The sequence below is a fragment of the Rhyacophila brunnea genome, unplaced genomic scaffold (genome assembly GCF_057557595.1).
Source record: "Rhyacophila brunnea isolate RB1 unplaced genomic scaffold, BYU_Rbru_1.0 scaffold_18, whole genome shotgun sequence".
NCBI classification, from domain to species: Eukaryota; Metazoa; Arthropoda; class Insecta; order Trichoptera; family Rhyacophilidae; genus Rhyacophila; species Rhyacophila brunnea.
This window is the reverse complement of record NW_028232837.1, coordinates 31,057,144-31,129,232: the sequence shown is the minus strand read 5'-3', so window position 1 is coordinate 31,129,232 and position 72,089 is coordinate 31,057,144. Positions and strand designations below refer to the sequence as shown.

Genomic DNA, 72,089 nt, shown 5'->3' with positions numbered 1-72,089 from the left:
TTGAATATGGTTTTATAACAAATAAATTATTTAAATTTCATGATTATTATTCATTTATAATTATTAAATTTATATGGCACCGTTTGCACATTTTTACACCTATTCACAATTTCAAAACTTTAAATTAATTATCGGGTAATTTAAATTTAAAAGTTGGTAACATTAGCCACGGCATGACGCGTATTACGTCAGCGACGTGACGTCAGTATTCGACAGATTCAACTAAGGTTTATGCATGCAAATTTGCAGTAAATAGCTTGAATGCAGTTTTCTGTTATATGCATACGCCAATAAGATTGCAAGGCCTGTAAAAAGACACTCCATCACCATTATTAGCTAATTTTACTACACTTCGACTCTATTATTTAGTAGAAAAGTCGGTACTCTTCGGTTATCAGGAATGCAGCGGAAAACAGATTTTGAAAATACCCGATAAACTGGAGTATTTGTTTGGTTAACCTAACCAAACCTAACCTAACCTAGCCTAAACTAAACCAAACTAACAAAAAATCCATTATATCGGGTATTTTCAAAATGTGTTATCCGCTGTATTCCTGTTAACCGAACAGTACCGAAAAGTCTTAAAACACAATAAACGTAAAAACAGCAGTCATCACGTGTGTCATCAAGTTAAACTGAGCTATGATAATATTATATTTGTGAAGTCTACCAACTTAATCATGCTTCATGCGTTTTATAAATAATTTCAAACGTTATAACAGAAATAACGTTAAGGTTCATTCTATTTATAGTCCATTTTTTTGGTGTGTGTAGGTACTAGTAAAGAATAACGTATTCTAAAATAAAACATCATTAGCTACCTACTCACTCTTTATGCGCCGGCTACACGGCAGCAACTTGCCTGCGCGGTCTTGCCTGTGCAAAAAGATGGAACACTCTCGCGTGGCCTCACGGCACAAGTAAAACTGCGCAAACCTCATTACGTTACAACAGAAGTCATCGTCGTGAAAACACTGTTTTTCGGAATCGCAGCAATGTCGTGTCAAGTGACGATTTGGTTTTGTCACAAGGGCTTTTCTATTGTTTATTGGTTAATAAAAGAGAAATAATCCTCCAGATCCAAGTGGACCAAACAATGGCTATTTAGAAGAAACATACACTCGCATATAAATCAGCATTTTTTGCTTAAATATAATATATACTAGTGGCAGTGACGTCCCGTAGGGGGTAGGTCATGGCCCCCACATCCTGAAGAGGGGCCCCCAGGCCAAGGTCTTTGGCGGGTCCTCCTACCCACAGAGTTTCCCAAATGTTATTCCGAGAGGTAAAAATTAGTATTCAGCGTATTGTTGAGTACCTAACTACATCTACTAGAAGTATTTAATATCGACAAACTATAATCAAAAATTTTGTAGGTATTCCACAACCAAATAAGTACTTTACACTTTTAATAATCTTGAAGTAAACTTGCGCAGGCAACTTTTTTTACTATTAGAGCAAATTTTTGATGCGTGTATATGTTATAGGTACGTGGTCCCAAAAATTATAGTATTTTGTCCAAAAATAAAATAGTAGTTAGCTACCTACTCATTATTTTCGGTTGAAAATGTATAGGTTTTTAATCATATTATCATATCATATCATTTCAGGTTAAAGTACCACAACGATGGTGTATAAATATATGTCGTCAGTGCCAGCGCCTGATCTTTCAGATTCTTTCACCTTTTTCATTTCTTTGCGGTATGAGCTTCGTAAAGAGTTAATTCTTTTTATCACCATGTCTCTATGAGCATCTGGTTAAACCTGTGATGAAATGATAATATTAGTAATATGTAATTGCAGTTACCTACATACACTACGTCATGGCCCCCACAAGTGGGAGGGCTGATAGGACTTTAGCCTGGAGGCCCGGGCTTAGGGGGGCCCGGTGTGGCGACTAGCTAAATGAGATGGACAGAAAACAAAGAGACTTTATAAAATAGTCCGGGTTCAGCAAACCGGCGAGCGAGGGGATCCTGCTCATCTTGGCTTGCTTTGACGAACTGGTGCACAAATACCGGTAACAATAACTGAATGTAATTATTGGCGCTGTAATATGGGTTTGTTTCCCGCTATGAACGCTTCAGAACAGTTATAAATCATTCGGCCGTCGATAACTATCTTAAAAAAGACTATTAGTAGCGGCAGAAGTTCGTCTGGAATCCTCCGGATGGGCGATAATAACGGTGATGCAGTGTCTATAGGTGGCAAGTTGAAAAGGCGAAAATGGCGAAATCGTTTCAACAAAGGTCGCAGAATTGTATTAAAATCGAATCGGCGAGGGTGGCGGAGCAAGGTTGCGGAATACAGTGACGGAAAAAAGTGGCGGAATTGTATCGGAATTATTTACTAGTATCAGAGCGCGAGTATGACTGTTCGCTGAATCGATATATTAATTTTCGAATATACATCGGTGGATAATATTATTGCTTTATTAATAAATCAAAATAATTAATAAAAAACTGAAAATCGTAAGATTTACATAAAAAATCTAAATAAAAAGAAATAGGTATGTATTTCATTGATTTTTCTCGGCAAATTTTTAAAAGTATCTTCCTTAAGCCAATAAACCCCACCATGAATAACTTAATACCACCGCATTAGAAATATTCAACAATTATTGGAATAAGAACGGTGACGTCCCATGGAGGTGGGCAGATAGAGCGTTGCTTGGGGGCAACAGTTTCTCTAAGGGCGGCAAATCGAGGAGAATCATTTCGTATATATAGAAATAGCTACTTAAACTTTGTAATAACGAAAATATCTTTCCATTTATAAATTCAGCTCACTGCTGAAAACAAAATGTATTAATTAATGACTGTATTTTTTGTCGAGTTCGCGATGTCTAGTTTACTTCCGTTGCCCTTCGACGTCCATGGTGACAAGAAACGACACGTGCACGGATGGTACAAAATACGGTAGAAAAAATGGGGCGAGATTTTGGCGCTGCCCAGGGTCGGCATTTTGTCTAGGGACTTGTCACTGACTAGTAGCGAAGGATGGAGGTACGCTGTTAAGATCCGTCATAAATGGTGCACACTAAGCTTGGTCAGTCATACGTATTTGTTTTCATTGACAAAGACTACAATTTACAGATGGAGTTGGTAAGTTTTTAAAATTCAATTAAACCCTGCGAAACCAAGCCATAATAGATAATAGTCAAAAAATACTAGTCTATCTATAAAATATCTAAAATTTTGCAATTAAATCATACATAAATATGAATATTTTATAGATATATTTTTTTTATCTATTGTGATTTTGTTTACGCAGAGTTTAATGAATTTAAAAAACGTACCAACAATAATAATATGTGTAATATTAGGTATTCTTAATCCAACAAAAACAAATAAGTATGAATGAAATAAGACTGTAACCGTCGACGAACTGAGCGCAGCTTGTTAAACTCGGTTTGCGCAGTTAAAACTTCAAGCAAGTTTTTGGTTTGCGCGGTGTACAGTTTTGCCGTCTACACGCACGGGTTTGCCTGCGCAAACCGGTTTGCGCAGGCAATACTGTAGTGAAGCATGAGCGTGTGGCCGGCCTTTGATGATTTTATTATGGTCTACCTACTTCTAATTTAGCTTTGACGGACCCCTCAGATCTTAAGCACATATCCTCGGAGTATCCCAAATCCACCAAACAGGCCCTCTGCAGGAAGAGATTGTTGAAAGCGATCAAACTCATGGTGAAGGAAATCATCACTCCAATCCACATGGGCTCCAGGGTGATTTGGGACCATAATGAACTTTTTTCCACTTTCTGCGTTGTTTCATCGCTGAAAAATTAAAATTTATTTATAGCGTCAGAAAGATAGATTTTTTATGCCGACTAGATTAAGGGATGGAAAATCGCGAGTCTTTTCTAAAACTATTTCCAAAACTCTTTAAAATACTGCCGAGAAACGATGGCATCATTAACGTATATTGTTTTAGGATAACTACGAGTATAACAGAATATCTGAAGGAAACTTTTATTTGAAGGAAAGAGTCTTCCTAGCAGCTTTTCTTATAATTTTCCTCAATGCCAATGTCGACCAATATGTTTTTCTTCACTTGATATTGATGTGGGAATTATTGAAATGCAATTGTAATGGAAATCTAGTTACACAACACACATAGGTTTTTTTTTTTTAGAATTAATAATAACCATGTCCTTGATTTTTCGTACAAGGTGGTTGTTAGTAATTTTGAACAATCACAAACACCCAGGCTTTGAGAAAAACACATAAATGTTTTTGTCATGATCGGGAATCGAACCCAGAACTCTCGGGTGGAAGGCCAGCGCCTTACCCACTGCACCACGAGAGCCGCACACACGTAGGTTGTCATGGTAATCTCGAGAAAATAATTATTTTCAATGGATAATCAAGTATTCTTCTCTCCTTCTTTTATCGTGTATGCTGCTAATAACGAGTTTTTATCATTCCGATCTGTCTCCTTCCCTCTAAAACAGTGATTTCCGGCTAGGGCTCTACAAAACCATGTGATTCTGTCACCTACACCAACAGTTTCGCGATAAATCGTAAAAGTTTATGGAGAACGTAAACTAGAAACCGCTTTACGGACCTTAAGAATGTGTCAAATAGATAGGGGTTTTACTAGATTTTTCCAAATGTTTCAAGGGTTCCGCCAACCAATAAAGTTAGGAAACATGTTAAGTTAGAAAGATGTAGACATACCTATGTACACATAATTTTGTCAATTTATGGCTACGGCCGTATGTTGTAGCTTAACCACTGGGGAATGCCAAAAGAAATGGCGTATTTCAAAAAAACACTACCTTATTCTTAGGTCAATAATTATTATAAAGCAATCATTATTCGTAGGATGTTTATCACACTTGAATGGTCAAAGACATAGCCTTTAATAAATATCTTTAGAATTATCTTCAAATGTGTTAATCTTGCCGATTTTTTGAATAATAAAATGCCTAATTCTTGTCAAATTTGGGATCACAGAGATTATCAATATAATTTTTTATCGTGAATATTTTACAAAAATTATCTCCTAATAAATTATACTTATAGTTTTATAAACGCGTTTAAAAATTAATAAATGTAAAAAATCTTAACACCACTGCACAGTTATGTACCGAAATATGACTATATTCTAAAACATTAGAGCGAGAGGTTTAAAAGAATACTATTTTATGTAACAAAAATACTTTATGCAGTCATCAAATGTTTAAAATAAATATGAGGGATAATAAGGCTTCAAAATTAAATAAATAGATTATCTACAACGTTTAAGGAGTGTCCAGGATCATGGTTTGAAAATACAATAAAAACTCAATTTTGACCTACGACGAGCACGTGGGCCGTTAAGAACCTAAGTATATGTAAACTTTGGAAAAATAAAACATTTGTTTCTTTGGTCTCTTAACAAGGCTAAATCTAAGAACTAAATATAACTAGATATAATCAAGATATTCAATAATAATTAAAAATATATTTTTCTCTCAGCCCAGAGCTATTCATCATGCCACATTATTTACTTAATAAATAATATTATATACAGAAAACCTAAGGTGGGTAATATTCTGCGAGTATATTCATTTATACATTAAAATACAAAAATATTATTATGTTTGCACTGGTGCAAAAAAATATATAAAATTACATGGATATATTATTATGTAATTTTTATAATGTAAAGTCACTAACCTCTTAAACACGTGTAATATTTTTACCTCCTCCTCGGTACACTTTTCTCCCAATTTGTCAAGAACAATGTTTCCATTCGCACTCATTGTTTTGCGACTGATTTGTCGAAGAATTCACGATTATTTCAAAAGGTGCTATTAATTCATCTTACCAAAAATGCAACATCTTGACAAAAAATTAGAATTAGACAAACTTGTTATGCAAATGTAAACCAATAATAGTAAAACAATCACTACATACTCGTTTATTTATCATTTATATTGAAAATAACAATAAACGTATTCGTATCATTTCACACAGTCGACAGGGCTTCCAAACCGAGGTTTACCTCGACTCTTTCAAAAGAGGCTTCAGAAAAATGATATCTATGTTTCAATCACCAGAAAAATACTTCCGGCCGACAGCAACCTGCTCACACGGCCGAACGCTAAATCTATAAGTACGTAATACTATATTTTTCATACTATTCCTTTCCCTTATTAAAAAAGTATCTACTTACATACTATGTAACAAATAAACATTAATAAAAAAAATATATTAATTTATTTTATTTTAATTGTTTTTTTTTTATATTTGAAATATTTGAAAATGCGAGATATAACAAAATCTTTCGTTTCACCCGGATAACCGGTTAGTTAAAAGAAACCGCTATCTTGTTTGTATTATTTCTCCGGTATATTGGAAGCCCTAGTACAGGGTTGGCGAACCTTTTTACATACGCTTGCCAACATTTCCCAAATATTATTTTTCAACTGTCTAACGCAATGATACTCAATCTTTTATTTCTTCGGGCCAAATACATATATTTGTAAAGTAACGCGGGCCGCATCACTAATGGTGTGACGAAAAAAATCATGAAACCCCCCTTTTTTACAAACATTTTTGAGATTTTAAAAATTATAAACAGAAGTAATGTGTATCCAAGCGTTTATTTCAAAATTAAAAATCATGTTCCTGATAATAAATGTGTTTCGGGCCGCACATAAAAGCTTAAAGGGCCGCAGGTTGAGTATCGCTGGTCAAACGTGCAGAGCACGTTATGGTAAAAAATAGGAATAATAGTTATATTTTCAAAAAAAAAATGATGATGTTCTAGATACCACTCACAGACCATAGCACACATAATTATGGCTTTATCACTTTTTTCAATTACGCCAAACATTTCGGTCCACCGATTTTGAAACTGTCTGTTTTTGTTCCTTATTTGGTCAATGCTCGAAATGAACCGGAACGCACCGGAGCGCCGTTCCCGTTCGTGGAATCGGTAAAATTATCGCACCGTCTCGTGGAATAAATAATTTGACCGTCTGAACTGGATAAGCCATATAATAGAAAATCTAACTCATTTTTTTTCTTTATTTGGAAGCAATTGAGCTCTTCTCTGAATAGAAGGCTATTCTGCTTTACAATTGTTTACAAAAGTATACATACACGTTTTTTTACTACAAACATAAATAGTTACATTATTAATAATACAGAATTACATTTTTGTTACACTATACACTAGACATTTACGTTACATTTTTGGAGAAAATCATGTGCAATTTTTGAATGTGCTTTGAGTGCTGAAATATTTGGTTTTGCCAGGAACGAATTAATCGTGAAAGGAGAGTATTACCTGCATTTTCCCAATTTATTTATTAACACCTCTCTCTCCTGGTCATAGGCATCTAATTGCCAGACAATGTGGTTAAGATCTTGAGTGGGATGCCCACACTAACACTGAGGACTATCTACCACTTTAATTTTGTACAATGATTCGTTGGGACTGTAATGCCCTGTCCTGCTTCTAGCTATTGTCATTATTACATCTCGCTTTATTTTATAATGTTTACTAAACATTGTAATGATAAAAAAACCACATAAACTTTGATAACTTGTGTAAATGTAAATATCTTCAGAAAACTGCCGAACGCTCCGGTTTGTAAATTTTTCCATTTCGAGCGCTGTATTTGGTGCAGTAATTCTATCGAGAAATGACATTGTTTGTTAATGTATTAATTAGTTTGGTTATTTACGCACAAATCAACACCAGAATTGCTCCAATCAGCCTCAAGCAATATTATAAATCAATCAAAATTAGAGGTTCGCCGCGCGGCTTTCCCCTCCTCCAGATGAGGTTAATGCGGTAATATTATATGTGACGCATAATGTCTAAGGACCGACCTATGCAATTATATATTTAAATTAAACATAAAGCTTAATATTGAAAAGTATTTGCCTGCTATATTGTATACGATGCGATCTGTCGTTTATTATTATATGTATTTTTTTCTCTTCAAACGCGTGCCATGCAAAATCATCTCGCGTGCTACTGGTGGCTCGCATGCTATAGGTTCGCCACCACTGCCCTAGTATAATGTCATAATGATTCATTAAATCACTACTTAGTGGCGGAAACAAATTATATCAATGGAATACGATATTTATTATTCATTTGTTTCTGCTAGAGACCTGCCGGAAAAGAGACACGTCAATCACTAGAGAATGTTTTTGAGCCTAATTAACACTAATTTAAAGTTTAAGTATCCACAGCTGTAGCATAGTCCATTTCAAAACCAGTTATGGTGTAGGTTATAGTTATTTTGAATAGAGATATATGTGCTAAATTATAGTTTTGAGAACGAAACATTTAAGGTTTTTGATGCTGTCTATTAATATAACATAATACTTATGATTTTGTGTGATATTAATCGAACGCCATTTTATGAGTCGGCAAATAACTTTGAATTTAACTGTAATGGTGAAAAGTAGTAATGGTAGAAATTAAGCCATTCGCTATGAACCAATGATTTGACGCCAGCTCATAACACCCAAAAAATATAAAGATGTCTCAACGTTCTCAAATATTATCTATATTGAATGTGCGTTTCGTTTAAATTTTAATACATATTATGATACAGACGTACCTTTATGTAATGACATATTATTTAACCCTCAAGAATCAAGTTTAGTAGAGCATCAAAGCAACTCACTTCGTATTGCGAATCTGCCACTAACATTGGATTTAGTTGTCAAATCGAAAAGTTTTAAAAGGAAAAATATTGTTAATATACAACACCACAGCACAGATTAATACATAAGAAATTAAAAAATAAGATAATATTGTATAATATTATTATCATGTTAATCAAAGCCGAAGAAAAATGCGCCACAGGCGAATTCTTTGGCGTAGAGAATTATTGTGTATGTTTGTAAAAAGACTATATTGTAAATTATTCGGTGTTTTACTAAAATTGTTTGAAGATCATTTTACAAATATGGCTAACTGAGACAAATCGTACGCGAGCTACTGTAGTTGATGAGTCTCGGTTTACAACAACTGATTTAGTGATAATTATCGCAGTTGAAATGACAAACACTGTCAAACTGAAATATTCTGCGATAACATTTGAACAGCCTGTTATTATGTAGGACAGGGTATTTTGTAAGCACCTAGCTTCAAATTCCTCTGAAACGGTTGTAGAAATTTTGAGCTAGATAATATGTATTTCGATAGATATTTTTGTTACCTATATGATGGCCAAAGATTGAGCTTTAAAAAACGCCAAAAAACGCCAAAAACCGTCAAAATGTATGATCAAAAATTAGGGTAAATTTCAAAACCTAATAAAATGGTCAAATGTGCTTTTTAAATACCCCTGAAATGGATAAATACGTTAATCGCGCTGGCGCGAATCCAGTGGTTACAGATTCCGAGATATCTGAGGTATTTTTAAATGATGTAAGTATATGTTGTAAACATAATAATAACAACCACATTTGTTTTTTCTTCAATAAAAACAGCAAAGAGACGCCTTCGGCAATTTCTTCATGCATTGCTATAATATGTGCCCTCTAAAATGATAGGTAAGTTTCAAAGTCCCTTAAAATAAAAATCGCTCGATTTTTAATTTATTCTCTTAGTTAAATATGCTAAAAGTGAATAAAAGATATTTAACAATATACTCTTAAGAATGTACGAAGATTTAGATATGAGTTTTTCTCAGTTTTCTCGAGGTACGGTTTCTCGTAACATCGTTTTAGGGGGTTTTGGAACTAGGCGCTTCGTATGTCCACGGTGTACACTTGTAGAAACTACTTATGGATTTAATATTATGAGATATATGAGGCATATGAGAAAGTATTGAATAAGGAACATAAGTTTCGTTGAATGTCGAATATTTTATTTACAACACAATATATAAAAAAAATAACTGGAATATACATTTTGTTAAAATCATATACGAATTGGAATTAATTTATAGTCCACTTATTACTGTCTTCAGTTGAAGGATGGCTAAATAATTATAGTACAATTTCCTACCCTGGGAAAGCTGTATTCATATTCATATATCAGCCTCTAAATGATTTCTCGGCGAATTTGTCAGAACAGTACCCCAATTTTTCAAAACAATCTATTATTGTTTTACTTTCGTTTTCTACAACTTATTTATGCGAAGCGGGATTTTCTTTTTATGCTGCAACGAAGTCAAAGTGTAGGAATATGCTCGACGCCACACCAGATATTAGAATGTAATTTACCAATATTGTGCCTGATATCAAGAATATATGCAATTCAAGGACTCAAAATCATCAAAGTCATTAAGTATGTAGCTGTCAGCATATTTTTGATCACATATCTATTTTTAATGTAAGAAAGACCGCAATAATAAATTCCCAGCAACTCGTATGCCGGTAAACAACTCATTACCTGTGTCAGCAGATTGATTGGCGATATTAAATACGTTATCGCAATGGAAAATTAGCTTAATATCCATTCTCATAGTATCATATTATATTATGACTGTAATAATAAATAAAATTCACAGTTACTGGTATTTAAACCGCTGACTCGTTCAATATAATTATGTTCTAAAATATAATGTTTAGGTATTAATTTTGACTGTATAAATTATGAATAATGATTTATCAGAAGGTCATTCGAATATACGTTTCCAATCTGTTACCATCGCAGTCTCTATATCGCTTCGCCCAACATTTGATTGTACCGAGATGCGAACCTCGGATCCGTACCTATCATAAGTTTAGTATTGTAACATAGCTGCTGTAACATACTATTATACCAACCGTTACGCCTAATAAACTTCGCTCCTGCATACATCTTCGACTTCTTCATCATCATCCTCAACAACATAGCCGAAGACACATCGACGACTCCCAAAGTGATAACCAACACCTCGAACACAACAAGTACTTTATTTATTCATATTTTTATGTTTATATTTAAAAAATAATTACTAAATAAATAATGTGTATTAAAAACATTTTTTTTAATTTTTACTAATAGGAATTACCCAACCGAAAAAATAAGCTAAGTGTTCCGTTAAAATTTCCGGGTTCGCGAAGTGTTCCATTGCAGAAAAGGTTTGGGTACGGTACGGCACCGTATCAATAAAGATTGCAGAAAGAATATTATAATGTAAAGCTGGGTACTCACTAGCGAGCCATAACTGTGACCATTGCAGCTGATACAGTAACTAGTATGGACGCCAAATAATTATTTCGCAAGCCTAATAAATAATTAATCCACATCTACAGTTGTTTACAGTATCTGGAACGGTTAGGTACAGTTACGACTCGCAAATGAGTACCCAGCTTTAGAACTCTATCGCCACTGATTAATATCGCCGCCAACTATGTATTGTTGATTTTTCTGTTAAACATTTGCTCGGTAACGTATAGTAATGATTTACTGCTATATATTATTACCTACTTGTGCGCATCTATTATATCACAAGACTGCTATCGGCGGCGATTACATGTAAATTGTACGTAAAACATTTCACCGTGGGACAGTTCGCCATGAGCTTTCTTATCGGAAAACCTGCCCATACACGTACAGTTTGAGTAGCAGGTTGAGCATGGCACAGACAATAACTGTTCAATAGCACAGATCAGTTTAACTACCCCATTTAAATCTGTCGAAATGTCAACAGACGTGCCCATATACGTACAGTTATTGTCTGTGGCAGAGCAAGTGTCAAAAACCATGGAGGTTAGGTTCGCGGAGATAATACACAGAGGTAGTGTTTAAATTAGTTTTAAGTAGGATATACTTGAACGATATTGATTATATTAATAATTTTACTTTGAATTTATTATGATTATAATTGTTTTTATTAGAAACAAATTGCATAAAATACACACCAATGACGTTGGTAAAATAAATCATGATTTCGCTAGTGGATTGTGTATTTTATCGATTCACCGAAACAATATTATACACATTCGTGTAAATAAATATAAAATATGATCTATAATCTTTTCTTTTGAATAAATTATTCTCTTTAATGGACATATGAGTCAGTATTTATATATTTGGTCATATTTTTAGAATACAGTAATATTTAAATATTGATTTTATATACAATAAATTTATGCTACAAAATTATATTTACATCAATCATCAGTATAATAATTAATTACTATGATGTTATTAAAATATACACGTAAATTTTATTTAGATTTACCGACATTGTCATTCACAATAAGGTATATTAATTTATGTTGTGAACGTCTTAAATTAATAATTTGTAATATTCACCACATAAAATAAATAGAATTTGAATACTGAGTTATTAGTCTATATTTTCACAATAACTTATATTGTATTATTATATAATATATAATATTGTATATTATATTGTATAAAATAGTATGTTTACATAAATAACTATTACTATAAAATATAATATTTGCGATCTCCGCGTACATAATATTATTACATTAATAATAATAAATGAATTTGTATTTTATAACAAGCAAAACCAGCCACAGTTGTATCGCGCGGTATATTCTACATAACGTTACCAACATCTAACGTCACCCGAGAACTTTCGGCGAGTCGAAATTCCAACAGTTTTACAAAAACATGGGAGTGGGGGGTCGCTGGCAGTTTGAACCTGGCAGACACCTGGCAGGACGAAAACTGTCCGTCTATGGGCGTATCAGATTATCTACCAAAGATAACTGTATGGCTGCCATTACATATTAACTGGCATGTTTAACCTGTTACTCAAACTGTACGTGTATGGGGACCTAAAGAGATGACCGTATACCACACGGTCTGCAATTTTACTAGATTCAATATGAACATTAATTCAATTTTCATAGTTGATTTTGGCAAAATTCATGAATTCAAGAATGAAAACCTAACCTAACATAAACTAGCCTAACCAGTTTATCGGCTATTTTAAAAATTTCTTTGCTGCTGGCTTCTTGTAAAGTGTAAACCGACAAGAACCCTTTTTTATTATTTAGTCATGAATTTTATCTCAGTGCTATACGACCCAAAGAGGTTGGACGGTCTTTAATATACGACAATATCTTTCCAATACAACATTTCACGGTGATGTGTTTGAACAGCACCTCTCTTGGCTGTGCTAATTTTTAGAGCGAGATAGACTTAATTTATAGATATTTTGACTGTTTAGACGATTCACTTATTGTAACAATTATAGTACCTCAATACAAACATAAATGATAAACTACTCTCGATAGCCGCCGATGGCAGTCGTGTAAAATAAGGGAAGAGGATTACTTTCTGGGTGTTATAGGTGTAGGAAAATATAATTCTAGAGTGGGATGATAATAAATGGAATAAACTTAAAGAATATGTAATTTTTAATATTTTTGTTTCTATAATAATATGTACTAAATATTAGTAATGGTTGAGGACACTCTGCAGGTGTTATATTTCTTGCATTGTATGGTTTGATATTCATAAAGTCATAAATCGAAACTGACTTCAAAGTCTTGGTGTATGATGATTGACTTTTGAATGTATATCTTATTAGTCTTTTCTGCTGATTGTACCTGTATTTTTGATGTGTTGTACCTAATAGGGTTTTTTTAATGAAAACAAAAATCATTTTCCTAGTCTGTCTGAAAATTCTGTGCATATATTATTTTTATTACATTAGAAAGTAATATTTATACACATAATGTATCTATCTGAAAATATTATACAAATATAAGTCGGTACACTATCTAGATATATATATCAATGGCGAAGGGTGGAGGTAGGCTGTTAAGAGCATACTTCAGTGAAACGGCAAATAATTTTCAACTATAGGTGCGACGAAATTTTGGACTCGCTGACAATCGGAGAGCGAAAGTCGAGCTGTGAACACGTCAATTTGTTTCGTGATGGCGATGGGGGTATTAATTCTAAGATGACTAAACAACGTTACCCATTTACTTGAAAAAGAAAATATGTCAATGAATATATTATTATTGTTACTAATAGAACAATAAACAGAACATTTAATGGACGCATGTTGAATTTGTATGACAAATTATGTTTTATTCTGCACGCGTCGTTTGCACAATCTTCGCGTCGCGTAGTCATGATCGTTTTAGACCGTGCCCCAGCTGAAGTATAGCTTTAAGATTCGACGTGAATAGTGCACACTAAACTTTGTCAATCAAACGTATTTATGTTCATTGTTTTCAATGTTTTCTATATCTTAGGGTTTGTTTTAGATAGGGCTTATAAATTTAAAAAAAACTAACCAACTCCATCTGTAATATGTATTATTAATTTAACGAAACAAATAAATATGACTGAAAAAGTGTGCATTATTATTTTCTGATAACCCATAGCACAGCACACATACTCTATTATATTTTGGTTTAGGCATGGTTTAATTACGTTTTTTTAAGCTAACCAATACTATCTGCAAATCGGAGACTAAGTTCAATAAAAACAAATACGTATGACTGACAAAGTTTAGTATGCACTATTTATGTCAGATCTTTATAGCCTACCTCCACTCTTCGCCTCTTCGCCACTGATATTTTTATTATGTATATATAATAAACTCACATTGTGGGAAAATGTTCATATAAAAAGGTAAATCACTAATTCGGGTATACGACGAAGTATATTATATACCTACTACCAATGACATTTATATTATATTTAATACGTCATTGCCTACTACAGATGGACTTGCCTTAGTTGTAAAGATTGGTTACTATATTGTCCTGGGCACATAATATTATTGAAAAGTTTTTATTTTCATAAGATAGTATTGAATAAAGAACACCAGTTTCATTGAGTGTCATATAATATTTTATTTACAACACAATATATAAAAAAAAAAACAGCTAGGACAAGCATTTTGGTTACTATGCACGATGTATCTATAGATGCACCCATCAAAAATCATATACTTATACATAAATATAGAATTATTTTATTTATCTATCTTTTCGTCTCTAACTACCATCGTCTGTCGAAGGTTGGCGACCAAATTGTACCATATCTTTCTATCCTGGGAAAGCCTCAACAAACCTCGTCATTATCCAGCGACATCACGAAAGAAAAGCCTCGAGTCTTGTGATGGTCAGTTAGTTTAAAGTTCGTCTTCAGACGTAGGTTACTATGTACGATTTTTTTAACTGTGAAAACTAGAAATTCAGTTAAATAACAAATTTAAAAACATAATATTTTATTTTTAATGTTTTAATTAATTTTCATAGCCAAATTGCAGTTTTAATAGTATTTTAATTAACACAATAATAAAATTATAAAAAAAGAATAAAAATTATTTATCACTTTAGATCATTTTTTAATGATTATCCCTAAATAGAATCCTTATTATAAAATGTGTATTAATTAATGGATTTGAACTCTATTTAGCCAATGTAGGTATAAGCAGTTTTTATCACTACGGTATATGTATGTATTTGGACTTGTGTCACTGTTATAATATTGTGTCAAAATTGATTGTTATCTGTATTATTATCAGATATTTAAAAAAAAATGAAAAGTGTGGATTTAGGCATGTGCCTTTATATTTATAGCAATGATGCCCAACACCCAGAACCGCAAGGTCCCACATTAATTCACCAAACCTTGCGAAAAAATGTATAACCTGAAACGTTTTTAACAGTATTTTGAAAGTTTAGCCTGGTTAGATAGATCTAGGAAAATCCTGGATTCCAGACTGGACGGTCGGAGGTCTTCTTGTAGACTCAGACTACGGTGGTTGGACGGTATGAACAAAAATTATTCCCGGAGATAAGGCGGATTTTTATCTCTTCTGCTGTCTTATTTTGGGTATTTAGGCTGGATCCGAAATACGTGAACTTGTCCACCCCTTCATATGCATGCTGTCCTTTACTCGAATACAATTAGGTTATGTCAATTTTGCTCATCTTGTACTATTGACGTCTTGGGTTGTTATGGTTTTTATAGCATGACGCTTGTTACGCAGTGCTACCAATTTTGCTAAAAAATATGATTTTTCACCGAATTTACGGATATTGGTACCACTGTTTACGGTGACTGGAAACTTGAGAGACCACGCGACTAGCATTTCGCGTCTCTTTCCGACCGTTTTGAAACTGAGAGATTCCAGCCTCACCGTCAGCGAGCCGCCATTGAAATACATTATAAGCTAGCGCTCTATTGGCGAGCCAAAAGTCCAACGACAATAAATCGTCCGATTTGTCTATGCTCTGCTACTGATCAACGGAACGGAAACCAATTTGTAAAGGTTGTACACTAAAAACATTAAGTGAAAGTCACAATTTTTTTGTTTTGGAGAAAAAAGTGCGACTACTTCCGGTATACTTATTCAAGAAGATGCAAGAGGAAAAATATCTCTAAAAGATAGCGAAGAAGATAGGCAAATAGCTAAGACACATATTATACTCTCAATTCCATCATTATGAGAGTCATTACTCTAGAAGGAACTGTCAGAAAATACTTACCGCCACATATGACAATAACTGTGATGTATTCTCAATATTTGAAGAGTATTGTAGGGGTCAATACCCTACCATCTGCATGACTTAATTTATAATTACAATGCAACATAACAATGTTGAAATAGTAGAACAAGCGATTTATGTGAATCAATCAATTTTTAACAGAAAGCTAATTTAGCAAAATAATTCAATAATTATATTAAATAATTATTTATAATTTACAAAACATGATATGCACAAAATTGTTTATATGAAAATCAATCTTGCTAATTATTAAAACTGCTTAATTGACTAAAAATTAAATTCAATTATTTATAATTTACCAATAATCGTGATTATCAAAAATATCCAAATAGTGTATGCAGCATTTTCTATTGTATCGAATCTGTATAAAACACTCAATTACATGACATCAATATGTCAGTCAGTTATCAAAGACTTAACCGTAAGGTTATCGTTCCACTCCGCCCGATCGACTTAGCAATTTCTCATAACGCATAAACTACTTTCATTCTGCTAAATTGTAATCGGTAAACTTATCTGTAATAATTAAATTGATATTTATTTGGAAGGAGATAATAAAACCAGGGTTCATTTCATTCACGCATCAATCTTCTTATTATTGGAGTCAAACAAACCTACCCTCCGGTTCCTTATACCATCTCACTTCCGATAGTATTAACTCTAATCCCATCAATATTCGTTTATACGCAGAAATATTCCCTGGCATGAACTTAACATTCAAACGGCCAAATAAGGATACCTATTTGCCAAAAATGCAATAAACTTAACTTAATTAAGAATTCCACCAACGATGAAGAAAGAAATAAAAATCGTGAGGAATTGAAAGAGCATCATAACAAAGCTGACTTTGCATATTCAGCTAAAAGTTGTGATAAAAGTACTTGCAAAATTCTTCTTGCCAAATTGTAACATTTGACATGCAGCAAAGTTCCCTGGCCTTTTACAAACGGCATTTGACAGTGCATGATTGTGATAATAACCAGGGATATTGCTATGTATGCCATGAGACTCTTGCTAATAGAGAAGCTAACGATATCGCTTCATGCCTGTTCAAATACTTAACCAAGGGGATACATGATAATATTAAGCATGTGATCATGTATTTGATAGATGTGCGTGTCAAAACAAAAATAGCCACGTAGCTGTAATGTGCATGATAGCAGTAAAAAATTCTGAGACTTTAAACAAAATTGATCACACTTTTTAGTCCCTGGCCACACACATATGGAGTGCGATAGTGACCATCGCATAATTGAGAAGAAAAAAAAAACATTTGGTGGAACGATCGAACATCCTCATGATTAGGCCAAATCAATGTGTGAGGCTGCAAAGAAAAATCCTTTTAAAGTCACTGAAATGACTCGTGCAATTACAAAATTTTAATTACTCTGATCGATTAAAAGGACCATTTCCACTCAAAAAAATAGACACAGATGGGAATAAGTTTGTTTGGAGAGATGATAAGTGGCTTCAATTCAACAAACACGAACCGGGAATAGTGAAATTTAAAAGAACTCTCGACGAAACGACTGCATTTTAACAAATTTCATATATAAGACGAGACAAGACGAACGATTTGATAGACTTACTTCCATACATTTCACCGTATCATAGAGAATTTTATGAGTCACTTGAGACATCTGAGATAGTCAGCGATATTTAACCTGATACCATTGAAGAAATTCATACCGAAGTTTAATGATAACGATTAAACTTTATAATATGCAGGTTTGTGTGCCTTTTCATTACTTAAATAACATTAGTGTAAAAAAAGTTATAAAAATGCTACTTTTAAATTTATATAATATTTTGTTCAATAAACCAATAAGATTTATGTATAAAACGTGTGTTTTATTGCTAATATTAGTCGGATTTACATGACAAAATAACAATATTACTTTATGCGTAGTAAGGTAAGTCAATCATTTTTTGTGCAAATCCAGTTAAGTCAATTCCCTTTTTTTTTTTAAACCAATTAAGTTTTAATGAAACAAAATAGTTAGAATACTTCTAGGAAATATAATTGAAAGCCAATTACATGTACTTTGATTTGTTACTCATAAAAAAACATAACTATAATTAGGGGAATGTGGGGAATTTTTTGAACTTTGTTTTTGCTATATCTCAAAATGATATTTTGTGACTTATCTGACTTCACATCCCGACCCACGAATTGTTCTGTGTTCTTCAATAAAACCAAGATCGAATCAGGGATTGATTGAAAATGCAATAATTATGCCATGCCATCGGCATGGTCATAGAACGGCTCGTCCCATTTGAAAAAATTAAAATAGCGGGTAGTGCAATAGTTCAAAATAATCGATTCTTAGGATCCTCCTTGGCTTAAATTATTTTATTTAGTAATATTTTTGTATAGAATCACACAGATTGGTTTCTTTACCATATATATGCATATGACATTAGTTTTAGTATAATGGTCAATCCAGAAACAGTTTAGGTTGCACAATATATAGGTAGGTGACTAAATGAAATAACGATAACCACTGTTACCAGACGAAAGAAAGACCCCGGCGCGACAATTTCAAATTCCAAATCCGCAATGTAATCAAAGTCAGGAGGACCTCGACCGAAAGTTTGGTTCTTCTGCCGTGCGGGATAGTGTCCCGGCTTGACCGATAACTTCTAAGAAAGACCCCTCCAGCCGAGGCGCGTCCAAAATTTACAGCCCCAAGCTGTGACAAACAACCCCCCCGCACCCCTCGGAAATCGCGCCCTCAGGGCGTGAAAGTACCCCTCGCCATTAAGATTTTTAGATATTTTTCAAAAGTGAAGTTCAGTTCCAATCTGGCAGTGAAGCTGGCAAAAATATTCCCCCGCCGTTTGCGGCGCGGCGGATACCTTTAACACGTGTTTCAGTTAGGATCCTCGCGTTAAAAATAATCAATCAAAAGCTATCATATCTTAGAAAGAGTGACACCCCTCATCGTTGTCGCGTGAATAATAATCTATATAGTTGCCATCAAAGCAAACCAGTGTTCGTGCGCGGGTTGACAATAATAAATCGATCCCAAATATAACGTAACATCGTAACAATGTCGGATCTCAACAGCCTACCTCCACCCTTCGCCACTGGTCGGCACGCCTTCAGTCTCTTTGTTTTTTGGCATGAAATAATAAAACGACGCCTGCTTCAAAAGTGCTACCGTACCCCGGCAGGGAAAGCCGGTTTTCATTAATTTTATCTTCCTTGGTAGTTAATGTATTTTTTTCAAAATTAAATTATTATTTACTAACCATAGTGACCATACTTCGTTACGCACGCATAGCTACTTTCCCGAGAGTTTACAAAATGTTTTAACGATTCACCCAAATAAAAGAGGTTGAGGATCACTGTTCTATTGTTTTATTATTGGCTTCTTTTCGGTTTACAGGTAGCCAGCGGCAAACAAATTTTAAACATAGCCGATAAACTGAATTATTTGTTATGTTAGATTAGGTTTTCATTTTTGAATTCATGAATTTTGCCAAAATCGGCTATGAAAATTGACACTGTTACCTCTAGTTTCCTGTAAACCGACTTGTAACTGTTATTATTAGAGTTATGTACTTCAACTTATGGCACTGTTTTTTTATATTCCTTAATGCGTATTATCGTTTGTAACCTTATTATTCTGGTTATTTATAGGTAAACACAATTCGTTCGTATTACATATTAATTTTTCTATTACTTCAGTCTTGGTTGGTTCTTTTTTCACCAATCCATAGCAAATTAACGGTAAAATACTTCCTGCGATACTGATTAACATAAAACTGCTCGGTAGCAATGTGAGAGTCACATTATACACGTAGTTAGCTAGAGGTATTATGACGAAGGACATGCACTTCGCCAGAACAGCTGTAATGCAGGTTATCTTGCCTGAAAGTAAAAAGTAATACATTTTTATTATTTTTTAGAAAGGACTTATCAATAATCATTCAGTCACCTACATTTAGCTGATTACTTACTCATTTTTTTAAAAGATTCCAGTTGACCTCCAGACAAAAAATTGCAGAAGTCAATCTCAATAAATGTTTGAGGAGTAATGCTTCTTAGAAATATTAAAAGGTAAGCTGATTTTTTGACACTTTAATTTTTTATAAATGGAATTCAGGTCCAACATCTTGAGTGTTATTAAGATATATTATTTATATAGGTATATAGACCCACCAGTGGCGACGGGTGGATATAAGCTGTAAAGATCCGCCATAAATAGTGCACACTTAACTTTGTCAGTCATACGTCCTACATATTTGCGTTCGTTGAAATGAGATTACAATTTACAGATGGAGTTCGTTAGTTTTTAAAATTCAACTAACCCTGCGAAAACCAAGCCATAACAGATAATAGTCCAAAATACTCGTCTATCTATACCTAAAATTATTCACTTAAATCATACATAGTTTTGAATAGTTTATAGATAGAATAATATTTTTTATCTATTATAATTATTAATGAATTTAAAAAAATTAACGAACAATATGTGTAATAATATGTATACTTAATTCAATAAAAACAAATAAATATGAATGAAAAAGTATGTACAATGTTGTCCTATCGCCCAAAATATACCAAAACTATTATGGTTTGGTTTAGGCAGGGTTTATTGATTTTTAAAAACTAACCAATGCCATTTGTAAATTGTAGTATTAGTTGAAAAACAAATACGTATGACTAACAAAGTTAAATGTGCACTATTTATGGCGGATCTTAACAGCCTACTTCCACCCTTCGCTACTAAGATACATACCTTGTTCAGAAGCAACAATCTGTTTGTTCAAAACTGGTCGCTCTGCTATTTTTATTCCACTTTTGAGAATGCCAAGGATGGAAACTAATAAATGGAGAAAAAAAGATTTATTTCCGATCTAGGTACTTATCCATTATGATGTATTGCATAAATTTAATAACATGACAGTGGGAAAATGATCAAAAGGTTCGAATACCATTTGAATTCTAATATACGCACCATATATCGCTCTCTTACAACTAAACTGTCACAAGTAAAATAACAATTTTTCAAATTAGTTTATGTTCTATTAATTATTCATATTAGTAATATAAAAATAAATTGACAGATCTCAAAGTTTTTCATACACTACAGAAGGTATACTTGTTTTGATTTGAAATTATTTAAATATTCAGTTATTTATGTTTAAAAAATAATATCAAATATAATTTACTTAGTATTTTCAACTGCAATAATAGAACATAATATTATTTTACACCCATATATTACACCCACGATGGCCGCGCGGCTTAAGACGATAATTCAGTGAAACGGCAAATAATTTTCAACTATAGGCGCGACGAAATTTTGGACTCACTGGCAGTCGGAGAGCGAACGTCAAGGTGTGAATACGTCAATTTGTTTCGTGATGGCGACGGGGGTATTAATTCTTAAATCGTGTAAAGATGACTAAAAAATATTGTTACCCATTTACTTGAAAAATAAAACATGTCATTGAATATATTACTATTGTTACTAATATAACTATAAACAGAACATTAAATAGACGCATGTTGGATTTATATGACAAATTATATTTCGTTCGGCATGCGTCATTTGCATTCGCGACCCGCAATCCGCGCATCGCCTAGCCACGGTCTTTTTAGACGATGCCTCAACTGAGGTATAGCCTTAAGCGTTGGCCTATTGCGTCGTGGGTCCCAGGTTCGAATCCTGGGTCTGGCAAGTACACATATTGTTTTTCAATTTGTGTATGAGTCAGAGTATGGACCTAATAGGTTGAGCAAGTGGCTGACATCCATTTCTCGTAAAAACAAAATCTGTCAATACAAACCGCCACTCTGTGGAGGTCCATAATATGATCCTATTAGGATCGGACATGGTCGGAAAAAAAATATTAAGTATACATATTGCAACATATTTAAAAAAAAAAATTTAGTTTACAATTAAATTAATAAAAATTGTGGTGTGTGGTTGGGCCATTTATATTTGCATTCATCCATACTTCCCATCTCCCTCAAATCCCAGTATTATTGTCACAAGACCAAGTGACCGGCAGTCACGGGTCATGATATACCGTGACGCAAATAACATTTAGTTACTTCAAAACCGCCGTAGCGCGTGAAGTCAGCTCAAGAAAACGAAGGTGCGTGTTGCCGCACAGCGTTCAAAAGTTACCTCAAAACATATCTGTTCGACATTCGTTGAACGTCGCGTCCAGGGATTGCAATTCCGGTATTTCATAACCGGTATTCAATTATTTATCGATACCGGTTTCAAAAATTCAATATATCGGTATTTTCGGTATTAATAAAGCATACACATTTATGTTTTTCCAAATTGAAATTTATGTTATTTTGACATTACTTAACTATATTTTGTTTATGAGTTTTATGCTGTCAAAATGCAAATATATTGACTGAAAACTAACAAAAGTTAAATAATATTAAATCAAAATCCTTCAAATATACTCATAAACTAATAATTGTCGCGATGAATCAACATATTTTGAAAAAGATAACATTCGTGGCTTATATTTCCAAGTAGATAGTATATTCAACAAACGTTGAATTTCAGAGAGATTTTTCTGTACCCAGACTTATTGTATTTGTAAAAATTAGCAGTTGTAAAATATTATAATCTATGCATATTTACAAAGGTACTTTAGGTTGCTATAAATTAGTGCTTCAAATATATTTTAATAGTTATATTTATTGATAGGTACTTATTTTTTTCTGTAATATGTTTTGACGAATACCGGTATTCAATAAGAAATACCGAAGTGCCGGTATTGATATATTCATTCGGTATTGCAATCCCTAGTCGTGTCCATCATTCATACAATCTATCATCATCATTCATCAAGCTCATATATCATCCATCAAAGGTGTACCGTCAAGTGCCGCGCACCAGGTAACCCAACAAACAATACCGCGCGAGTCACAGTACAACCAGACCACGGAGCCATCGTCAACATCATAAAAGGTCAGTGTCAGGCATCCTGTTACCCCTTATCCTAGATACGGAATCCACCATCAGATGGGAGACTAGGTGCGATATGTTTTGGAAAATAATTAACCACCACCCAAAAATCTTCATTAGTAGGTACATTAAATATATCATAATATTCCGTAAATACAAATTATTTACATTCAATTATTTATGATAAGAATAATATTAATTAGTTTTAATACCGAATTGATGCATAATCTCATAACATAACATGACTTACATACAAAAATCATCCACCTTTGAAAACTGAGCATGAAGGCGATTGCTGCAGCTAATTTCGAAATCGCCCCTATCATTCCGATAACTTCGTCTCTCAGTTTTAATTTATGTTTCAGTAACTTCACTATCAAGATTGTACCTGGAAAGATTTAAAATAGGTTTTCACATAAATAACTAATTGATGCAAATAAATATACATTACCTTAGTAATTAAGAAACTTTACTGAGACCCTTCGATATTATACAAAAAAATGTGACATCCTAATGCCGTGTCTACACTGGCAACAAGTTGCAGGCAACCTCATTAAATTTCACGATAATTATCAAAATTCGTTTGACCAAAAATTATTTTAATCAAAATTTAATGAGGTTGCCAGTAACTTGTTGCCGATGTGGACACGGCTTAACAGTTAGCCAGTTGAATTTGTTTATGTTGTGTTTTGCTATATTTTTATTACATTCAGAATTACATACCTATAACTTTGTATTAGGTATATTTAGTCGACAACTGAGGTAAAAACACCCTCATTATGAGATTAGTTTTGTTTTAAATGAAAATGCATTTTATTCTTTATATAGGTAGGTAACTAATTTTGAGATCATAATCGTACATATCCATTCAAAGAAAAAGTAATATATTATGTTGTCATTGAAACTTTTTAGTTCCTGATTTCTTATAATAGCTATTACAATACATATATTTTAACAAAGTAAATACATAAATGGACTTTAGTTTTCTTACCAATTACGTGAATAATGCTTCTAAACCCTATAAGTATTCCGAATTCCGTTTCAGTCCAATCAAATTGTTTTCTAAGATATAAGTATGTGATTGATAGCTCTGTTAAAAGAAAAATATGAAATTGTTTAAATAAAATGAAAGAATAGAGTACGTATTACAATTATAAATAATAATGAAATTAACTACTCGTATTGTAGAAAGTGAGATGGCCAATGATCTTTTAGAGATCAAAAATTTATAGTCCAGATACCACAAAACATATAAAATTCTAGCATAAAATACACACGATTTAATAATGTGTAATTCTTTATAAAACATACCTACATATTATCAGAACCACCCGGTAATTACCAATATTTTTTTTTTCAAAATCTTTTTGCAATATAATATTATATATTTCTGAGGAGTTTAATAAAACAGATCATTAAACAAAAACAGGTGTCACAGTCAATAAAAAAGAGAATAATAAACGAATGTACCCACCTGCCATAACAGCAGAATTGGAGCACGGTAGAATCATCATGAGTATAATTATTTTTCTCTTATTGCCTTCCCTCTTTTTGAAAACACATTTCAATGCCTGGAAAGGAAGAGTTACGTCCAAAAGGTTTGGAACCTTTTCAGATACATTTATGTCATGCACATTCCACATGGCATAGATCAATGAGGACACCTGTAATTTAAGTATGTGAAAAACATTTAAGGAGGATGCTTATACCACCAGAGGCACCTAGCGAAAAAATACGAAGCTTGCAATTTGAGATTTTTTTTTGATAATTTGCAATTTCAACTGTACTGTCTTATGAGTTTGTTTCACGGGTACCTAATTAAAAGTTGCCTGCGGCGCAATTTTCTTCAACGTCATTAAAAATAGTTTTACAAATTTGGGTGTCCGTCATTCATTGATTGAGTGCTTTGCATTATAATTCAGAATGTTACATTATTTAATAGATCATTTTTTGTTTTGAATATTTTCTTATCAATAAAATATTTTTTCTACTTTTCTTTGACTTTCAGCATATTTCCACTGAAATAATATTTTTCTGATTTTGGCGGCGGAATCATTGGCGCTTCCCTGCATACATTTTTTCAATTGACGATGAATGTAAAATAATATTACTATATAATTTACATAAGTAAGTACCTACCTCTAATACCAACGATATAGAAAAAAGTCCAATAAATCCGAGAGTTCTATATAAAATAGGGCCAAGAGCACTTCCAATGACCGTATATGTAGTTATAGCAGCACTGTGTGATCCCATTACAGTTGTGATACATCGACCAGTTTTATAACATATCTGTAAAAATTAATAAAAAAGACTCCTATTTTAATCTAAATTTACAGGGATCTAATAATCCTATTAGTATTGCTAGTAATCTACTTTGATCCTAATTTGATCGTTTTAATAATCTACCTACCTCTTCTTCGATAGCGTTGCAGCCTAAATGAAGCCTCGGGTCAACCTTCTGGGTCATCAGTTGCTTCAATCGATCCCCAACGTAGTCAGTTTTCCCTCAGACATATTCTTCATTGGAATTCTATCAAGCATCTTTTTTGGAAAGCGAAGTAAGCAGAGCGGTTCTACCGTAAGGGTTCATAGGGAACATCCCCACATTCATATCATGTCAAAAACATACGTCAGATATTTTATTGTTGGACATTATATACATACTTCATTAAATGAACTATGAACTTATTTAATTATTTATTTCATCCATCTAAGCCCGACGCTATTTTATAGATATATTTATTATTATTATACAAATAAATAAAGCAATGGTTGTAAATTATTATCTAATAACATAATGATTACGAGGTAATAAAGGCATTAATTAAATTAAATACCCACCATGTACCTGGCACCTATGTACAAATTAATAAAGCTATGGCATCTATTTTCCGCTGACCGGGTTGATTCGGTTCCGTCCCGTCGTCGCGGTACAAATCTCATTCTACAAAGAATGCAAATGCATACACATACCGGGAAGCGATTCAAATAACCCCAAGGTGAGTAAAAAAAGCTCGCTGTATGTCGTTGTTAAAAACCGACAATGGTAAGTCTATAATACGTATTATTATTAATCAGGCTTATATTCTAAAGCAGGCTTTTTAGACGTGATTAAGTGACGACTCGGATAATCATAGTAATATATTATTAATTCTGAAATATTACTGATTTCCCTTTAATAAAATCATATTATTTAAAGTAGCTTTCTTCATACATAATGTCTAATATGACAAAGTAGGTAGTTGTACGAAAAAGCAAGGGCACGGTTATTTTTTATTTTTTTTAAGTAGGTAGGTATGTATATGTAATAATAATTAATGGATAAACCCCACCATCTAGAAAGTCATCGAGCCGCCACTGGTTCAAATGTCTAAGTTTAGCTAGAAAGTCGCGAATTCTTGGATACGTTGTATAGTTCACCATACTACTTCATCATTTTTTACTGATCCATATTTGCATCGCAGGATTCACTTCAAAGTTTACCGTGAGAAGTAGTATTATAAATAAATAGCCTTATAGTATTGAGATCAAATTCATGTCGAAATAAACCACTTAAAAAATAGAGCTAGTGAATTTTATTTATTTATTAACTTACATCTCCCAGGTAACTGAACGCTGCCATAGAAAGAAGTGCAAAATTTCCTCCAATAGCCAGTGGAATCACTTCGATATATATCATCCATATGGTGGAAACCCTGGGGAAGGCCTGCATTATGAGCAAGCCAAGACTGGTTATAATGGCGCCGAAGATTGGAAGTATGATGAGAGGTTTCCTTCTTCCACTACTGTCACTCCAAGGTCCAACAAAAACGAGAAGTGTACTTGTTATAAATCCTCCAATGAACCCGCTGAGACGAGACAATTGTTTGAGCTTCCGTCTGGAAATAAAAATTGGGAAATGTTTTCACGTTAAATAGTACTAGTAAATACTGACTTATATGGTTAAATTTAACTTTTACTATAGCCTACAGTAAATAAAAAATATTGTTTTCCGTCCTGAGTGAATCAAATGATCTGAAGGATCCTAAGATTGATGTGAAGTATCAGCATTTTTTATGACTTGAAATATCTCAAGAGCAGTTTTCAAAGACTGCGGTCCCCACGCAATTAAGTGTGCTTTAACCGAGTTAAAAAAAACTTTGCAAAGTAAAATTAATCAAATCATGACCTCCTACACCGCCATCTTTAGATTAATAAAGCCTGAGCATAACTTTTTGCACAAGAAACGAGTGGTCCATTTTTAGCTGTCAAATTCAGATCCCTGATTGCTTGACATATTGATTCGGCCTTTTTTGTTTCAAATTGAATTATAAAAAAATCTCAAATCAAATATATTAACTATCAGTGTTATTCATAAATAATGTATATTCCTGTTATTCATCAGTTGTCAAAGTCAGACTAGTCCTTCACACAAAAACCGGTGGTAATATCGATTTCCAAAAAATATGTAACATTGATCTAAGTATGCATTGCATTATTGTAGAAGGTGTGTTAATGCTAGTGTATTATTTATCATGTAACTTATCTATTCAAATCAAACCATTCCCTGCGTGAAAACGACAGACGCGTCAGTATGAGCACTCTATAGAACAATGACAGTTCATACATAAACAACAACGGGAGAAAAATTAGGATCAGTTGTTGTGAATGTATCGGCTTACTTCTTTAGTCGGCAATGCTTCCTACCATCCCAGGGCCATTAATTGCCTCCAAATCCTTCCAGCGCTTACATGGGGCTGTACCATATAGGTATTAAATAAAAGCTGTACCAATGAAACCATGCTAGGTAGCTTAACAGGTGTTTTATGAGGATTCCAGATATAATACTGTATTGTTTGATAACAGACTATGGAGGTATGTGAATTTTGCTTAGTCCAGGATTCGGATCCAGACTTCAGACAGATTCCTGGTCTCAAATTTTCAATACCAACACGGTGTCAAGTAGACTAAGATTGCAGGGCGTGTAAAAAGACACTCCGTCACGATTATTAGATAATTTTACTACACTTCGACTCTATTATTTAGTAGAAAAGTCGGTACTGTTCGGTTATCAGGAATACAACGGAAAACACATTTTGAAAATATCGATAAACTGGATTATTTGTTAGGTTAACCCAGTGGTCGGCAAACCGTGGCTCGCGAGCCACATGCGGCTCTTTGGCCACTTGAGTGCGGCTCTACCACAAATGCCCTCTACCATATTTGACATGGCTACAAAGAAGAAGCAAAGAAAATCGGATGACGAAAACAGTACATTTAAAGTTGAATGGATCGAGACTTTCGCGTTTATTCAAACCTTAAATGGCCTACCGACCTGTATTAATTGTCGAATATAACATGAAATTGGCGCATGACAAGAAGTCAAATTTGGTGGTAGACTTTACAACTAAACACACGTCATTTAGCACTAAATATCCTGTCGGTGATGCAAGGAAGAAAGCAGTTGAGGAACTTTAGAAGAGTCAAGAAAAATCAAGTTCTGTATTTAATTACTGAATACAATCTTCCAACAAAGTTAATATTGCATGTTTGCATGTAAAGAGATTTCTAAGAGAAGAAATCAAGAGTAAATTGAGAAGTTTAGTCGTCTTATTGATGAGAATCTGGAGTCATCAATGAGACTTAAAAATAAAAACATCAACATACAAACCTGACGTATTCAAACTTTCCAACAAGATGCAAGGCCACAATTCACATTGAGTGTTTGTCAGTCATTGTCATGATTTAATTTTATGGATACCTTACATACAATTTATTTTTTATCAATAAATAAGATCATTATTAAGTATGATTAGTTTCATATATATAGATTAGATTAGATAGATTATTCACATATATATATTAGAATCAGTGTACCAATAGTTTAATTAAGACTAAATCATTAGTTAATTAACAGTGTACCTACATATGTATATAATTTTAGTTTAAGAAATTTGGCTCTCAAAAGAAATCTTAATCGTTGAATTGTTGATATTTGGCTCTGTTGACTAATGAGTTTGCCGACCACTGGGTTAACCTAACCAAACCGAACCTAACCTAACCTAACCTAACCCAACCTAAATAACCCAAACTAACAAATAATCCATTATATCGGGTATTTTCAAAATGTGTTTTCCGCTGTATTCCTGATAACCGAACAGTACCGAAAAATCTTATAAAATACAATAAACGTAAAAACGGCAGTCATCACGTGTGTCATAAAGGTAAACTGAGCGATGATAATATAATTGTGAAGTCTACCGACTTAATCATGCTTCATGCGTTTTATAAATAATTTAAAACGTTATAACAGAAATAACGTCAAGGTTCCTTCTATTTATAGTCCATTTTTTTCATTAAACATCATTAGGTGCCTACTCACTCTAATGATTTATTATGGTCCACCTACTTCTAATTTAGCTTTGACGGACCCCTCAGATCTTAAGCACATATCCTCGGAGTATCCCAAGTCCACCAAACAGGCCCTCTGCAGGAAGAGATTGTTGAAAGCGATCAAACTCATGGTGAGGGAAATCACCACTCCAATCCACATGGGCTCCAGGGTGATTTGGGACCATAATGAACTTTTTTCCACTTCTTGCGTTGCTTCATCGCTGAAAAATTATAAAATTTATTTATAGCGTCAGAAAGATAGATTTTTTATGCCGACTAGATTAAGGCAATACCTCAGTGAAACGGAAAATAATTTTCAACTATAGGCGCGACGAAATTTTGGACTCGCTGGCAGTCTGAGAGCGAACGTCGATGTGTCAATACGTCAATTTGTTTCGTGATGGCGACGGGGGTATTAATTCTTAAATCGTGTAAAGATGACTAAGAACGTTACCCATTTACTTTAAAAAGAAAACATGTCAATGAATATATTATTATTGTTATTTATAAAACATACGTTAAAGTGCCCACCACCACCCGTCATATATGCACGGCCGCTTTCTATGACGCTTTAAACGTGTAGAACATTAAATGGACGCATGTTGGATTTATATGACAAATTACATTTCGTTCGGCATGCGTCATTTGCACCCGCGACCCTCAATCAGCGCGTCGCCTAGCCACGATCTTTTTAGACCATGCCTCAACTGAAGTATAGCCTTAAGGGTAGGAAAATCGCGGGTCGCGTATAAATATGAGTCTTTTCTAAAACTATTTCCAAAACTGTTTAAAATACCGCCGATTATTTTAGGATAACTACGAGTGTAACAGAATATCTGAAGGAATCTTTTATTTGAAGGAAAGAATGTTTCTAGCAGCTTTTCTTATAATTTTCCTCAATGCCAATGTCAACCAATATGTTTTTCTTCACTTGATATTGATGTGGGAATTATTGAAATACACTTGTAATGAAAATCCAGAGATAAAAAAATCCAATCTAGTTACACAACACATGTGGGTTGTTATAAAAAATCTCGAGAAGATGATTTTCAATGGGTAATCAAGTATTCTTCTCTCCTCCGTTTATCGTTTATGCTGCTAATAACGAGTAATTATCTTTCTGTCTCCCTCCTTCTAACACAGTGATTCCCGGCTAGGTCTCCACAAAACCATGGGATTCTAGATACACCAGCTACACCAAGAGTTCCGCGAGAAATCGTAAAAGTTTATGGAGAACGTAAACAAGAATCCGATTTACGGACCTTAATATGTGTCAATTAGATAGGGGTTTTGCTAGATTTTTTTAAATGTTTCAAGGGTTCCGCCAACTAATAAAGTTAGGAAACATGTTAAGTTAGAAAGATGTAGACATACCACAAGATGTAGACATACATTTTAAAAATATATAAATCTTTGTACAAGTCATATTTGGGTATTCTTTGTCAAACATTTGCCGACTCCTGGATTAGATATACAAACAGATATAAACATATTATTATAATATTATAGTCAAATGAAAAAAATATTGATTATTAGCCATTTATAAAATTTATTTATTTTGCACAATATCAACCAAGAACGCTTAAATAATCGAGATTTTAATAAAATAAAAACAATATTTGCAGGTACTACAATCGATACTAATAAAAATAAATAATTTCCAAACTTAGATAAATAAATATCTACATATCACATAACTTTGAAAATACATTTAATTCTGACCCTATGCTACATACACAGACTTGAATAAAGATACTTAATTGATATTTGAAAAATATTTAAGTGCAATAAAAATAATAATCATCATCATACATACCATAATAATAATAAACTGTTTTTTTTATTCAACTAATAATTCCCAAAATTTAAAAATGTACTTAATATATTTTTATTGAATATACAAAATTTGAAAAAAAAACACGACAGCCAGCAGGATTTTAACCTGCACCCCTGGGATACAACTGACTACTATGCTACTGGTTTTTACAATACTGTCTGAAGCGTTTTCTAAATTGCATTACTTATTGGCAATCGGTTTATGTATTTTAAATCAAAATATTAAATTACATTTATTACTAATCGGTGTCAGGATCACTCAAAATGTTTGTTATAATGTATATACTTGCACTTTCTAATAATTTAATAAACTATTTTTTTATTCAACGAATAATTCATAAGATTTAGCAAAAAATATGGGATTACGTAAAAGGAAACTAGTTTTAAAATAATACATTATTATGGGATGTATATCAATGGAAAATACACATTATTGTCATTAGTTTTTATACACCCATCGTACAACCATAACCATAACCTATGGAGCATGTGATAAATAGATCACTGTGCATTATGAATGCTACCTATTCTCGGGGCAATATATTTTTTTCAATCGTCAACCCTATAGTTACTATAGTAGGTACTTTCTCTCTAGGTAACCGTAGGGATTTTTCCATAGAAAAGAAAATAAACACGGTTAAATTGTACCTAAGAACCTAAGTATATGTAAACTTTGGAAAAATAAAACATTTGTTTCTTTGGTCTCTTAACAAGGCTAAATCTAAAATATATAACTAAATATAATCAAGATATTCAATAATAATATGTTCGGTTAGGTTGCTACCTTTTTTTTAAACGGTACATGTTCAAATACGCGCGTTAACATCATTTTACTCCCTACTTCAATTATAGTTTGTCAATTTATGGCTACGGCCGTATGTTGTAGCTTAACTACTGGGGAATGACAAAAGAAATGGCGTATTTCAAAAAAACACTACCTTATTCTTAGGTCAATAATTATTATAAAGCAATCATTATTCGTAAGATATTTATCACACTTGAATGGTCAAAGACATAGCTTATAATGAGTATCTTTAGAATTAACTTCAAATGTGTTAATCTTGCCCATTTTTTGAATAATAAAATGCCTAATTCTTGTCAAATTTGGGATCACAGAGATTATCAATATAATTTTTTATCGTAAATATTTCACTATAATAATGTCGACATAAATTATACTTTTTTTAATTTTATAAATGCATTTAAAAGTTAATAAATGTACAAAATCTTAACACCACTGCACATTTATGTACTGAAATATGACTTTATTCTAAAACATTAGAGAGAAGGGTTAAAAGAATACTATTTTATGTAATAAAAATACTTTATGCAGTCGTCAAATGTGTAAAATAAATATAAAGGATAATAATGCTTCAAAATCATATAAATAGATTATCTACAACGTTTAAGGTATGTCCAGAATCATCCTTTGAAAATAGAATAAAAGCTCCATTTTGACCTACGCTGAGCACGTCCGCCCTTAATAAATAATATTATATACAGAAAACCTAAGGTGGGTAATATTTTGCGAGTATATTCATTTATACATTAAAATACACAAATATTATTTTGTTTCCACTGGTGCAAAAAATATATAAAATTACATGAATATATTTTATAATTTTTATAAAGTAAAGTCACTAACCTGTCAAACACGTGTAATGTTTTTACCTCCTCCTCGGTACACTTTTCTCCTAATTTGTCAAGATCAACGTTTCCATTCGCGCTCATTGTTTTGCGACTGATTTGTCGAAGAATTCACGATTATTTCAAAAGATGCTATTAATTCATCTTACCAAAAATGCAACATCTTGACAAAAAATTAGAATTAGACAAACTTGTTATGGAAATGTAAACCAATAATAGCAAAACAATCACTACGCGTTTATTTATCACTTATCACACAGTAGACAGGGCTTCCAAACCGAGATTAAAATGAACCCGGTTAAGTTTTTTCAATATCAGAAAACCGGGTAATATTAGTATTCAATTTACTCATTACATTATTTTACGCTTTAAATTAATTATGTACACATGATTATTATTATTGATGGTTGACAACTCATCTTAAAATTGAGTAGATAAAAAATTGTCTTCAACTAAATAATAAGGTTTAACCGCAAGTTTTTACAATATCAGAAAACCAGGTAATATTAAAATTTATAATGATTTTCTCATTAAATTCTAAAAATTCAGAGGTTACCACTTAAATTATTTTACACTTTAAATTACTTATTGGCACATGGTTATTATTATTGATTTTTGAAAACCGACCTAAAACTGAGTAGATAATTAATTGTCTTAAAATAGATAATAAGGTGGTTATTGATTATGGTGATTTTATGCTTAATGAAACAACTTTTTTAGACTGATTTGTTTGTTTACATATGGTGACTGGGCACTAGAGACATGTGATTCGAGTATTCATAATATATCATATCGAAATGGGATGAAACATAATTGGAATGATCGTGTCAAGTTACGTTTGCAATTAATGAATTAATTAATACATGACATTAAATGTTATTTGCCGACACAAGATTACCAATGTGGATGTGCCTAGCCAACCTGAACTCTTTCAAAAGAGAGTTTGCAGACTTCGGGATTATTTCGGTTCCAGAAAAATGACATATATGTTTCAATCACTGGAAAAAATACCTCCGGCCGACAGCAATATGCTCGCACGGCCGAAAACTAAATCTGTACATACTATATTTTCCATTCTATTCCCTTCCCTTATTACAAAAATATCTACTTATTTAATATTAAACTAATAAACATATGTTCCTGTAGATATAAATTTATGTTATTTTAATTGTTATTTATATTAAAAATATTAAAAACATGCAAAACATAAAAAAATCTTTCGACTTCAATGTCTAACCGGTAATCGGTAAGTTCAAAGAAACCGTCATCTGAGTTTTCCGGTTAATTGGAAGCCCTAACTATCACAATGATTGATTAAATCATTACGTAGTTGCGGAAACAAATTATATCAATGCAATACGAAATTTATTATTCATTTGTTTCTGCTAGAGACCTGCCGGAAAAGAGACACGTCAATCATTAGAGAATGTTTTTCAGCCTAATTAACACTAATTTAAAGTTTAAGTATCCACAGCTGCAGCATAGTTCATTTCAAAACCAGTTAATGTGTAGGTTATAGTTATTTTCAATAGAGATATAAGTGATAAATTATAGTTTTGAGGAAGAAACGTTTAAGGTTTTTGATGCTGTTTATTAATATAACATAATACTTATCATTTTATATGTGACAACTTAAGTGTGATATTAATCGAACGCCATTTTATCAGTCGGCAAATAACTTTGAATTTAACTGTAATAGTGTAAAGTAGTAATGGTAGAAATTAAGCCATTCACTATGAACCAATATTTTGACGCCAGGTCATAACACCCAACAAATATAAAGATGCCTCAATTTTCTCAAATATAACCTACGAGTATATTTAATTTTGGGTTTTGTTTACGTAGCAAACTTTAATTCATATTATGATACAGGCGTATGTACCCATATGTAATAACATTTTATTTAAGGTGATTCATCAGTGAAACGGCAAATAATTTTCAACCATAGGCGCGACGAAATTTTGCACTCGCTCCCATTCGGAGAGAGAATATAGAGCTGGAAACACGTAATTTTGCTTCGTGATGGCGACGGCCGTAATAATTCTTAAATCGTGTAAAGATGACTTAAAACGTTACCCATTTACTTTAAAAAGAAAACATGTCAATGAATATATTATTATTGTTACTGATAAAACAATAAACAGAACATTAAATGGATACATGTTGGATTTATAAGACAAATTATAATTGGTTTGACATGCCTCATTTGCACCCGCGACCCGCAATCCGCGCATCGCCTAGCGACGATCTTTTTAGACCGTGTCTCAACTAAGGTATGGCCTTAATACTCGAGAACAGGGCTCGAAATAGACCGGAACGCGCCGGAGCGCCGTTCCTGTTCGTGAAATTCTAAAAGATACCGTTCCGGCTCGTGGATTCTTTGAAAATTGCGTTCCGTTTCATGTTATTGAGATAATATTGCATGTAGGTACGAGTATATAGTTTTAAAAGTTGTAAGAACTGATTCGTGAGAATATGTTATGTTATTTATTAACGATTAGTCCTACAAGGTCTATAATATAATATAGGCTGTTCGGATTTCAGATGTGCTCCAAATTTGTAATTATTTACCCTTACAAGCAGGGCTGAATTTACAAAAAGGGCTACAGGTCCGGGACCCAAAATTAGTAGGTCTGCAGAGCCCGAAAAATAATGTGAAATCACAAAAGAACCTTGCAGCGAAGGAATACAAAAATATACGAGCTTCTAGAATTTTGAAGATAAGAGCCCAATTCTAAGAAAATTGATGAAAAATAAGTGATTTTGCAAAAAATGAGTAGGTACATTTAAAAAAAAACTATATTTTAATGTTGTATTGCTGGGGGGGGGTAATGTGTATTAACTGAGGGCTCCTTCAAGCATAAATGAAACCCTGATTACTAGGCATATCGCCCTTATAATATCCGAAAAATATTTAACCCACTTTCATATTTTAGAATGATTATTCAGCGCTCCGGTTCGTAAGATTTTCTATTTCGAGCACTGCTCGAGAATCAAGTTTAGTAAAGCATCAAGGCAACTCACTTCGAATTGCGAATCTGCTACTAACCTTGAATTTAGTTAATAGAAAATGATTTTTAATGATATGTTTTAAAAGGAAAAATATTGTTAATACACAACACCACAGCACAGATTAATACATTAGAAATTAAAAAATAAGATATAATTGTATAATATTATTATCATGTTAATCAAAGCCGAAAAAAAATGCGCCACAGGCGAATTCTTTGACGTAGAGAATTATATTGTGTATGTTTGTAAAAAGACTATGTAAATTATTCGGTGTTTTACTAAAATCGTCTGAAGATCATCATACAAATATGGCTAACTGAGACAAATCGTACGCGAGCTACTATAGTTCATGAGTCTCGGTTTGCAACAACTGATTTAGTGATCATTGTCGCAGTTGAAATCACAAACACTGTCAAACTGAAACATTTTGCGATAACATTTGAACAGCCTGTTATTATATAGGACAGGGTATTTTGTAAACACCTAGCTTCAAATCCCTCTGAAACGGTTTTTAGACAATTTTGAGTTAGATAATATGTATTTAGATAGATATTTTTGTTACCTATATGATGGCCAAAGATTGAGCTTTAAAAAGCCCCAAAAAACGAAAAAAACCGTCAAAATGTATGATCAAAAATTAGGGTAAATTTCAAAATCCGCTACAATGGTCAGGTGTGCTTTTTAAATACCCCTGAAATGGATAAATGTCGCACCAAAGTTAGATATTGGTGCATACAAGTTTGATACGGCCGACAGTTTCATATACCTTGGATCTCTTGTAACTCGACATAATGATATTACAGAAGAAATCAACAAGAGAGTCATGTCTGCGAATAAATGATACTTTGGCCTGTTAAGACATTTTAAGTCCTGCATACTATCTCGCCGAACTAAAAGCACTCTTTACAAGACACTTGTAAAGCCAGTGCTCACCTACGCATCGGAAACCTGGACATTAACTCTGCAAAATGAACGAACCCTGAACATCTTTGAAAGAATAATTCTCCGCCGTATATATGGACCGATCAGGGACGGTACCAATTGGAGGAGAAGATATAATGCTGAGCTCTACGGGCTGTACGAAGATTGCAGCGATTAAGATTGGGAGACTGCGATGGCTAGGTCATGTGTACCATATGAATGACAATGAACCGGCAAAGAGAGTGATTTCCAGCAATCCAATAGGACGTAGAAGTCGAGGGAGGCCAAAGATTCGCTGGTTGGATGGAGCTGCCAGTGACTGCCGTATTCTGGAGGTACCAACTTGGAAAGCGGCCACACTGGATAGGGACAGGTGGAGGGAGCTGTTGGAGGAGGCCAGGACCCACACCGGGTTGTCGCGACTCTGATGATGATGAAATGGATAAATACGTTAAGGGCGGGCGTGCTCAGCGTGGGTCAAAATGGAGCTTTTATTCTATTTTCAAAGCATGATCCTGGACATTCCTTAAACGTTGTAGATAATCTATTTATATAATTTTGAAGCCGTATTATCCTTAATATTTATTTTAAACATTTGACGACTGCATAAAGTATTTGTATTACATAAAATAGTATTCTTTTAAACCTCTCGCTCTAATGTTTTAGAATATAGTCATATTTCAGTACATAAATGTCCAGTGGTGTTAAGATTTTTTACATTTATTAATTTTTAAACGCATTTATAAAACCATCAGTATAATTTATGTTGACGTTATTATAGTGAAATATTTACGATAAAAAATTTGTTTATTAATTAAATTAATTAATTAAAAAAGTTTGTCAATTTATGGCTACGGCCGTATGTTGTAGCTTAACCACTGGGGAATGCCAAAAGAAATGGCGTATTTCAAAAAAACACTACCTTATTCTTAGGTCAATAATTATTATAAAGCAATCATTATTCGTAGGATGTTTATTACACTTGAATGGTCAAAGACATAGCTTATAATTCGTATCTTTAGAATTATCATCAAATGTGTTAATCTTAAATGCCTAATTCTTGTCAAATTTGGGATCACAGAGATTATCAATATAATTTTTTATTGTAAATATTTCACTATAATAATGTCGACATAAATTTTAATATATTTATATAATTATTATATAAAACATTAGAGCGAGAGGCTTAAAAGAATACTATTTTATGTAACAAAGATACTTTATGCAGTCATCAAATGTTTAAAATAAATATAAAGGATAATAAGGCTTCAAAATTATATAAATAGATTGTCTACAACGTTTAAGGAATGCCCAGGATCATGCTTTGAAAATAGAATAAAAGCTCCATTTTGACCTACGCTGAGCATGTCACCCCTTAATCGCGCTGGCGCGAATCCAGTGGTTACAGATTCCGAGATATCTGAGGTATTTTTAAATGATGTGTATGTTATAATATGTTGTAAACATATTAATAACAACCACATTTATTTTTCCTCCAATAAAAATGACAACGAGACGCCTTTGGCGATTTCTTCATGCATTGCTATAATATGTGAGTTTCAGAACGCTCTAAAATGATAGGTAAGTTTCAAAGTCCCCTAAAAAAAAAATCATTTGATTTTTAATTTATTCTCGTATTATATGCTAAAATTGAGTAAAAGATATTAAACAAAATACTCTTAAGAACGTATGAATCAAATAATAAATACATGAAGTTTACAGTTTTAATATATATGAGTTTTTCTCAGTTTTCTCAAAACTAGGTAAAATCATTTTAGGGGGTTTTGGAACTAGGCGCTTCGTTTGTCCACTGTGTACACTTATAGAAACTACTTATGGCTTAAATATTATGAGATATATGAGATAGTATTGAATAAGGAACACAAGTTTCGTTGAATGTCGTATATTCTATTTACAACACAATATATAAAACCATAGCTAGAAGATACATTTTGTTAAAATCATATACAAATTGGAATTTATTTATTGTCCTCTTATTACTGTCTTCAGTCGAAGGATGGCTACATAATTATAGTACAATTTCCTATCCTGGGGAAGCTGTATTCATATGCATATATCAGCCTTTAAATGTTTTCTTGGCGAGTTTGTCAGAAAAGTACCCAAATTTTTGAAAACAATATATTATTGTTTTTCTTTCGTTTTCTACAACTTATTTATGCGAAGCGGGATTTTCTTTTTATGCTGCAACGAAGTCAAAGTGTAGGAATAGGCTCGACGCCACACCAGATATTAGAATGCAATTTACCAATATTGTGCCTGATATCAAGATATCAAGGACTCAAAATCATCAAAAGTCATTAAGTACTTTATTTATTCATATTTTTATGTTTATATTTAAAAAATAATTACTAAATAAATAATGTGTATTAAAAACATTTTTGTTTTAATTTTTACTAGTAGGAATTACCCAAACCGAAAAAATTAGCTAAGTGTTCCGTTAAAATTTCCGGGTTTGCGAAGTATTCTATTCCAGAAGACGTTTGGGTACGGTATGGTATCGTATCAATAAAGATTGCAAAAAGAATATTATAATGTAAAGCTGGGTACTCATTAACGAGCCATTACTGTGACCATTACAGCTGATACAGTAACTAGTATGGACGCCAAATAATTATTTCGAAAGCCTAATAAATAATGAATTCACATCTACAGTTGTTTACAGTATCTGGAACGGTTACAGTTATGACTCGCAAATGAGTACCTGGCTTTAGAACTGTTGATTAATATCGCCGCCAACTACGTATTGTTGATTTTTCTGTTAAAAATTTGCTCGCTAACGTATAGTATTGATTTAATGCTATATATTGTTACCTACTTATGCGCATCTATTATATTACAAGACTGCTATCGGCGGCGATTACCTACATGTAAATTGTACTTAAAACATTTCACCGTAGCGCAGTTCGCCGTGAGCTTTCTTATCGGAAAGAGATGACCGTATACCATACGGTCTCCAATTTTATTAGATTCAATATGAACATTAATTCAATTTTCATAGCTGATTTAGAAAAAAATCATGAATTCAAGAATGAAAACCTAACCTAACCAGTTTATCGGCTATTTTCAAAATTTGTTTGCTGCTGGCTTCCTGTAAAGTGTAAACCGACAAGAACCCTGATTTATTATTTAGACATGAATTTTATCTCAGTGCTATACGACCCAAAGAGGTTGGACGGTCTTTAATATACGACAATATCTTTCCGATACAACATTTTCACGATTAAGTGTGATACGGCGAACTGCATACGTACAAGTTTCCGGACACGATCGGCGGCTATCGAGTGTAGTTTTTCTTATTTTTGTATTAAGGCACCTATTATAATTTTTACAATATTAAGTTAGTTGTAATTGATATAATAAGTAATGTGTTTGAACAGCACCTCTCTTGGCTGTGCTAATTTTTAGAGCGAGATAGACAGTTTTGACTGTTTAGACGGCTAACTTATTTTAACAATTGTAATACCTCAATACAAACATAAATGATAAACTACCCTCGATAGCCGTCGTGTAAATTAAGGGAAGTAGATTACTTTCTGGGTGTTGTAGCTGTAGGAAAATATAATTCTAGAGTGGGAAGATAATATGGAATAAACTTAAAGAATATGTAATTTTCAATATTTTCGTTTCTATAATAATATGCATTAAATATTGGTAATGGTTGAGGACACTCTGCGGGTGTTGTATTTGTTGCATTGTAGGGCCTGATATTCATAAAGTCATAAATCAAAACTGACTTCAAAGTCTTGGTGTATGATGATTGACGTTTGAATGTATATCTTATTAGTCTTTTCTGCTGATTTTATCTGTATTTTTGATGTGTTGTTAGAGGGTTTTTTTTAATGAAAACAAAAATTATTTTCCTAGTCTTGGCGTTTCTTTTCTATTCTGTGCATATATTATTTTTCTTACATTAGAAAGTAATATTTATACACATAATGTACCTATCTGAAAATATTATACAAATATAAGTCGGTACACTATCTAGATATATATATATATCAATGGCGAAGGGTAGAGGTAGGCTGTTAAGAGCATACTTCAGTGAAACAGCAAATAATTTTCAACTATAGGGGCGACGAAATTTTGGACTCGCTGGCAATCGGAGAGCGAAAGTCGAGCTGTGAACGCGTCAATTTGTTTCGTGATGGTGACGGGGGTATTAATTCTTAAATCGTGTAAAGATGACTAAAAAACGTTACCCATTTACTTGAAAAAGAAAACATGTCAATGAATATATTATTATTGTTACTAATAGAACAATAAACAGAACATTAAATGGACGCATGTTGAATTTTTATGACAAATTATGTTTTGTTCTGCACGCGTTGTTTGCACAATCTTCGCGTCGCGTAGTCATGATCGTTTTAGACCGTGCCCCAGCTGAAGTATAGCTTTAAGATTCGACGTGAATAGTGCACACTAAACTTTGTCAATCAAACGTATTTATGTTCATTGTTTTCAATGTTTTCTATATCTTAGGGTTTGTTTTAGATAGGGCTTATAAATTTAAAAAAAAACTAACCAACTCCATCTGTAATATGTATTATTAATTTAACGAAACAAATAAATATGACTGAAAAAGTGTGCATTATTATTTTCTGATAACCCATAGCACAGCACACATACTCTATTATATTTTGGTTTAGGCATGGTTTAATTACTTTTTTTAAGCTAACCAATACTATCTGCAAATCGGAGACTTAGTTCAATAAAAACAAATACGTATGACTGACAAAGTTTAGTATGCACTATTTATGTCGGATCTTAATAGCCTACCTCCACTCTTCGCCTCTTCGCCACTGATATTTTTATTATGTATATATAATAAACTCACATTGTGGGAAAATGTTCATATAAAAAGGTAAATCACTAATTCGGGTATACGACGAATTATATTATATACCTACTACAGATGGACTTGTCTTAGTTGTGAAGATTGGTTACTATATTGTCCTGGACACATAATATTATTGAACAGTTTTTATTTTTATGAGATATTATTGAATAAAGAACAACAGTTTCATTGAATGTCATATAATATTTTATTTACAACACAATATATAAAAAAACAGCTAGGACAAGCATTTTGGTTACTATGCACGATGTATCTATAGATGCACCCATCAAAAATCATATACTTATACATAAACTTAGAATTATTTTATTTATCTATCTTTTCGTCTCTCACTACCATCGTCTGTCGAAGGTTGGCGACCAAATTGTACCATATCTTTCTATCCTGGGAAAGCCTGAACAAACCTCATCATTATCCAGCGACATCACGAAAGAAAAGTCTCGAGTCTTGTGATGGTCAGTTAGTTTAAAGTTCGTCTACAGACGTAGGTTACTATGTACGATTTTTTTAACTGTGAAAACTAGAGATTCGGGTAAATACCAAATTTAAAAACATAATATTTTATTTTTAATGTTTTAATTAATTTTCATAGCCAAATTGCAGTTTTAATAGTACTTTAATTAACACAATAATAAAATTAAAAAAAAGAGTAAAATTTATTTATCACTTTAGCTCATTTTTTAATGATTATCCCTAAATAGAATCCTTATTATAAAATGTGTATTAATTAATGGATTTGAACTCTATTTAGCCAATGTAAGTATAAGCAGTTTTTATCACTACGGTATATGTATGTATTTGGACTTGTGTCACTGTTATAATATTGTGTCAAAATTGATTGTTATCTGTATTATTATCAGATATTTTTATAATTAATGAAAAGTGTGGATTTAGGCATGTGCCTTTATATTTATAGCAATGATTCCCAACACCCAGAACCGCAAGGTCCCACATTAATTCACCAAACCTTGCGAAAAAATGTATAACCTGAAACGTTTTTAACAGTATTTTGAAAGTTTAGCCTGGTTAGATAGATCTAGGAAAATCCTGGATTCCAGACTGGACGGTCGGAGGTCGTCTTGTAGACTCAGACTACGGTGGTTGGACGGTATGAACAAAAATTATTCCCGGAGATAAGGCGGATTTTTATCTCTTCTGCTGTCTTATTTTGGGTATTTAGGCTGTATCCGAAATACGAGAACTTGTCCACCCCTTCATATGCATGCTGTCCTTTACTCGAATACAATTAGGTTATGTCAATTTTGCTCATCTTGTACTTTTGACGTCTTGGGTTGTTATGGTTTTTATAGCATGACGCTTGTTACGCAGTGCTACCAATTTTGCTAAAAAATATGATTTTTCACCGAATTTACGGATATTGGTACCACTGTTTACGGTGACTGGAAACTTGAGAGACCACGCGACTAGCATTTCGCGTCTCTTTCCGACCGTTTTGAAACTGAGAGATTCCAGCCTCACCGTCAGCGAGCCGCCATTGAAATACATTATAAGCTAGCGCTCTATTGGCGAGCCAAAAGTCCGAGGACAATAAATCGTCCGATTTGTCTATGCTCTGCTACTGATCAACGGAACGGAAACCAATTTGTAAAGGTTGTACACTAAAAACATTAAGTGAAAGTCACAATTTTTTTGTTTTGGAGAAAAAAATGCGACTACTTCCGGTATACTTATTCAAGAAGATGCAAGAGGAAAAATATCTCTAAAAGATAGCGAAGAAGATAGGCAAATAGCTAAGACACATATTATACTCTCAATTCCATCATTATGAGAGTCATTACTCTAGAAGGAACTGTCAGAAAATACTTACCGCCACATATGACAATAACTGTGATGTATTCTCAATATTTGAAGAGTATTAACTCTAATCCCATCAATATTCGTTTATACGCAGAAATATTCCCTGGCATGAACTTAACATTCAAACGGCCAAATAAGGATATCTATTTGCCAAAAATGCGATAAACTTAACTTAATTAAGAATTCCACCAACGATGAAGAAAGAAATAAAAATCGTGAGGAATTGAAAGAGCATCATAACGAAGCTGATTTTGCATATTCAGCTAAAAGTTGTGATAAAAAGTACTTGCAAAATTCTTCTTGCCAAATTGTAACATTTGACATGCAGCAAAGTTCCCTGGCCTTTTACAAACGGCATTTGACAGTGCATGATTGTGATAATAACATGGGATATTGCTATGTATGCCATGAGACTCTTGCTAATAGAGAAGCTAACGATATCGCTTCATGCCTGTTCAAATACTTAACCAAGGGGATACATGATAATATTAAGCATGTGATCATGTATTTGATAGATGTGCGTGTCAAAACAAAAATAGCCACGTAGCTGTAATGTGCATGATAGCAGTAAAACATTCTGAGACTTTAAACAAAATTGATCACACTTTTTAGTCCCTGGCCACACACATATGGAGTGCGATAGTGACCATCGCATAATTGAGAAGAAAAAAAAAACATTTGGTGGAACGATCGAACATCCACATGATTGGGCCAAATCAATGTGTGAGGCTGCAAAGAAAAATCCTTTTAAAGTCACTGAAATGACTCGTGCAATTACAAAATTTTAATTACTCTGATCGATTAAAAGGACCATTGCCACTCAAAAAAATAGACACAGATGGGAATAAGTTTGTTTGGAGAGATGTTAAGTGGCTTCAATTCAACAAACTTAACACGAACCGGGAATAGTGAAATTTAAAAGAACTCTCGACGAAAAGACTGCATTTTAACAAATTTCATATAGGTATAAGACGAGACAAGACGAACGATTTGATAGACTTACTTCCATACATTTCACCGTATCATAGAGAATTTTATGAGTCACTTGAGACATCTGAGATAGTCAGCGATATTCAACCTGATACCATTGAAGAAATTCATACCGAAGTTTAATGATAACGATTAAACTTTATAATATTCAGGTTTGTGTGCCTTTTCATTACTTAAATAACATTAGTGTAAAAAAAGTTATAAAAATGCTACTTTTAAATTTATATAATATTTTGTTCAATAAACCAATAAGATTTATGTATAAAACGTGTGTTTTATTGCTAATATTAGTCGAATTTACATGACAAAATAACAATATTACTTTATGCGTAGTAAGGTAAGTCAATCATTTTTTGTGCAAATCCAGTTAAGTCAATTCCCTTTTTTTTTTAAACCAATTAAGTTTTAATGAAACAAAATAGTTAGAATACTTCTAGGACATATAATTGAAAGCCAATTACATGTACTTTGATTTGTTACTCATAAAAAAACATAACTGTAATTAGGGGAATGTGGGGAATTTTTTGAACTTTGTTTTTGCTATATCTCAAAATGATATTTTGTGACTTATCTGACTTCACATCCCGACCCACGAATTGTTCTGTGTTCTTCAATAAAACCAAGATCGAATCAGGGATTGATTGAAAATGCAATAATTATGCCATGCCATCGGCATGGTCATAGAACGGCTCGTCCCATTTGAAAAAATAAAAATAGCGGGTAGTGCAATATGTTCAAAATAATCGATTCTTAGGATCCTCCTTGGCTTAAATTATTTTATTTAGTAATATTTTTGTATAGAATCACACAGATTGGTTTCTTTACCATATATATGCATATGACATTAGTTTTAGTATAATGGTCAATCCAGAAACAGTTTAGGTTGCACAATATATAGGTAGGTGACTAAATGAAATAACGATAACCACTAACAACACTAAGTGCACTTTATTAAAAAAAGAAACAAGTCAGTGTTCAAACTGCTTTAAGTATCATGATCACAGTTTTTACAAACACTACTTACAGATTTGCACAATGATATAGATGTCAAAGCCGATTTCTTATAACTACATGATAATATACGGCAGTTAGAATTACATTTGCATGGTTTAACTAAATAATTTAGTAGAGGTTCATTCGTCATTTGTCTTGGCTACAAATTATTTTCTCGTAACTCATAGCCAAGTTCTAGGAAATCAATAGGCTCAAATAGTGGATCAGATTAGCTTTTCCATAAATAAACTTGTGCTGAAGCCCTTAAACAATATAAATACTATTACCGAATACAACCCTCTCCATAAAAAAAATGCCTCGAATGCCGTATCAGGAATTTAACATCGATGTCAAACAGCCATGAATAATGGTTCATCTCCCCTGATTTACGAAATAATATTATCACGACGCATTTCGACAGCGGCGAACAGGGCAAGTACCTGAGCCCGGCTACTAGGAAATGGTAACTTGCCGGGAGAATTTTTTACCGGGATAATTTAGGGAAAATTTACCGTAATTTGTTTCATCTGTTTGCCCTTCCCCGCTGTCTCACCACCCATAGGTTCGTGGCAGATAAAGGGGACAGTGCAGATTGTCCGGCGAAAGCAGGAAGTACCGCGTGCCACGGGCTACGCGCTCGGCATAGCCGGGCGGTGTTCCTCAACGCGAAAACACCGCGCTTTTCTCGATGTTGTGAATCAGTGAATCTCTTTTCCCATTATTGTGTTAATAATAATTCATGTAACCACCCTTAAAACAAATCACGTGTCCAATAAAGTGTTTCGGTGTTGATCCCGGCAATATGCCTACATATATTAACCCGCCTCAGTGTTTGCTTCGAATAAATTAAAAGTATTGCGGCAATGGCCAGTAATAATAACGTGTCTTCTCTGTTGTAATCTACAATGTAATCTGTAATGTAATATCCGTCGATGCCTGTATAATTTAGTGTCAATAAATCCAGCCTGCGCAGGGCTGTTAAATAAAAATAATATGTGTTATTTGTAATTATACCCCGTAATGTCACACTCCGATACATGTGAGTCCCTCTCCATCCCATTCTTCCCGGTATTAATACTTATATTTAAGTTCTTTAAGAAATCTTTGAGAGATTGACCATTATACTAAAACTAATGTCATGTACATATATATGGTGAAGAAACCAATCTGGGTAATTCTATACAAAAATATTACTAAATTAAATAATTTAAGCCAAGGAGGATCCTAAGAATCGATAATTTTGAACACATTGCACTACCCGCTATTTTTATTTTTTCAAATGGAATGAACCGTTCTACGACCATGCCGATTGCATGGTACAATTATTGCATTTTCAATCAATACATGATTCGGTTTTGGTTTTATTGAAGAACTCAGAACAATTTTTGGTGGATTATAAGAAAAAAAATTTAAATCTTAATAAAAAAAAAAATGACCACTAATATCGCCTGGCAACATCGACATTATATATCTTTGTGACCCCAAAAACCTATTCCAATTGTCAGAATGCGTTCCGCATATTATGTATACGAAAAGTCTATGGGATCCTGCACTATAATGAATTTTGCCAAAATCGGCTATGAAAATTGATACGGTTACCGTCTGGTTTCCTGTAAACCGATTTGTACCTATTATTGTTATAGTTATGTACTTCAATTTGTGGCACTATATTTTATAATTATTAATCCGTATTATCGTTTGTAGCCTTATTATTCTGGTTATTTATAGGTAAACACAATTCGTTCGTATTAAATATTAATTGTTCTATTACTTCAGTCTTGGTTGGTTCCTTTTTCACCAATCCATAGCAAATTAACGGTAAAATACTTCCTGCGATGCTGATTAACATAAAACTGCTCGGTAGAAATGTGAGAGTGACATTATATACGTAATTAGCTAGAGGTATTATGACAAAGGACGTGCATTTTGTCAGGACCGCTGTTATGCAGGTTATTTTGCCTGAAAATAAAAAGTAATTCATTTTTTAGAAAGGACTTATCAATAATCATTCAGTCACCTACATTTAACAGATTACTTACTCATTTTTTTTAAAGATTCCACTTGACCTCCAGACAAAAAATTGCAGAAGTCAATCTCAATAAATGTTTGAGGAGTATGTAATGCTTCATAGAAATATTCAAAGGTAAACTGATTTTTGGACACTTTTATTTTTTATAAATGAAATTCGGGTTAAACATCTTGAGTGTTATTAAGATATATTATTATATATGATATATGGCGAACGGTGGAGATAGGCTGTATAGATCCGCCATAAATAGTGCACGCTTAACTTTGTCAGTCATACGTACATATTTGCTTTCATTGAAATAAGATTACAATTTACAGATGGAGTTCGTTAGTTTTTAAAATTCAACTAACCCTGCGAAAACCAAGCCATAACAGATAATAGTCCAAAATACTCGTCTATCTATAAAATACCTAAAATTATTCACTTAAATCATACATAATTTTGAATAGTTTATAGATAGACTAATATTTTTTATCTATTATAATTATTAATGAATTAAAAAAAATGAACGAACGATATGACGTGTAATAATATGTACCTATTCTTAATTCAATGAAAACAAATAAGTATGAATGAAAAAGTGTGTACAATGTTGTCGTATCGTCCAAAATATACCAAAACTATTATGGTTTAGTTAGGCAGGGTTTAATTGATTTTTAAAAACTAACCAATACCATCTGTAAATAATTGTAGTCTTAGTTCAATAAATACAAATACGCATGACTAATAAAATTAAATGTGCTCTATTTATGGCGGATCTTAATAGCCTACTTCCACCCTTCGCTATTAAGATACATACATTGTTCAGAAGCAACAATCTGTTTGTTCAAAACTGGTCGCTCTGCTATGTTTACTCCACTTTTGAGAATGCCAAGGATGGAAACTAATAAATGGGAGAAAAAAGATTTATTTCCAATTTAGGTACTTATCCATTATCATGTATTGCATAAGTTTAATTTCAATTTCAATTTCAATTTCAATTTATTTATTTTTACATATTGTGGACATTACAAATTATAAGTTTAAGACGTTCACAACATGACATGAAAAAGAGATAGATAATATGTTATTAAACAAATATGTACATACAAAAATATTAATTATATAGGTACATGGAAATACACCGGATGAGTTAAGCAGACCCTATTTTAAAAATTTATAAAATAACGTCCACCTATACTCATCCTCACGTAGGTGGAATATATCAACACCCGAAGCAATTTCGTTGAACATAGTTATCGCCCTCCCAATTGGCATTACCAGTGGCAGGTTGGTTCTGCACCTTGGGGGAATAAACAACTGATGTTCTCTATTTCTAAGATAGTTATCAGGGGGATACAGGTCAACACTGCCCAGAATGGCAGAGTTCTCATTTATACCTCGTATAAGTCGAAAAAAATACATAGCTAAATAAAGGTTTCTTCTAAATTGCAAACTGCAGTATGTAAGCATGCCTAAGAGAAAGTCAGTTGGATAAAGCCACGGATAGTATCCGTACAACCTCAAATAAAGGAGTCTCAAGAATTTCTTCTGAACCCTCTCCACCATAAGGCCATACTTCAACTGATGCGGTGCCCAAACAATAGACCCACTCTCAAGTCTGCTTCGAACTAAAGAATTAAATAAAAGTTTTAATACCGTAACATCCGAAAAGACCCGGGAAGTACGCATGACGAAGCCCAACATTTTAAGCGCCTTGTTACAAATGGTAACTATATGGCTAATAAATGTCAGTTTACTCTCAAACGTAATGCCAAGATCCCTTACAGATGATATTCGTGACAGAACTCTGCCATGCATCGAGTATTGGAAAAACAACACTTTTGAGGCTCTGGTACACGACAAAAGATTGCATTTATCAATATTGAATTCTAGTTTGTTACGCCTGCCCCAATCTAATATATTATCTATATCAAGTTGGAGCTGACGACAATCGTCCAAGGTGACAACTTCCAAAAAGAGTTTCAAGTCATCAGCGAACAACAAAAACACAGCATTTTTTTTTACCAATGCTATGTCATTTATAAAAATCGTGAACAGCAACGGCCCTAAGTTTGAGCCCTGAGGGACACCAGAAAATGTGTTAAAGGTCTGTGACTGATATAACATGACAGTGGGAAAATGATCAAAAGGTTCGAATACCATTCGAATTCTAATATACGCACCACATTTATTATCGCTCTCTTACAACTAAACTGTCATAAGTAAAATAAACATGTTTTCAAATTAGTTCATGTTCTATTAATTATTCATTTTTTTTTTTTTTTTTTTTTCGACCATGTCCGATCCTGATAGGATCATATGGGCCTCCACAAAGTGGAGGTTTGCATTGACAGATTTTGTTTTTTTACGAGAAATGGATGTCAGCCACTTGCTCAACCTATTAGGTCCATACCCTGACACACACAAATTGAAAAACAATATGTGTACTTGCCAGACCCAGGATTCGAACCTGGGACCCACGGCTTTATAGTCCAACGCTTATGCCGCGCGGCCACCGTGGGCGTATTCATACTAGTAATATAAAAATAAATTGACAGATTTCAAAGTTTTTCATACACTACAGAAGGTATACTTAAACATTCAATTTATGTTTAAGAAAAATATCAAATATAATTTACTTAGTATTTTCAAAGCAATAATAGAACATAATATTATTTATACACCCATATATTACACCCACGATGGCCGCGTGGCTTAAGACGATACTTCAGTGAAACGGCAAATAATTTTCAACTATAGGCGCGACGAAATTTTGGACTCGCTGGCAGTCGGAGAGCGAACGTCGAGCTGGGAACACGTCATTTTATTTTGTGATGGCGACGGAGGTATTAATTCTTAAATCGTGTAAAGATGACTAAAAACGTTACCCATTTACATGAAAAAGAAAACGTGTCAATGAATATATCATATACATCGCCTAGCCACGATCTTTTTAGATCATGCCTCAATTGAGGTATAGCCTTAAGCGTTGGCTTATTGCATCGTGGATCCCAAGTTCGAATCCAGCATCTGGCAAGTACACATATTGTTTTTCAATTTGTGTATGAGTCAGAGTATGGACCTAATAGGTTGAGCAAGTGGCTGACATCCATTTCTCGTAAAAACAAAATCTGTCAATACAAACCGCCACTCCGTGGATGTCCGTATGATTCTATTAGGATCGGACATGGTCGGAAAAAAAATATAATTTTTTGGCAACATATTTTTTTTTAAAATTTAGTTTACAATTAAATTATTAAAAAAAATGTGGTGCATGGTTGTGCCATTTATATTTGCATTCATCCATACTTCCCACCACCCTCAAATCCCAGTATTATTGTCACAAGATAAAGTGACCGGCAGTCACGGCAGTCACAGTAGCATCGAGTTACATCAAAACCGCCGTAGCGCGTGAAGTCAGCTTAAGAAAACGAAATTGCGTGTTGCCACACAGCATTATACAGAGTGATTCAAAAGTAAACTCAAAACATATCTGTTCGTCATTCGTTGAACGTCGCGTCTAGGGATTGCAATACCGGTATTTTATAACCGGTATTCAATTATTTATCAATACCGAAATACCGGTTTAAAAAATCCAATATACCGGTATTTTTGGTATTAAGAAATCATACACATTTATGTTTTTCCAAATTGAAATTAATGTTTTTTGATATTACTTACTACTATATTGTTTTAACTTTAATTGAATATATGAGTTGTATACTGTCAAAATGCAAATATATTGTCTGATACTAACAAAGGTTAAATAATATTAAAACGAAATCCCTCACATTTACTCATAGACTAATAATTGTCGCGATGAATCAACATAATTTCGAAAAAGATAACATTCATGGCTTATATTCCCTAGTAGATAGTATATTCAACAAACGTTGAATTTCAGGGAGATTTTTCTGTACCCGGACTTATTTGTTTGTAAAAATTAGCAGTTGTAAAATATTATGATCTATGCATATTTATAAAGGTACTTTAGGTTGCTATAAAACAGTGCTTTAAATATATTTTAATAGTCATATTTATTGATATGTACTTATTTTTTTCTGTAATATGTTTAGTCGAATACCGGTATTATACCAGTAAATACCGGTATTGATATATTTATTCGGTATTGCAATCCCTAGTCGCGTCCATCATTCATATAACCTAACATCATAATTCATCAAGCTCATATATCATCCATCAACAATGTACCGACAAGACAGTGCCGCGCACCAGGTAAACCAATAAACAATACAGCGCGAGTGACAGTGCAACCAGACCACGGAGCCATCATAAACATCATAAAAAGTCAGTGTCAGGCATCCTGTTACCCCTTCTCCTAGATCCAGAATCCGCCATCACCTTAAAATTATACAGTCCACTACTAAAAGACTGGTGGGTAATAGTTGATAATCTCTGACTTGGAAGATGGGAGACTGTGTGATATGATTTGGAAAATAATTAACCACCACCCAAAAATCATTATTAGTAGGTACATTAAATATATCATAATATTCCGTAAATAAAAATTATTTACATTCAATTATTTACGATAAGAATAATAGTAATTAGTTTTAATACCGAATTGATGCATAATCTCATAACATAACATGACTTACATGCAAATATCATCCATCTTTGAAAACTGAGCATGAAGGCGATTGCTGCAGCTAATTGCGAAATCGCCCCTATCATTCCGATAACTTCGTCTCTCAGTTTTAATTTCTGTTTCAGTAACTTCACTATCAAGATTGTACCTGGAAAGATTTAAAATAGGTTTTCACATAGATAACTAATTGATGCAAATAAATTAAGAAACTTTACTGAGACCCTTCGATATTATACAAAAAATGTGACATCCTAATGCCGTGTCGTTTGTTTCGTAAACCAAAATTCGTTTGACCGAAAATTATTTTAATCGAAATTTAATGAGGTTGCCAGCAACTTGTTGGCAATGTGGACACGGCTTAACAGTTAGCCAATTAAATTTGTTTATGTTGTGTTCTGCTATATTTTTATTACATTCAGAATAACATATAACTTTGTATTATATTTAGTCGACAACTGAGGTAAAAACACCCGCATTATGAGATTAGTTTTGTTTTAGATGAAAAATGTATTTTATTCTTTATATATGTAACTAATTTGAGATCATAATCGTACATATCCATTCAAAGGAAAAGTAATATATAATGTTGTCATTGAAATTTTTACTTCCTGAATTCTTATCATAGCTATTAAATTACCTATATTTTAACAAAGTAAATACATAAATGGAGTTAGTTTTCTTACCGATTACGTGAATAATGCTTCTATAGCCTAGAAGTATTCCGAATTCCATTTCAGTCCAATTAAATTGTTTTCTAAGATATAAGTATGTGATTGATAACTCTGTAAAAAGAAAAATTTGAAATTATTTAAATCAAATGAAAGAATAGAGTACGTATTACAATTATAAATAATAACGATATTAAGAACTCGTATTGTATAAAGTGAGGTGGCCAATTATCTTTTAGAGGTTAAAATTTTTAGTTCAGATACCTACATACCACAAAACATATAAAATTCTAGCATAAACTACAGATTTTTAATTTAATTACATTTTTTTTTGTTAAATGAACAATACACACGATTTTTTTTTTTTTTTTTTTTCGACCATGTCCGATCCTAATAGGATCATATGGGCCTCCACAGAGTAGAGGTTTTTGTATTAACAGATTTTTTTTACGAGAAATGGATGTCAGCCACTTGCTCAACCTATAAGGTCCATACCCTGACTCACACACATATTGAAAAACAATATGTGTACTTGCCAGACCCAGGATTCGAACCTGGGACCCACGGCTTTATAGTCCAACGCTTATGCCGCGCGGCCACCGTGGGCGTATTCATACTAGTAATATCAGTCCAATCAAATTGTTTTCTAAGATATAAGTATGTGATTGATAGCTCTGTTAAAAGAAAAATATGAAATTGTTTAAATAAAATGAAAGAATAGAGTACCTACGTATTACAATTATAAATAATAATGAAATTAATTACTCGTATTGTAGAAAGTGAGATGGCCAATGATCTTTTAGAGGTCAAAAATTTATAGTCCAGATACCACAAAACATATAAAATTCTAGCATAAAATACACACGATTTAATAATGTGTAATTCTTTATAAAACATACCTACATATTATCAGAACCACCCGGTAATTACCAATATTTTTTTTTTCAAAATCTTTTTGCAATATAATATTATATATTTCTGAGGAGTTTAATAAAACAGATCATTAAACAAAAACAGGTGTCACAGTCAATAAAAAGGAGAATAATAAAGGAATGTACCCACCTGCCATAACAGCAGAATTGGAGCACGGTAGAATCATCATGAGCATAATTATTTTTCTCTTATTGCCTTCCCTCTTTTTGAAAACACATTTCAATGCCTGTAAAGGAAGGGTTAAGTCCAAAAGATTTGGAACCTTTTCAGATACATTTATGTCATGCACTTTCCACATAGTATAGAGCAATGAGGACACCTGTAATTTATGTGAAAAACATTTAAGGGGGATGCTTATACCACCAGAGGCACCTAGCGAAAAATACGAAGCTTGCAATTTGATAATGAGCAATTTCAACTGTACTGTCTTATGAGTTTATTTCACGGGTACCCAGTGAAAAGTTGCCTGCGGCACAATTTTCTTCATGGTCATTAAAAATAGTTTTACAAATTTGAGCGTCCATCATTTATTAATAGTGTTTTGCATTATATAATTCAGAATGTTATATTATTTAATAGATAAATTTTTGTTTTGAATATTTTGTTATCAATAAAATATTTTTTCAACTTTTCTTTGACTTTCAGCATATTTCCACTGATATAATATTTTTCTAATTTAGGCGGCGGAAACATTGGTGCTTCCCTACATACATTGCAATTATCGGATGAATTAAAAAAAATATTACTATATAATTTACATAAGTAAGTACTGTTACACCCCCGAATGGTCACCATTTAAGGATGTCTCTGTGTATCTGGAGAGGCCGGAGTCGGTATCAAATCCAACAAATAGTAAGGGTTGATCACGAAAATAAAAAATAATAAAGCCGGCAATGCCGCAAATCACGACCGTTGAAAAATATTTGCAACGTCGCCGTTTTCCGACAACGCTCTCGTTGAAAGCGAAACGCAATATGGCAGGTAATACGTGCCAGACGGCCAAACAGAAAACATCGTTAACTCGCGCTTCATATAAAATAAATTGTCACTGTGAAAAAATGTAACCATTAGATAATATTAAACGACAATACATCTCGTCATTTCCATCACAATTCCGGTGTGTAATTTGTCCACCCCCAAGTCCTGAATCCAGACGAAAATCCATGCAAAGAAACAAAGTGACAGCGTGCTTCTCACTTTCGAAAATGGAGGGAAATGACAGTACCTACCTCTAATACCAATAATATGGAAAAAAGTCCAATAAATCCGAGAGTTCTATATAAAATTGGGCCAAGAGCACTTCCAATGACCATAGACATAGTTATAGCAGCACTATTTGATCCCATTACAGTTGTGATACATCGACCAGTTTTATAACATATCTGTAATAATTAATAAAAAAGATTCCTTATTTTATTTTAAATTTACAGGGATCTAATAATCCTATTAGTATTGCTAGTAATCTACTTTAATCCTAATTGCTCGTTTTAATAATCTACCTACCTTTTCTTCGATAGCGTTGCAACCTAAATGAAGCCTCGTCAATCCTCCACCTTTTGGGTCATCAGTTGCTTCAATCGATCCCCAACGTAGTCAGTTTTTCCTCGGACATAGTCTTCATTGGAATTCTACCTAGCATCTTTTTTGTAAAGCGAAGCAAGCAGAGCGGTTCTACCGTAAGGGTTCATAGGGACCATCCCCACATTCATATCATGACATAAATATACCTACGTCAGATATTTTATTATTGGATATAATATACCTACTTCATTAAATGATTAAATGAACTTATTTAGTTATTTATTTCATCCATCTAAACCCGACGCTATTTTATAGATATATTTATTATTATTATTATACAAATAAATAAAGCAATGGTTGTAAATTATTATCTAATAACATCATGATTACGAGGTAATAAAGGAATTAATTAAATTAAATACCCACCTGACACATATGTACAAATAAATAAAGCTATGAAATCTATTTTTCGCTGACCGGGTTGATCCGGTTCCGTCCCGTCGTCGCGGTACAAATCTCGTTCTACAAAGAATGCGAATGCATACACATACCGGGGAGCGATTCAAATAACCCTGAGGTGAGTAAAAAAAGCTCGCTGTATGTCGTTGTTCAAAACCGACAATAGTAAGTCTATAATGCGTATTATTATTAATTAGGTTTATATTCTAAAACAGGCTTTTTAAACGTGATTAAGTGACGACTCGGATAATCATAATAATATATTATTAATTCTGAAAAAATACTCATTTCCCTTTAATATAATCACATTATTTAAAGTAGCTTGCTTCATACATAATGTCTAATATGACAAAGTAGGTAGTTGTACGAAAAAGCAAGGGCATGGTTATTTATATTTAAAAAAAAAAAGGAGGTAGGTATGTATATGTAATAATAATTAATGGATAAACCCCACCATCTAGAAAGTCATCGAGCCGCCACTGGTTTAAATGTCTAAGTTTCGCTAGAAAGTCGCGAATCCTTGGATAGGTTGTATAGTTTGTCATACTACTTCATCATTTTTTACCGATCCATATTTTCATCGCAGGATCCACGTCATTGTTCACGTTGAGATGTTCTATTGGAAATAGAACGCGGTATTGTATTGACATTAAATTCATGTCGAAATATACCATTAAAAAATAGAGCTAGTGAATTTTATTTATTTATTAACTTACATCTCCCAGGTAACTGAACGCTGCCATAGAAAGAAGTGCAAAATTTCCTCCAATAGCCAGCGGAATCACGTCGATATATATCATCCATATGGTGGAAACCATGGGGAAGGCCTGCATTATGAGCAAGCCAAGACTAGTTATAATGGCGCCGAAGATTGGAAGTATGATGAGAGGTTTCCTTCTTCCACTACTGTCACTCCAAGGTCCAACAAAAACGAGAAGTGTACTTGTTATAAATCCTCCAATGAACCCGCTGGTGATCGCCAAAGACGAGACGATTGTTTGAGCTTCCGTCTAGAAATAAAAATTGGGAAATGTCTTCATGTTGAATAGTACTAGTAACTACTTACTTATATGGTTAAATTTAACTTTTACCATAGCCTACAGTAAATAAAAAATATTGTTTGCCATCCTGAGTGAATCAAATGATCTGAAGGCTCCTACGATTGATGTGAAGTATCGGCATTTTTTTATGACTTGAAATATCTCAAGAGCAGTTTTCAAAGACTGCGGTCCCCACGCAATCAAGTGTGCTTTAACCGAGTTAAAAAGACTTTGAAAAGTTAAATTAATCGAATCATGACCTCCTACACCGCCATCTTTAGATTAATAAAGCCTGAGCATAACTTTTTGCACAAGCAACGAGTGGTCCACTTTTTAGCTGTCAAATTCAGATCCCTGAAAGCTTGACATATTGATTCGCCCTTTTTCGCTTCAAATTGAATTATAAAAAATTCTCAAATCAAATATATTATTAACTATCAGTGTTATTAATAAATAATATATGAAGCGTCTAGTTTCAAAAGCCCCTAAAACGACTTTTGACAGTTCTGAGAAAAATGATAAAAAGTCATATCTATTGAATGCGTGAACATTATGTATTTAATATTTGATTTATACACTATAAAGAGTATAATATTTAGTATCCCTTACTCACTTTTTGCATATTTTACTGAGAGAATATATTAAAAATCAAATGATTTTCATTTTCGGGGACTTTGAAACTCAGGGGCTTTTGAAATTAACATGTATGATTTTAGGGGTAATGCATGGAGAGGCGCATGAGAAAATTGCAAAAGGCGTCCTGTGGTTATATTTCTTGGAGAAAAAATAAATATGTTTTGTACAAATTAAAAAAATATTTATTCGAAGTAGGTAACTAAAATTAACAATATAAATTATGTTAACGATATAGAATTTACTATTGCATACATAGATATTATATAATTAAAAATATTACAAATAATAATGAAATAGAACAGTAGTCTATACTTATATATAAAAATGAATGTTTGTTTGTCCTGCATGCGTTCCTATACCATTTATCCGATTGCGATGGAACTTTCATCAGTTGCTGTGCGCACACCCGCAAAGGTTTCTGAATTAGTACAACCATATTCTTCTTCTATTCTATCTTCTTGTATGGGTGTGCGTTCCTATACCATTCATCCGATTGCGATGAAACTTTCGTCAGTTGCTGTGCGCACACCCGCAAAGGTTTCTGAATTAATACAACCATATTCTTCTTCTATTCTATCTTCTTCTATTCGTATGCATTGCTATACCATTTATCCGATTGCGATGAAACTTCGTCAGAAGAAAGAATAAAAGAAGAAGAAGATGATAATTGTACTAATTCATAAACCTTCGCGGGTGTGAGCACAGCAACTGACGAAGTTTCATCGCAATCGGATAAATGGTATAGCAATGCATACGAAAAGAAGAAGATAGAATAAAAGAAGAAGAAGAATATGATGATTTTACTAATTCATAAACCATATAGGTTAGTACCATATATGTACTAAATAAAGGCTGTGCCAATAAAACCATGCTAGGTAGCTTAACAAACGTTTTATGAGGATTCCAGATACAATACTGTATTGATTAATAATAGAGTATGCAGGATGTGCATTTTCCTTAGTCCAGGATTCGGATCCAGACTTCAGACAGATTCCTGGTCTCAAATTTTCAATACCAACACGGTGCCAAGTAGAGTGCCGTATTCATACACTTTTGAACCGCATTCAACGCAGTAAGCGGTTTATCGGCCAAATAAGAAAACTATAAAAAATGCATACGTCACGAAAATGCGTACGGAAATGCGCACCAAACTTAAAATGGCGGCGATCTGCGCGAGCTGTCAGTGTTACTTTAATATACGTCTAAAATGAGTTCATCACAACAAGCGTTTAGTAGGAAACTTGAAACGTGCCGTTGTGCTATAATCGGATTCATGATGACGCTAAATGCTTGTAAGAATGTATACAGATCGTGGATGTCCCTTTTGCTTTCAAGCAGAAAGCCGAGAAATGTACTCCACGACAGTTTCGGCATTTAGACTTCATCGGACAATTTTCAACCGACATCCGCCACATCTCTGGCAAGGACAACATCGTTGCCGACGCTCTTTCCAGAGCAGAAGCGATTGCCGAAAATCCACTCGATTACGCAAGCCTGGCAGCTGATCAACAAAAAGATGAAGAGCTAAAGATATTCCTACGCGACTGATCTGCCTTACAACTCAAACAGGTGCAGATTCCGGAAGCTAACGTAGCTATCTTTTGCGACGTATCTACTGCATATGCAAGACCTTTCATCACCAAGCCATTACGTGAAGCTGTATTCAATACAATACACCGACTTTCACATCCTGGCATTACCGCAACCACGAAACTCGCAACACAGCGTTTTGTGTGGCCTTATATCGAAAAGGACTGCAAGCAATGGGCTCGCAGTTGCATTCAATGTCAGAAAAATAAAGTTACACGCCATGTCTCAGCACCATTAGGCACGTTTGTGCCACCGTCAACTACATTTGAGCACGTCCACATCGACATTGTCTTCCTACCACCATCGGAGGGATATCGATACTGTTTAACATATGTAGACCGCTTTACTAGATGGCCAGAAGCCTTCCCGTTGAAAGACCAAGAAGCAGAGACAGTGTCAAATGAAAGCAGCCATCAAATGCTATCAAAACACGCGTTGGACAGAGATACTGCCCACAGTCTTGATGGGAATTAGGGGAGCTTGGCGAGAAGATCTCAAAACTACCTCAGCCGAGCTGGTCTATGGCAAACCTCTACGGTTATCAGGCGAATTCTTAGGTTCAAAGCAACCCAACGACTGTGAACCAGCCAATTTTGTCAAATATCTCCGACAACATTTTTATGAATTGCAACCCGCCAAAACAACGCACCACGGCAGGAAACACTCATTTATATTCAAAGATTTGGATAAGACCACGCATGTGCTACTCCGAGATGATACCGTAAAAAGACCTTTGCAGTCGCCATATACTGGCCCACACGAAGTAATCAGCAGGAATACTCGAACCTACGTCATTCGCGTTCGAGGCAAGGACATCACAGTCACTGTAGACCGCCTTAAACCTGCATACATAATAGAAGAAGAGGACGACAACTCATCAAAAGAGAAACCAGCATTGAACGATCCAGCACCAGAAGACATCAGACAGCATGACTACGTCACACGTACAGGCAGACGTGTACACTTCCCTGATCGTCTAGGCTACTGAAAAACATACAAACAAAAGTGCATATTCCATAGTGCTACAGAACTACAATTTCGTTTATACATTTGTAAATCGTTTAGGTTAACACGTAATTAAATTCCATTGTTATATCCATTTTTTCAACAAAACAAGCCCACTCAATTATATTATATTATAGTATCGAAATTAGTAAATTTCTGGAAAGGGGGTATGTAGCGGCCGAATAATAACTATCAAATTCATCCATTGTTTAAGATATCAAGTTACTCTACAATTATACATTCCCACTGAATTTATTTTCTAGTAAACAACTGATCAAGTTCGGTCAGCGAAATCAGAGACGGTGTAGTATTACATATAACAATACTTTATTAGTATTACGAGTATGAGCTAATTAATCACTTTTCATGTATTATATTTTTGTACGACTATAATTATAAATAATATTTCTTGTCGCTATTCAATTTAAAACGCTGATTTTATATTTAGTTTAATATGATTATGTAACAGAATTTAATGCTTATGTACTAACTTTTATTGTATAAATAACGAAGAGCAATTTAACTCAATGTCACTCACATCAAGTACTTAGATTAATTTTACCGCCTTAATTATAAGTTAATTAGATATAAAATTCATATGTATGCATAGAGAATAAGGCCTAGTATTTAATAATTTTAATTTTTGTCATTAATGTATACGTAGTGCGTGGGCGGCCCACTTATAGGTCCGAACTTGTGGCTCCCGCCGCTCAACCATGGCGAGACTTACGTCGCGTGGTGTATACTCATATGCTAGCTTGAACGGAGACGAGCAAATTGACGTATCACACTCTGTCGTATGTTGGGTTTTCGCTTGGTTAATCGAAATCTTAAAATACAATACAAGCTAAAAAACGCAATCATTGTATGAAGTACTAAGTGAAGACGCGAACCCAGCAGGGTATCGCGGATGTTATTTTGTACCGGCGGCTCGCGCACACCGAATACAGTTGGTTTCAGCGCTCTCGCGACTCGCGATTCCGCGGGGCAATCAATTAAGTCCAAATCTCGTAGTGAAAACGATATGTGGATTTGTGACCCGCGGAACGTTGGTCCAGGGGGATGAAACCTACAGATTTAGATAAAAACCCAGGATTTTCGAATTCTGTATTCCAGTTTCTTACTGTCTCCGGACGTCACCACGCCGGTGGACGATCCCAAATCTCATACAAATTTCATATATTTGTGCAAGATTGCACAGGAGTTTGGGCCCACCCAACTCCCCCTTTCCTCCTGCGGGTTAAATACCTAAAGTTGGACTCTAACGTTTCGACGCGAGAAATCATTTATAAATACCTAACCCCGACTTATAAAAATTTCGCGAATAATTTTCGAACATAAATACCTATCCGGTACTTTAATATTTTCGAGCGTGAATTATAGTTTCGTACAGTGGTTCCTCAACGAAGGCCCTGAATCTTTTTGACTTTTATCTCATTCGTACATCGGTCCTCAAGCCTAATAGTAGCGGCCCCTTGATACTTTTGGACAATCGTGAAATTTTTTCGAATTAATATTTCTTTGTTACGAGTGTTAATGTACTTTATCATTTGACGGATGACCGTATACTGTGCTTCAAACATTTATGTGAATAATATTAACTTTCTGAACACTAATAATTATAATATAATGAACCATTGTGAACTTTTGTGAACTTTTGTCAACCTGAACAATATATGGACCATTTTCCGACTATTTATTCTGGTTACCAACCACCTGAAGACCTTGGCCTGTGACTCCCCTTGGCATTGACAACCTTTGCTTCCAAACCCGTGGAACTAGCCGTGGCAGTAGAGGGCCCCGTCAATCTGGCGCAGCTCGCAACTATCATTGTATAAGACGCTGCTAATAAATCTCACCCTACGACATCGAAGACTTCATCATTATCATTATCCTCTACCTACGCATCGACACCACACATCAGTGACCTCAACAGTGGCGACCAACAGCCAACAGTTTTATAACAAATAAATTATTTAAAGTTCATGATTATTATTCATTTATAGTTATTAAATTTATATGGTACTGTTTGCACATTTTTACACCTATTCACAATATAAAAATTGTAAATTAATTATCGGGAAATTTAAATTTAAAAGTTGGTAACATTAGCCATGGCATGACGCGTATTACGTCAGCGACGTGACGTCAGTATTCGACAGATTCAAATAAGGTTTATGCATGCAAATTTGCAGTAAATAGCTTGAATGCAGTTTTCTGTTATATGCATACGCCAGTAAGATTGCAAGGCGTGTAAAAAGACACTCCGTCACCATTATTAGCTAATTTTACTACACTTCGACTCTATTATTTAGTAGAAAAGTCGGTACTCTTCGGTTATCAGGAATGCAGCGGAAAACAGATTTTGAAAATACCCGATAAACTGGATTATTTGTTTGGTTAACCTAACCAAACCTAACCTAACCTAGCCTAAACTAAACCAAACTAACAAAAAATTCATTATATCGGGTATTTTCAAAATGTGTTTTCCGCTGTATTCCTGTTAACCGAACAGTACCGAAAAGTCTTAAAACACAATAAACGTAAAAACAGCAGTCATCACGTGTGTCATCAAGTTAAACTGAGCTATGATAATATTATATTTGTGAAGTCTACCAACTTAATCATGCTTCATGCGTTTTATAAATAATTTCAAACGTTATAACAGAAATAACGTTAAGGTTCCTTCTATTTATAGTCCATTTTTTTGGTGTGTGTAGGTACTAGTAAAGAATAACGTATTCTAAAATAAAACATCATTAGCTACCTACTCACTCTTTATGCGCAGGCTACACGGCAGCAACTTGCCTGCGCGGTCTTGCCTGTGCAAAAAGATGAAACACTCTCGCGTGGCCTCACGGCACAAGTAAAACTGCGCAAACCTCATTACGTTACAACAGAAGTCGTCGTCGTGAAAACACTGTTTTTCGGAATCGCAGCAATGTCGTGTCAAGTGACGATTTGGTTTTGTCACAAGGGCTTTTCTATTGTTTATTGGTTAATAAAAGAGAAATAATCCTCCAGATCCAAGTGGACCAAACAATGGCTATTTAGAAGAAACATACACTCGCATATAAATCAGCATTTTTTGCTTAAATATAATATATACTAGTGGCAGTGACGTCCCGTAGGGGGTAGGTCATGGCCCCCACATCCTGAAGAGGGGCCCCCAGGCCAAGATCTTTGGCGGGTCCTCCTACCCACAGAGTTTCCCAAATGTTGTTCCGAGAGGTAAAAATTAGTATTCAGCGTATTGTTGAGTACCTAACTACATATACTTGAAGTATTTAATATCGACAAACTATAATCAAAAATTTTGAAGTATTCCACAACCAAATAAGTACTTTACACTTTTAATAATCTTGAAGTAAACTTGCGCAGGCAACTTTTTTTACTATTAGAGCAAATTTTTGATGCGTGTATATGTTATAGGTACGTGGTCCCAAAAATTATAGTATTTTGTCCAAAAATAAAATAGTAGTTAGCTACCTACTCATTATTTTCGGTTGAAAATGTATAGTATTGTTGTTTTTATTTAATAAAACGCAATTTTTTATAGTACTTATTCCACTTTTAATTAATATATTAGGACCGGTTTCATCCGCTTCAGTGGGACATTTTCGACTGAATACATTTTTTTTTAAAACAATATTTATCAAACAAAATTCAAAGCGATAGAAATAATATAACAATAGGTACATAATAATTATCCGTCCAATAGTACCTTCCCAATAACAGACTAATTTAAAACTAATGAGGTTGGTCATTAATATTTCATACTACGTCAGGGGCATTAAACAAATTATTTTAAATATTAACACACCACAAAATATGAAACAATCTACACTTACAATAACATTAATATCAACAAATAATTATAATTAGTCAAAATTAACAATATTTTTTTTTTTTTATAAAAAAATAAAATAAAATTATCAATTGAAGTGAGATGGAATAAAAAACAAATACAACCAAAATATGAGTCAGAATTCAATTAAAATAATAAATAATGTACAATATATAAAGTTATGTTATGACAATCCCAAATATTAAATAGGGTACAATAATGGAGAAGACACAAAATATAATTGATCATTTAACAAATTAGAATTGGGCAAAAATTTATACCTATTAATTTCTAGGATTTCCTGTTTATCCAATTTTATAGATTTCTCATTCAAATGCAGGATTTTAAATTTTTTACTGATATTAAAAGAGTGATTATTTAAACTTAAATGATTTCCAAAAGCTGAAGATTCATTACCATTTTTGGCACAGGCTAAATGTTCTTTGATCCTAGTATTAAAGGATCGTCCCGTTTGTCCAACATATTTGGCATCACAAGAGTCACAACTTAATAGATAAATTCCACTTTGGTTAAGTTTATCTAATCTATCTTTAGTATTCACCAGTATTGAATTCAAATTTTGTGTGTTGTAAAATGTTACATTGAAAAGTTTTTTATCTGTTTTTCTTGAAATATTTTCAGACACTCTTCCTAGGAAACATAATTTAACCCAGCGTTTATTAACACTGGCTTCATCTATCACTAAGCCAGAAGTCACATTTAATAAAGCTAATTTTTTAAATTTGTTGGCCAGAATGCGATCAATCAAACGTGAGTCATAACCGTTATTAAAAGCGATTTGTTTAATCGTCTTTAACTCCAAAGCAAAACTATTTTCGGACATAGAAACCATTAATAAACGATGTATAAAAGCATGGAAAACTGATAATTTATGTGAGATATGGTGTCTAGAAGAGTTATTAATAATGTTATCACTGAAGGTATCCTTTCTAAAAATGCTAAATGTATGTTTGTTATTTGTAATATTGATTGTTAAATCCAAGAAGTTAATTGTACTGTTCCCTAGTTCCATTGTGAATTGAATTGACTTATTAATACTATTTATGTCTTTAAAAAAAATATCTAATTGTCTTTCCGTGCCTGACCACAAAGCTAAGATATCATCTACATATCTATACCAGTAAATGATATTTCTAAATGAATTTAAATTGCTTATCTTAGATTTGACTACTAGGATCAAAGAACATTTAGCCTGTGCCAAAAATGGTAATGAATCTTCAGCTTTTGGAAATCATTTAAGTTTAAATAATCACTCTTTTAATATCAGTAAAAATTTTAAAATCCTGCATTTGAATTAGAAATCTATAAAATTGGATAAACAGGAAATCCTAGAAATTAATAGGTATAAATTTTTGCCCAATTCTAATTTGTTAAATGATCAATTATATTTTGTGTCTTCTCCATTATTGTACCCTATTTAATATTTGGGATTGTCATAACATAACTTTATATATTGTACATTATTTATTATTTTAATTGAATTCTGACTCATATTTTGGTTGTATTTGTTTTTTATTCCATCTCACTTCAATTGATAATTTTATTTTATTTTTTTATAAAAAAAAAAATATTGTTAATTTTGACTACTTAATTATAATTATTTGTTGATATTAATGTTATTGTAAGTGTAGATTGTTTCATATTTTGTGGTGTGTTAATATTTAAAATAATTTGTTTAATGCCCCTGACGTAGTATGAAATATTAATGTCCAACCTCATTAGTTTTAAATTAGTCTGTTATTGGGAAGGTACTATTGGACGGATAATTATTATGTACCTATTGTTATATTATTTCTATCGCTTTGAATTTTGTTAGATAAATATTGTTTTAAAAAAAAAATGTATTCAGTCGAAAATGTCCCACTGAAGCGGACGAAACTGGTCCTAATATATTAATTAAAAGTGGAATAAGTACTATAAAAAAATGCGTTTTATTAAATAAAAACAACAATACAATGCAGTTCCACCATGAATTTACAGTTAACAAAAGAAAGAAAATGTACTTATAGGTTTTTAATCATATTATTATCATATCATATCATTTCAGGTTAAAGTACCACAACGATGGTGTATAAATATATGTCGTCAGTGCCAGCGCCTGATCTTTCAGATTCTTTCACCTTTTTCATTTCTTTGCGGTATGAACTTCGTAAAGAGTTAATTTTTTTTATCACCATGTCTCTATGAGCATCTGGTTAAACCTGTGATGATATGATAATATTAGTAATATGTAATTGCAGTTACCTACATACACTACGTCATGGCCCCCACAAGTGGGAGGGCTGATAGGACTTTAGCCTGGGGGCCCGGGCTTAGGGGGGCCCGGTGTGGCGACTAGCTAAATGAGATGGACAGAAAACAAAGAGACTTTATAAAATAGTCCAGGTTCAGCAAACCGGCGAGCGAGGGGATCCTGCTCATCTTGGCTTGCTTTGACGAACTGGTGCACAAATACCGGTAACAATAACTGAATGTAATTATTGGCGCTGTGCTACGGGTCTGTTTCCCGTTATGAACGCTTCAGAACAGTTATAAATCATTCGGCCGTCGATAACTATCTTAAAAAAGACTATTAGTAGCGGCAGAAGTTCGTCAGGAATCCTCCGGATGGGCGATAATAACGGTGATGCAGTGTCTATAGGTGGCAAGTTGAAAAGGCAAAAATGGTGAAATCATTTCAAAAAAGGTCGCAGAATCGTATTAAAATCAAATCGGCGAGGGTGGCGGAGCAAGGTTGCGGAATACAGTGACGGAAAAAATTGGCGGAATTGTATCGGAATTATTTACTAGTATCAGAGCGCGAGTATGACTGTTCGCTGAATCGATATATTAATTTTCGAATATACATCGGTGGATAATATTATTGCTTTATTAATAAATCAAAATAATCAATAAAAAACTGAAAATCGTAAGATTTACATAAAAAATCTAAATAAAAAGAAATATGTATTTCATTGATTTTTCTCGGCAAATTTTTTAAAGTATCTTCCTTAAGCCAATAAACCCCACCATGAATAACTTAATACCACCGCATTAGAAATATTCAACAATTATTGGAATAAGAACGGTGACGTCCCATGGAGGTGGGCGGATAGAGCGTTGCTTGGGGGCAACAGTTTCTCGAAGGGCGGCAAATCGAGGAGAATCATTTCGTATATATAGAAATAGCTACTTAAACTTTGTAATAACGAAAATATCTTTCCATTTATAAATTCAGCTCACTGGCTGAAAACAAAATGTATTAATTAATGACTGTATTTTTTGTCGAGTTCGCGATGTCTAGTTTACTTCCGTTGCCCTTCGACGTCCATGGTGACAAGAAACGACACCGTGCATGGATGGCACAAAATACTGTAGAAAAAATGGGGCGAGATTTTGGCGCTGCCCAGGGTCGGCATTTTGTCTACGGACGTCACTGACTAGTGGCGAAGGATGGAGGTACGCTGTTAAGATCCGTCATAAAAGGTGCACACTAAACTTGGTCAGTCATACGTATTTGTTTTCATTGACAAAGACCACAATTTACAGATGGTGTTGGTAAGTTTTTAAAATTCAATTAAACCCTGCGAAACCAAGCCATAATAGATAATAGTCAAAAAATACTAGTCTATCTATAAAATATCTAAAATTTTGCAATTAAATCATACATAAATATGAATATTTTATAGATATAATATTTTTTTTTATCTATTGTGATTTTGTTTAGGCAGAGTTTAATGAATTTAAAAAATGTACTAACAATAATATGTGTAATATTAGGTATTCTTAATCCAACAAAAACAAATAAGTATGAATGAAAAAAGACCGGAACCGTCGACGAACTGAGCGCGGCTTGTTAAACTCGGTTTGCGCAGTTAAAACTTCAAGCAAGTTTTTGGTTTGCGCGGTGTACAGTTTTGCCGTCCACACGCACGGGTTTGCCTGCGCAAACCGGTTTGCGCAGGCAATACTGTAGTGAAGCATGAGCGTGTGGCCGGCCTTTAATGATTTTATTATGGTCCACCTACTTCTAATTTAGCTTTGACGGACCCCTCAGATCTTAAGCACATATCCTCGGAGTATCCCAAATCCACCAAACAGGCCCTCTGCAGGAAGAGATTGTTGAAAGCGATCAAACTCATGGTGAAGGAAATTATCACTCCAATCCACATGGGCTCCAGGGTGATTTGGGACCATAATGAACTTTTTTCCACTTCCTGCGTTGTTTCATCGCTGAAAAATTATAAAATTTATTTATAGTGTCAGAAAGATAGATTTTTTATGCCGACTAGATTAAGGGTTGGGAAATCGCGAGTCTTTTCTAAAACTATTTCCAAAACTTTTTAAAATACTGCCGAGAAACGATGGCATCATAAACGTCCATTGTTTTAGGATAACAGAATATAACAGAATATCTGAAGGAAACTTTTATTTGAAGGAAAGAGTGTTCCTAGCAGCTTTTCTTATAATTTTCCTCAATGCCAATGTCGACCAATATGTTTTTCTTCACTTGATATTGATCTGGGAATTATTGAAATGCAATTATAATGGAAATCTAGTTACACAACACACGTAGGTTGTCATGGTAATCTCGAGAAAATAATTATTTTCAATGGATAATCAAGTATTCTCCTCCCCTTCTTTTATCGTGTATGCTGCTAATAGCGAGTTTTTATCATTCCGATCTGTCTCCTTCCCTCTAAAACAGTGATTCCCGGCTAGGGCTCCACAAAACCATGTGATTCTGTCACCTACACCAACAGTTTTGCGATAAATCGTAAAAGTTTATGGAGAACGTAAACTAGAAACCGCTTTACGGACCTTAAGATGTGTCAAATAGATAGGGGTTTTACTAGATTTTTCTAAATATTTCAAGGGTTCCGCCAACCAATAAAGTTAGGAAACATGTTAAGTTAGAAAGATGTAGACATACCTATGTACACATAATTTTAAAAATATATAAATCTTTGTGCAAGTTATATTTGGCTCTTCTCTCTCAAACATTTGCCGATTCCTGGATCAGAATATATACCAAACAGGTTATTCTACTATTATAGTCAAATGAAAAAAAAAATATTGATTATTAGCTTTTTATAAAATTTCTTTATGTTGCACAATATCAACCAAGAACGCTTAAATAATCGAGATGTTAATAGAATAAAAACAATATTTGCAGGTAGGTACTGCAATCGATACTAATAAAAATAAATAATTTCCAAGCTTAAATAAATAAATATCTACATATTACATAACGTTTGTCAATTTATGGCTACGGCCGTATGTTGTAGCTTAACCACTGGGGAATGCCAAAAGAAATGGCGTATTTCAAAAAATCACTACCTTATTCTTAGGTAAATAATTATTATAAAGCAATCATTATTCGTAGGATGTTTATCACACTTGAATGGTCAAAGACATAGCCTTTAATAAATATCTTTAGAATTATCTTCAAATGTGTTAATCTTGCCGATTTTTTGAATAATAAAATGCCTAATTCTTGTCAAATTTGGGATAACAGAGATTATCAATATAATTTTTTATCGTGAAAATTTTACAAAAATTATCTCCTAATAAATTATACTAATAGTTTTATAAACGCGTTTAAAAATTAATAAATGTAAAAAATCTTAACACCACTGCACAGTTATGTACCGAAATATGACTATATTCTAAAACATTAGAGCGAGAGGTTTAAAAGAATACTATTTTATGTAACAAAAATACTTTATGCAGTCATCAAATGCTTAAAATAAATATGAGGGATAATAAGGCTTTAAAATTATATAAATAGATTATCTACAACGTTTAAGGAGTGTCCAGGATCATGGTTTGAAAATACAATAAAAACTCAATTTTGACCTACGACGAGCACGTGGGCCGTTAAGAACCTAAGTATATGTAAACTTTGGAAAAATAAAACATTTGTTTCTTTGGTCTCTTAACAAGGCTAAATCTAAGTACTAAATATAACTAGATATAATCAAGATATTCAATAATAATTTAAAATATATTTTTCTCTCAGCCCAGAGCTATTCATAATGCCACATTATTTACTTAATAAATAATATTATATACAGAAAACCTAAGGTGGGTAATATTCTGCGAGTATGTTCATTTATACATTAAAATACAAAAATATTATTATGTTTGCACTGGTGCAAAAAATATATAAAATTACAAGAATATATTATTATGTAATTTTTATAATGTAAAGTCACTAACCTCCCAAACACGTGTAATGTTTTTACCTCCTCCTCGGTACACTTTTCTCCCAATTTGTCAAGAACAATGTTTCCATTCGCACTCATTGTTTTGCGACTGATTTGTCGAAGAATTCACGATTATTTAAAAAGGTGCTATTAATTCATCTAACCAAAAATGCTACATCTTGACAAAAAATTTAAATTAGACAAACTTGTTATGCAAATGTAAACCAATAATAGTAAAACAATCGCTACTCGTTTATTTATCACTTATATTGAAAATAACAATAAACGTATTCGTATCATTTCACACAGTCGACATGGCTTCCAAACCGAGGTTAACCTCGACTCTTTCAAAAGAGGCTCCAGAAAAATGATATCTATGTTTCAATCACCGGAAAAATACTTCCGGCCGACAGCAACCTGCTCACACGGCCGAACGCTAAATCTATACGTAATATTATATTTTTCATACTATTCCTTTCCCTTATTACAAAAGTATCTACTTACATACTATGTAACAAATAAACGTTAATAAAAAAAATATTAATTTATTTTATTTTAATTGTTTTTTTTTATATTTAAAATATTTGAAAATGCGAGATATAACAAAATCTTTCGTTTCGCCCCGATAACCGGTTAGTTAAAAGAAACCGCTATCTTGTTTGTATTATTTCTCCGGTATATTGGAAGCCCTAGTACAAGGTTGGCGAACCTTTTTACATACGCGTGCCAACATTTCCCAAATATTATTTTTCAACTGTCTAACGTGCCGAGCACGTTATGGTAAAAAATAGGAATAATAGTTATATTAAAAAAAATGATGATGTTCTTGATACCACTCACAGACCATAGCACACATATGGCTTTATCACTTTTTTCAATTACGCCAAACATTTCGGTCCACCAATTTTGAAACTGTCTGTTTTTGTTCCTTATTTGGTCAGGGCTCGAAATAGACCGGAACGCACCGGAGCTCCGTTCCAGTTCGTGAAATCGGTAAAATTATCGCACCGTCTTGTGGAATAAATAATTTGACCGTCTGAGCTGGATAGGCCATATAATAGAAAATCTAACTCACTTTTTTTTCTTTATTTGGAAGCAATTGAGCTCTTCTCTGAGTGGAAGGCTATTCTGCTATACAATTGTTTACAAAAGTATATATACACGTTTTTTTTACTACAGACATAAATAGTTCCATTATTTTTAATACAAAATTACATTTTTGTTACACTATACACTAGACATTTACGTTACATTTTTGGAGAAATTCATGTGAAATTTTCATAACTGAAATATTTGGTTTTGCCGGGAACAAATTAATCGTGAAAGGAGAGTATTACCTGCATTTTCCCAATTTATTTATTAACACCTCTCTCTCCTGGTCATAGGTATCTAATTGCCAGACAATGTGGTTAAGATCTTGAGTGGGATGCCCACACTGACACTGATGGCTATCTACCACTTTAATTTTGTACAATGATTCGTTGAGACTGTAATGCCCTGTCCTGCTTCTAGCTGTTGTCACTATTACATCTCGCTTTATTTTATAATGTTTACTGAACATTGTAATGATAAAAAAAACTACATAAACTTTGATAACTTGTGTAAATGTACATATCTTCAGAAAACTGCCGAGCGCTCCGGTTCGTAAATTTTTCCATTTCGAGCGCTGTATTTGGTGCATTAATTCTATCGAGAAATGAAATTGTTTGTTAATTTATTAATTAGTTTGGTT

At 33.3% G+C, this 72,089-nt stretch overlaps 3 protein-coding genes across 6 annotated transcripts in view; all 3 read right to left on the bottom strand.

The window, feature by feature from the left end:
- LOC147073429 (putative peptidoglycan muropeptide transporter SLC46) overlaps positions 1-5,795 on the bottom strand; it is a 20,480-nt gene extending 14,685 nt beyond the window's left edge. The window contains exons 1-2 of the mRNA XM_085945199.1: positions 5,666-5,795; positions 3,574-3,778 (exon numbers count right to left, since the gene is read on the bottom strand). Coding sequence (XP_085801325.1) covers positions 3,574-3,778; positions 5,666-5,751 — 291 coding nt within the window. The 5' untranslated portion in view covers positions 5,752-5,795. The remainder of the gene's footprint in view (positions 1-3,573; positions 3,779-5,665) is intronic.
- A 12,584-nt stretch (positions 5,796-18,379) lies between these two features.
- LOC147073428 (uncharacterized) lies at positions 18,380-33,477 on the bottom strand. Of its 4 annotated transcripts, none has more exons than XM_085945540.1 (9): positions 33,218-33,477; positions 29,753-29,957; positions 26,960-27,242; positions 25,501-25,653; positions 24,836-25,025; positions 24,353-24,451; positions 23,612-23,749; positions 21,160-21,243; positions 18,380-20,288 (listed from the first exon to the last, which is right to left on the bottom strand). In XM_085945540.1, exons 1-3 carry the CDS (start codon positions 33,301-33,303, stop codon positions 27,153-27,155), a joined length of 381 nt encoding a protein of 126 aa, XP_085801666.1. In that variant the 5' UTR covers positions 33,304-33,477; the 3' UTR covers positions 18,380-20,288; positions 21,160-21,243; positions 23,612-23,749; positions 24,353-24,451; positions 24,836-25,025; positions 25,501-25,653; positions 26,960-27,152. The 4 variants fall into 4 exon arrangements, with proteins under 4 accessions (XP_085801666.1, XP_085801667.1, XP_085801663.1 ...); XM_085945541.1 differs by having other exon boundaries at positions 19,661-20,288; positions 23,629-23,749; positions 33,218-33,410; XM_085945537.1 differs by lacking the exon at positions 33,218-33,477 and having other exon boundaries at positions 19,661-20,288.
- Positions 33,478-51,054: 17,577 nt separating this feature from the next.
- LOC147073427 (uncharacterized) lies at positions 51,055-70,477 on the bottom strand. The gene is made up of 8 exons (XM_085945536.1): positions 70,371-70,477; positions 68,177-68,381; positions 56,747-57,040; positions 55,280-55,432; positions 54,180-54,369; positions 53,133-53,231; positions 52,460-52,597; positions 51,055-52,202 (listed from the first exon to the last, which is right to left on the bottom strand). The coding sequence occupies exons 1-8, from the start codon at positions 70,454-70,456 to the stop codon at positions 52,180-52,182; spliced, it is 1,188 nt and encodes a 395-aa protein (XP_085801662.1). The 5' UTR covers positions 70,457-70,477; the 3' UTR covers positions 51,055-52,179.
- Between the last annotated feature and the right edge of the window lie 1,612 nt (positions 70,478-72,089).

Excerpts from the sequence above, each read along its gene's own strand:
- LOC147073427 (XM_085945536.1), bottom strand. The coding sequence starts at position 70,456 with ATGAGTGCGAATGGAAACATTGTTCTTGACAAATTGGGAGAAAAGTGT. Across the intron at positions 57,041-68,176 it reads CCGTCAAAGCTAAATTAGAA|ACGGAAGCTCAAACAATCGT; the intron begins GTAGGTGGACCA and ends TTTTATTTCTAG. Across the intron at positions 55,433-56,746 it reads CGTTCAGTTACCTGGGAGAT|ATATGTTATAAAACTGGTCG; the intron begins GTAAGTTAATAA and ends TAATTATTACAG.
- LOC147073428 (XM_085945537.1), bottom strand. The coding sequence starts at position 27,076 with ATGCAGGCCTTCCCCAGGGTTTCCACCATATGGATGATATATATCGAA. Across the intron at positions 21,244-23,611 it reads AAGGTGGATGATTTTTGTAT|TTTCCATCCTTGGCATTCTC; the intron begins GTAAGTCATGTT and ends TCCATTTATTAG. Across the intron at positions 20,289-21,159 it reads GATTGTTGCTTCTGAACAAG|GCAAGATAACCTGCATTACA; the intron begins GTATGTATCTTA and ends TTTTACTTTCAG.